We start from the raw sequence: 72089 nt of genomic DNA on the forward strand, positions 1-72089 counted from the left end.
CTGAGAGTTCTATGTGGCCATTACACCTGATTATTGAATTCAGCAGAAAAATAGGGTCTCTGAGAGGGAGAGTTGATGGCAGAAGACTGTAAAGAAAGGTGAGAGTGGAGGCATTTCTGACTTTGGCCCACAGAAATTGACCTTGGGGTAACAATTCTCCCCCTTCCTCTTTGTGAAGTCATAGGAAGGCAAATGTGCCCCCAAGCAATGTCATCAATGAATGTTAATTTGGGTAAAGTAGAAGGAAATCTGCAATTAGAGGGTTGTCAATAAAAATGATGGAGACCCATGATAGGATCGCTGAAGACAAATGGGTGCATAAGCAAATGTGGTGAAGAAAGCTGATGGTGCCCGGCTATCAAAAGAGATAGTGACTGGGGTCTTAAAGGCTTGAAGGTGAACAAGCGGCCATCTAGCTCAGAAGCAAATAAGCCCACATGGAAGAAGCACACTGGCCAGTGCGATCACGAGGTGCCAAGGGACCAGGTATAAGGCATCATGCAAAAAAAAAAAGATATAAGTGTGTGTATGTATGTGTATATATGTGTATGTGTATATATGTATATGTATATATATACCATATTAAATGAAGGGGGAAGTGCAGAGTGGAGACCCAAGGCCCAAGTGTTGGCCACTGGAGATCCCCTCATAGAGGGGTTTAGGAGAGGAGATGGGTTAATTAGGGTGTGATGTAGTACCGATGAAGAACACAGCTTTCCCCCAGATCCTGGATGCTTCCTCCCCCCAACTACCATGATCCGAATTCTACCTTGCAGGGCTGGATAGGACAGAGGCTGTATATTGGTACATATGAGGGCTGGAGGTACAGGGAATCCAGGGTGGATGATACCTTCAGGACCAAGGGTGTGAGGGACGATGCTGGGAGAGTGGAGGGTGAGTGGGTTGGAAAGGGGGAACTGATTACAAGGATCCACATGTGACCTCTTCCCTGGGATAGGGACAACAGAGAAGGGGGGAAGGGAGACTCCGGATAGGGCAAGATATGACAAAATAACGAGGTATAAATTACCAAGGGCACATGAGGGAGTGGGGAAAGGGGAGGGAGGGGAAAAAAAAAGAGGACCTGATGCAAGGGGCTTAAGTGGAGAGAAAATGCCTTGAGAATGATTGGGGCAGGGAATGTATGGATGTGCTTTATACAATTGATGTATGTATATGTATGGATGGTGATAAGAGTTGTATGAGTCCCTAATAAAATGTAAAAAAAATAGAAGAGAAAAAAATGATTAGGGCAAAGACTGTACAGATGTGCTTTAGACAATTGATGTATGTATATGTATGAATTGTGATAAGAATTGTATGAACCCCAATAAATTCTTAAAAAAAATGATGGAGACAGGGGAAGATGTTGGAGAAGTGCAAGAATTAAAGGCAACAGGGGAAAATGCTGTTACATAGGCAATCCTGTAATAAAAGACATCTATAAGCAGGTCCATGAATAGGCTGAATACCCAGTAGAGAGACAGAGACTATGTCCATGGATAGTTTTGACCAAGGATAATTCTACATGTATATTTATCTATGTTGCAAATATAAACACTAATGTGTTGGAGCATATGGGGAATAATACTATGAAAACTTCTCCAACATAGCCAAACACCTTGAGGAAAAAAATTGTTGGAGGTGAGCACTCATGCCATTGTCTTAGGAGATACCCATTTCAATTGATATAACTTAATTCAAAAAGACAATGTTCGGCATCTTACATTGGTGAGTAACAGGCAGGGTCTTAGAAGCTTGATTGGTCATCTCTATGATCTACAACTATGTTATCTCTATTGATGATGGATAGAAGAGTGAAGAAAGTAAAAGATGCACAGTAGCAATCATTCAACAGACTGGTAACACCAGTCTCCATATTCTGATATCTGGATCATGTCCAGCTACCATTACCAAATGCTCTGAAAGGTGTTATATTAGAAATTTTAGGATAAAATGGAATAACGTGTTTGGGGGGTGGAATCCTCAAAACCATGCAAACACACAGACCAAGCTTACTAGTCTAATAGAGCCTTGACGCTCATGGCCCTGATACTCATGGTCCTTAGTAACCATTCATGCCTAGCAATGAATTCACTCCTATCACTCAATTTTTAGCCAAACAATATATAGATCTATAAAGGGAAAAATAAGACTAGGGAGCTATTCACACCAAATCAACCATTTGATATCAAAAGGGTAGAATGTATCCAAGAACAATAGTCAGAAGAATTAGGAAATGATTAATAGAATTTAGGAGATTACAATCAATTCAATGAAACAAAATGTATACAAATTATTGAATGAATAACTAATACTCTCTGTAAACCTTCACACAATTTACAATAGAAAGTCTTCTAATATAAATATAGTGATAGATGAATAGAGGAATGGGTATGTAGAGACGTAAAAGAAAAACAATTATAGTAAAATGTATTATTTATTCAGTAATAAATGAGCATTCATTGTATAAAAAATTTGAATTTTGATACATGTTATTAAAATTCTACAATAAATTTTTAACAAAAAGTAGAAACATGGTTATTATAATGTCAACTCTAAACTCTGTTATTTTCAATAGATTTCAATATTTTATAGGACTATCTGCTCTGTCTTATCTTGTATTTTTCACCTTATGCCAACTCCCTCTTTTTTCTGTGAATTCAGATAATTAGGTTCCGACCTTTTTAGAACCACATTCATTGCCATCACATCAATTCTGACTTACCCTATAGGACAGAGTAGAACTGCCCCACTGGATTTCCAAGGCTTTCATCTTTACAGGGCTTGAAAGTCTCATCTTTCTCTCATAGAGTGGCTGATGGGTTCAGTGGCTGACCTTGTACTTCCCAATCCAAAGTGTAATCCACTCTCCCCAGTGTTCCTCCTTGTGGAATGTGTAGAGCCGCATTTCTCCTGGTAAGCATGTCTTCTGCTCTCAGAAGAGTCACATCAAACTCTACACCTTTTTCCAATCTTACTTCAACAAGAAAACTAGGAGGCTTAGTATGCAATTTTAAACCATATGGATGGAACTAGGGAAAAGTGAAGAAATATGAGTGGCATGGTTGTTATTATGTAAGGAGCTGATTTGAATATCAACGTATATGGTTTTAGAAAACTGTAATTATGTACTTGTAAGAAAGTGGCTTAATAATTATTTACTAAGCAGCTGTCTGTTACGAATCTAATATTTTACCACACCCTTGCTCAGCTCTTCTTCATTGTGCGATCCCATTAATTTTAATGTTAGGGGAGGCACATCAAGAAGAGCATGGTAGATTTCTTTAATTATAGTTTTGTTGCTCCCATTGTAATTCTTTTTATTATAATTCTGCTATATGCTACGCTTCCTACTTTAAATAATCAGATGTTTTGATATATATTTGCAACAGATTTAGATTTTTTAATGTTTGTTGCTACTGCATTCTTCTCTGTAGTTATGCAAACCCTGTATTTAGCACTTTTGTCCTTCTATTTGTTGAATGGTGAAAAGCACTCTAGAAGAAGGACAGGAAACGGAATGTCTAGAATGTAATTGTGATTGTATTATTAAAGAATCTTTTCCTTATACAAATTATTTGAACTTCTGAGTGTTTTATTTATTTCTCGTTTACTAATGAAAACTTTAACCTGGGTATTGACTACTAATTCTGATCCCAGGTCTATCATTTTGCCTACCTGCTTACTCCCTTATGATTAAAACCTTTCATTGAGTGAAGCAAATATTAAGCATCCCAAGAAAAATAATTTTTTAAATTTCAGCTTACAATATGTTCATCTACTCTTCATTTTCATAATTATTTCTTCAGTATTTTTGACTAATTTAGTTCATATTACAGCTAAAAAAGAAAAATGTTGTTTGGGTCTTGTGATTTATTTCTACAAGTACTAACATTTTATTTTTGCACATTCTGTATTATTCTCCAGATTGCAAAAGTAAAGCACATCAAAGCATAATAGAAGGAGTATAGTCAAACCCTGTGAAGACACTGAGATTACATCTGTGTTTAGGAGAGGAAGTTATATCTATAAATTCTAGTTAGGACCCCTAGCCAATAATAACACTGATGAATATTGGCTTTAGTGTGAGAAATAATATACTTTACAGTATTTTATTTAAATAGTGTTTCATAAAAAGCATTATTATTATTTCAGAATGTGGAAGATGTTCTCAAATTTGCTGTGCTCTTTTGTGAAGCTTTTTGATAATACACATATATTATATATATAATTTATTTGACTTTTATGGAAATGTTTAATAACATATGCATTTTCTGTATACTAATTTAGATTGTTTATTTCATAATTTGATAAGTATGCTCATATATAATATATAAAAATAATTGTGTTATATATTTATAGAGCAGAGGTTAATGATTTGGCTGATTAATTATATATTGAATAATAGGAACCCTGATGGTGGCTTCCAGGTTGGACTACTAACCTCAAGGCTGTTAGCGCTTGTTAATACTTTTATTCTTGGAAACCCAAAGGAGTAGTTTTACTCTGTCCTTTAGGGTCACTATGTGTTGCATGATATGTTATCTTTCTTTCTTTTATGTAATATGAAAAAAACTTATACATATATGAACAAAATATAATTTAGGATATTTTAAGTTAAAACATTAGATACCAGACAGAATATGTTCTCAAAATATTTGCTATACTCACAAATATGCTAATATGTTTGCATGGAATTGATACCAAATGTGTACAAAATCGGGTCAATGTTAAGAAATATATATATATGTATATACATATACATATATAGCTTGCTTTGGCAGCACATATATTAGAATTGGAAATATGTATGTGTTTGATGCAAAGCAATGGGGATTTTTAATACAACTTAAAAATAAACTTCAGACATGTATGCATAGATATTTGTGTGTATTTTGTGTGTCGGTGTATCCAGAGCTGTAAAATACCCTAGAAAATGTCATGAAAGAAACTACTTTTTTTAATAATAAAATAACACATTCATTCAATATTTTTCACTTGATTAAAGTTACAGACTTAAGTCTCTCTACCTATATTGGTTCATTATTGTTAAGATAGGTGCCCTACTTCTTAAATTTCTTATTTGTGCTTTGGGTTTCTGTTGTTGTTTAGAATGTATATATAAAAATTATTTTGAAAGGACAATGTTACAGTCAAACAGTATTAATTAAAATAAACTGTTGTTTAATTTTAAAATGTCATGGAATAATTTCAGTTCAAGTTTAAAAAATGTTTCCAGACAATGATTAAGGACTTCACCCGGTCTCAATGGATGTAAAAACCTGATTTCCAAGAAAATGTAAAGTTCTGGTCCACAATGTTTTCCCCCTTTTGATCAGGATATACCTATTTGATCCTGGATAAGAAACAACAGTACTGGTGGCCTGACTTCATCCATTTAAGCACTTAGAACCCACCAGCCACTCTGCAAGAGGCAGACAAGACTTTCTTTATTTAAAAAAATATATATTTTTATAGGGGGCTCTTACATCTCTTATCACAAAGCAGTACATTCATCCAGTGTGTCAAGCACATTTTCACATATGTCGCCATCATTTTCAAAGCATTCTCTTCCCACTTGAGCCCCGAATATCAGCTCCTCATTTCTTCCTCCTCCCTCCCCTGTCTGCTCTCCCTCGCGAATGCTTGATAAGTTATAGATTGTTTTTCCATATCTTACATCGTCCTCTGTCACCCCTCAACCATTTTTCCATTATTGGTCCCCCTGGGAGGAGTTTCTAGATTGATGTTTGTGATTAATTCCCCATTTCTCCCCCACACCCTCGCTAATCCTCCTGGTATCTCTACTCTCTTTGCTGGCCCTGAGGGGTTTATCTATCCTGGATTCCCTGTGTTTCAGGCTCTTATCTGTAGCAGTGTGCATGTTCTGGTCTAATCGGATTTGTAAGTAGAATTGAGGTCATGACAGTTGAGTGAAGGAAGCACCAAAGAACTAGAGGAAAGTTGTGTGTTTTATCAGTGCTATACTGCACCCTGACTGGCTTATCTCTTCCCTGTGACCCGCCTGTGAGGGGATGTCCAATTGTTTAAAGATGGGCATTGGGTTTCCACTCCATGCCCTCCCCCCCACACCAAATTCCATTGAGTGTGGTTTTATTCTGGGTCTTAGATGCCTGATACCTGATCCCATTGGCTGCTTGTTTATCTTCCAGCATTTAAGACTCCAGACGCTATATCTTTTGATAGCCGGATACCATCAGCTTTCTTCACAATATTTGTTTATACACCCATTTTGTTTTCAGCAATTATGTCCTCTATTTCCTTTTTACTTCCCTCTTCTCCCACCATCATGTCCAGCATTCACTCAGGTTTAGTAATTCCTCGCTGCTACGGTGCCCTTGATTAAGCCCAACTAGGCATCCTACAACCTTTCTGCCATTGATTTTAGTTTACTTGTTGTTCCCTTGTCCCTGGGTTGGTTCCCCCCAACCCCTTCCATTCTCCCACCTTCCCTTCTCCCATATCCATTGGATCCATTCTTTTCATCTCCTAATTATTTATCCCATTCATCTTATATAGATAGATATGCAGATACATTAATAAGTGCCAAAATCAGGCAAAGTCAAATAAAACAACAAAGGAAGTCAAAACCAACAAAATTATAGCAACAACAGCAAAAAACAAAATAACAATAACAAAGAGGAAGTCCCTGACAAAAATGAAAAAGCCTATAAATAGTTCATGGTCTTATTGTTGGCCTTTACTAGTATTTTCCAGTTGAGTCTGGTGGAGTGCCACACTCTGTCTCTCAAGTCTATTTTTGATATTCCATGGGGGTTTTATCACTCTGCTGTTTTGCTTCATGCCCTCAGTGGCTCCCCCCAGCATGATGGGCCAGACTGTGCACTATTCCTGCACTGTGTCTCCAGTGCTTTCACCTGCAGCACCATGGTTCAGTGAGGGACGCCAAGTCTGGTGGTGAGGTCATCCCTACAGTCTTCCCCATGTGTTGTCTGCACTGAGCAGGAACATCATCCTTGGGCTTGGTGGGCCAGGATGTCCTCTCCTCCCTCTCTATCCCTTTGTGCTTCTCCCATGTGCTCTAATCGGATGTGTCTCTCTCCTCAAGTTGTAGCCCCAGTGTTGTCCTCTGAAGTGCCTTCTTCTGAGGGGTGAGGGTGTGCACATATGTGGGATTGGGGCCTGTCCCACAGACCTCTCTATTGGTTCCCTGTTACTTGATTGATACACTTGGAAAACCCCAGGGGAAAGTTCTACTCTGTCCTTCAAGGACACTATGAGTTTGAATGAACTCAATGACTGTGTGTTTGTTTCTCTTGGTTGGAAGCATGAGTCTTATTGGTTCTGAATGCAATGTAGCCATTGCAATTAATTTTGGAACCCAACAGGGATAGTGTCATGGAGGACAATGGATAAAGCACTGTGGAAATTAGTGGCATAGCTTTCCTCGGTTCATAAGAATTGCCCTTGGCATAAACTAAGTTGGCTTCACCTCCACTGTGCAACCGGGAAAGGTCAGATGACACCTCTACACCATTTCAGTCAACAAGTTACCCTGTGCATAACTTGCTTACTAGGTAATCTGTCCCTACCTAGAATTGATGACAATATTTCTATGAATATAAACCAAAAAATTATTCCTCTTCTCCCTCCTCTGATTCTCTTTTGGGAATGTTTAGTAGTGTTATATTTACCTTTTCTTATAATTTCATTTAAGAAGTTCTTGTGGTGTATTGGATGCTAACTAAAAGTTTGACTGTTCAAACCCCACCAAGAGCCCCATGGAATAAAGATAAGGTTTACTCTGCTCATAAAGATTTACAGTCTTGCAAGCATACAAGCATATTGAGTCATTTAGGATTGCTTTGAAGTACAATCAACTGCATAACAGTGTGTTTCCTTTGAGAATATTTCATATAAGATCAATATTTATCCTTTTGTGATTGACTCACCATAATGTCTGATCTTCATCATCCATGTCGTAGCGTGCATTGGAAGTTTATAATAAAGACTCAGTTGTACACAACAGTATGCATGTTCTACAGTTTATTTGTCCATCTGTTGATGGGTACTTAGACATTCTATGTTTTAAATATATGTACTATAAATGGTACTGCAATGAAGACTGATCTCTTACAGTCACGGCTATACCTAGAAATTCAATCTCTGTGTCATATCATTGCTTTAATTAATTAATTAATTTCCATAATGGTTGGACCATGTTACCTTTTTTAACATTAATAAGGAATTTGGTCATTCCACATCCTCACCAACATTTGTGATTTTTTTGTCATTTTTATTATTTTCATTCTAATAGGGGAAAGTTGTATCTTATTGTGGTTTTAATTGGTCTCTCTCTAATGAAGAGCTGAATTACTTTTATTACACTTATCAAAGTGTGCTCAAAATATTATCTTTATTATCAATAAATGGTTAATTTGTCTACTTATCTCTCAAATCTCAATAAGAAGGCATACTTTAAGCTTTTGCTAAGTATTATTAGCATTATATTACAATAAATCTAAGAACATTTTTCTGAACTAAAGATACCTCAGTGCCTACTTGGCTGAAATCTTCTTAGAAAGAAGCAAAGTTTTTGTGGTAGTATAGGAAGTATGATCGATCACTTTATGCTGAACTTGTACCATACTCATGTCACTGTACAATGGCCGGAATGTACTCAGTGTTCACCTAGGTTTTGAAACGAAGCAGATGTGTTGTATATCCTTTTCATTTAATAACAGGAAATGTGATGGTTTGTGCAGCAGACTGCCTAGCAAAACAAAACAAAACAAAAACTACTGACTACCCACACTGTTCTTGTTTTTCATATGCTGTTTAACCTTTTTCTTCTCTTTGGACTGATATTCTGTCTTTGTGAAGATAAAAAGAAGTCACTGTGGCCTGAAGATCATTCCCCACGAAGGGATGGCTATCAAAAACATAGTCACACAAAAGATACTTCAACAGCATTCACATTTGCAGTTAGGCGAAGCAAGAACCAAAGAGTGCATTTGAAGCACGGCTTTGTATATACACAAGGTATATATAGATAAAGAGAAACTGAAAAATATAAATCACAAAGTAACAAGAAATTGCTTTTAATGTAAAAAAAATTCAGGCAGCATATAACACTATTTAAAACAGAGACAGTGAGAGTTGAAACCCCATCTGTCACTTAGTAAGTGACCTTGAACAATTGACTTAACCTTGATAACTTCTGCTATTAGTAAAGAAAAATGAATAATGCCCCACAGTATCTGTAGGAGTTCATGAAATAATGCATGTAAATTGCTGAGCATACATTTGATGCTAAAACCCATATTGGTTGCTGTTTACTATTATCACCATTATGATTCAAGGTGAAATTGATATCACTATCATTAATCATTATTTAAATTTGTTAATACATAGCTATTATTTTATTTAAATTATTTTATGTGCAATAAAGTAAAACATCCTTATTTAAAAAGTCACATTTTCCATTGGTGTTGAAAGATAAATTAATCATAATCATTCATCTGGATTAACAAATGACAAACACTGAAAAATAATATTCTGAGATTTGCTTCCTTTTTGTATATTGGTTTCACCATTCATATAATTGCAACACACAACTGATGCTTTATAGTTATGGTAATGAGTGAAAATTCTCATTTAAATAGTGAACAATGAAGAGCTGGGTAAAACATTTTCAAACCATATAAAATAGAAAGTTTGCATTTTTATGACATTTTCCCTGGGGAAAATATGGTGAATAAATATTTATAAATGATAATACCTGAGTATATATAACAAAGATAGCATTTGTAAAAGTATGGAAGATATGTACAGAAATATGAACACAAATATATATACACAAAGTATGTAACATATTTCTATATGATCTTATGAATTCTTATTCACTGTGTCAAATTATGAGCTGAAAAATAACCAAATAATGGAGATTATATCATTTTTTTCTCAGATACTAAAAATAGTACACCTAAATAGGTAAATGTACACATATTTACATGTTAAGTATTAAGATAACTGACTTTGGGCCCCTACTTAAGGCCTCCCTAAACACAAGAGGATTTTGTTCTAGTAACCTAGAATTCTTTAATACTCACCATCCCAACATGAATGTTGAAGACAATATGGGTGCATAAGCACATGTGAAGAAAACACATGGTGCCTGAGTATCAAGAGATATAGTATCTGGGGTCTTAAAGGCTTGAAGTTCAACAAGCCACCAAGTAGCAGGGAAGCAACAAAGTCCACATGGAAGAAGCAAACCAGTCTGTGTGATCATCAGGTATCAAAAGATCCAAACAAACAATTATATTGATGCAAACGAAGGGGCTCAGAGTAGAGACCCAAAGCCCATCAGTAGACAATTGGACATCCCCTCACAGAATGGCCATAAGGAAGGGAAGATTCAACCAGTGTAGTATAGCACCAATGAAAGACACAACATCCCTCTAGTTCCTGAATGCTTCCTCCCCCCACTCTCATGACCCTGTTGTAATTTATAAATCCAACTAGACCTGAATATGGGAGTAGGTACATTGGTACAGATACGAGTTGTTGACACAGGACAGATAACCTCCTCAGGAACAGTCATGAGAGTAGCAATATCATGAGGGTAGGGTGGGGTTGGGCTCAGGGTGGGGTGGGGAATAACTGATCACAAGGTTGGTTTTATATGTATATATAATGCCCCACCCCCACCCAGAGGAGGAATGAATAACAGAAATGTTGGTAAAGGGAGACAATGGATGGTGTAAGATATGAAATAACAATAACATATAATTCATCAAGAATTCACAAGGTGGGGAGGATGAGGGAGGGAGAGGACAAAAGAGGAGCTGATAGCAAGGACTCAAGTAGAAAGAAAATATTTGGAAAATAATGATGGCAACATATCTATATATATATGCTTAATACAATTGATTTATGGATTACATATTATAGATTGTTATAAGATGTGTAAGAGTCCTCAATAAAATGATTAACTACAAAAAATGACTTACAGTTAGGTTTTATTCACTCCACATGGAATCACTGAAATGTCTTGGTACAGTCTGATGACCAATGTTAGCTAGAAAGAACCTGGGAAAGGGAGAAAGTGACAATGTAAGACTCCTTCACAAAGGGCAGTGGGGGCACACTGCCCACATGGATCCACAGCTCAAAGGATGATAAAGGTCAGGTAACATACCTTTCCTCATCAATGGAAGCAAGAAAGATGTGAAAGGAAAAATACAGCAGTCACACTTTCCCCACAATAGCTGTCTTGACTCTTGGGTTTCACTTCTGGAAAGACCAACTTTAGCAGAATAAAATCCCAGATCATCATTCTCCTACAACCTCATATTAGCAGAGGACCCTTTGATGTTGCTGTTTAATTTTAACACTTCTATTGACATATAATTCACATCTCATATAATTTATATTAAATATACTAAAAAGAGTTGTGCAATCATCACCACAACCAACTTTATGTTAGAACATTTTCTTCATATATGTTCTCATTATTATTAGTTCTCCATTTACCATCAACCTTCCTTAACTAATCAGAAGGAAGTATTACTCCAGTAACTGTCTCCACTGATTTACATATCTTGGGTTTCATATACAGAAAAATATACCCCCAAAAAAATCAGCCTAATAAAGAACCCCAACTTTAAAAACAAAATAAAATAGGGAAAAAGTTCAATCCAAAATGAAGCAGAAAATTATAAAATCCATAATTAAAAATAATAGACAAAATTTAAAATAAGTCCAAAAGGTGGACCTACGCTAAGGTGATAAATTTTAATGTAACCATTTCTACATTGATCCACTTTCTGATGAACTCTGCCTGATAGCCAAGCTATTCACTCCCCAGCACAATGGTCAGAAAGCATCCGCCAGAGGCATATTCTACATGGGGACCCTGGAAATGGCTTGGGGCTTTCTGTGCCATCCATAATCATCTGCAAACCAGGTTCTCAGAATGTGAACTCTAATACACTTTCCTCCTCTGGTCTTGGATTTTATTATTTTCAATCCTTGGGTCATTTGGGTTTATGGGTTTTCTCCCTAGAGACTTAGATGACACCTTGGTTAGATGGTTGCTTGTTTTAAGACAAGCCTTTATGAGCACAGATGCTGTTCTTTCTGAGAACTGCACACAAGCTGATTTCCTCATCACATTTTGCGATACCACCCAAATCTTCATGGGGCAAACATTCAGCAGGACCACATCAAAAGAACTAAATTCTCTTCGATTAGGGCTTATGATTAAGTGTGGGCTGGAAGCCTAATAATATAGCTGTAGTGTATATCTATCCCTGGTCCACTTTAGAGACATAATGATCATCTTATTGGAGACCTGTGATAGGTATATTGTGCCAACTTGGTCATGGGAACATATCAGATAAATCAGGTTGCAGTTGATTGGAGGGCAAGGAGATAAATGGCTCTGCAAAGTCTGCCCGCATCTCTCTTGCTCTGTGGTGATTAGAGCTGTATATATATGTATGTGTGTTTGTGTGTGTGTGTGTGTGTGTGTGTATCCTGGTTTGTTTTCGTAGAGAACTCTGTCTAACACAGAAACATTATAGATAATCCCCATGGGGCATATGGTAATTCTATTGATATTATCAGTAATTTAACCAATGTTGTAGATTTTAAAATACTGTTGAGAAAAGTTACGGTAAGTATATATGTATAGATCAGTTTTATGGACTAAAAATTAATACATTATTGACATGAACAGATTAAAATTTATGAGATCAGACACCATTTACTCAAACAATGAGGGATGTAGGATGGGGCAAATCTTTCAATAATGCTCAGTCACGAAGGCAGAAATATGCCTGCTAAACTAAGAAATGTTATATAGAAATGCAAAGAATATCATGAAATAGCAAATATTATTGGACATCCTCAAAGTAAGAGATTTGAACCAAAGCTTAATGACTTCCAAATCCATAACTGCGGGATTGTGTGGTAGTGGTGGTCAGTTCTTCTCATACTACAGCATTGTATCTTTAAATTCAAGGTAGTGTTTTAGTTCCTGTAATCTGGTGCAGGTGTATTTAAGGTAAAGTTCAGTTAGCTTAGTGGGAGTTTCTAAATTAGATCCTTATTCTGTGGCCTATGAAGGTTGTTTGCACCTCAAAAGGACTGAATCCAAAGTTCTGGTTATCTATAGCCCTTGGCCCAAGTAACCAATGGCTGGATAAGTATTTGGTCAACAGTGCTGCATTAAGAACTTGATATTGGATCTATGACCAGGTAACGACCCCCCTCCGCAAAGTTTTTTTTCAAAGCTATGTATTTAAATTTTTTATTTACAAAACAACCTTTTTACCTTCAAAGAACCCTCAATTACACTTAATGCATTTGTCAAATCTGCGATTCTATTCTTGGATAGATTTTTCAAACTCACCTGTTTGGAGGGCTGAGAGCACCTTCCTGGTTGTTGTTGGTTTGTTTTCTTGGCCTCTTCAATATCTTCAAATTGCTGTCCTTTCATGTCCCTCTTCATTCATAGAAACAAAAAGAAGTTGCACAGAGAGAGGTCAGGTGAGTAAGGGCAAGAGAGGTATGCTGTTTATTGCCAAAAAGTAACACACTGAGATGGTTGCATGAGCAGTGGCATTGTTGAGGTGGCAAGACCAGTCCCCCATCTGCCACACGCAGTTGCACAATCTTATCAGAAACTCCAAATAGAAAGCTAGATTAATAGTCTGACCTGGTGGAACAAACTCCAAATGTACTACAATTCAATATTTTTGTCCCTTCAGGAAATTGATGGATGTCCAGAATGGTTTGTCAGCAATAAAAATTTCATCTTTTTTGAAACAACAAAACTATTCATACACTTGAGTATTTCCCATAGACATGTCCTTGTAAGTTGTTATCAATATCACAACAGTTTCCACAGCATTTTTCCCAAGCAAGAAAAATGTTTCATAGCCACACACTGTTATTTTAAATCAGTCATCACAAAAAATGAGGTTCAAGTGAAATTGCTTTTACGAAAAATTCTCTGTGACCATAGAGAACTTTCTGAGGTGACACCGCTGGGTGCACTAACTTGGAGGAAGCTTCTGGGTACTCACCTAGCAGGAAAATGTGTACTACACACCAGCCTGTCTGACCACGAGGTGTAGAAGGGACCAGTTATCAGACATCAAAGAACTAAAAATCATATCAGTGGGTCCCCACCTTCCTGATACGATCAATGAAGACAAACATGTGCATAAGCAAAATGTGGTGAAGAAAGCTAATGGTGCCAGCTATCAAAAGGTATAGCATTTGGGGTCTTAAAGGCTTGAAGATAAACAAGTGACCATCTAGTTTAGAAGCAACAAAGCCCACATGGAAGAAACACACCAGCCTGTGTGACCACAAGCTGTCAAAGGGATCAGATATCAAGCATCAGGAACAAAAAATCATATCATTGTAAATGTGGATGAGTGCAGAGTAGAGACTCAAAGCTCATTGGTAGACAACCGGACACCCCTTACTGAAGGGTTGTGGGGAGGAGATGATCCAGTAAGGGTTCAGGGTAGCAACGATGAAACATATAACTTCCCTCTAGTTTTTAAATGCTTCCTCCCCCCACTATCATGATCCCAGTTCTACCTTATGAATCTTGCTAGACCAGAGGATGTACACTGGTACAGATAGCAACTGGAAACATAGGGAATCCAGGACAGATGACTCCTTCATGACCAGTGGTTAGAGTGGCATTATCTGGAGGGTGGAGAGAATGTGGGGTAGAAAGGGGGAACTGATTACAAGAATCTATGTATAGCCTCCTCCCTGGGGGAAAGACAGCAGAGAAGAAGATGGGGTAGACGTCAGACAGTGTAATATATGACAAAATAATAATTTATGAATGATGAAGGGTTCATGAGGTAGGTGGGAGTGGGAAAATGAGCAGCAGATATTAACGGCTCAAGTACAAGGCAAATGTTTTGAGAATGATGATGGCAACAAATGTACATGCGTTCTTGACACAATGGATGCATGTAAGGATTGTGATAAGAATTTTACGAGCCCCCAATAAAATGATTTAACAAAAGAGAGAAAGAAATGCTAAGCATCAAGCTTCCAATGAGCATTCTAATTTTATGTTCCAACACAGACTTGTTGGTTCTGTTAGCAACCAGGATGCTTTGTCGGCACTATAATTAAAATGCATTCATTCTTCCACAGAGTTCCTTAATTCATTTTCCAGCTATCACATTCCTATGTAGCAAATGAAAATATGGCTTAGATCAGGTGCACTTTCGTCTTAAAATAGAAGACCTGGTGGCACAGTGCTTAGAAGCTGGGTTGCTAACCACGGGGTCAGCAGTTTGAAATCACTTGCCGACTCCCTAGGAGAAAGGCAGGGCTTTCTACCCCAGTAAAGTTTTACATTCTTGGAAACTTACAGGAGCACGTTTACACTCTCACACAGGGTAATTATGAATCAAAATTGACTGAATGGCAGTGAGTTCAGTACTCAAGGTGAAACCTTTGCTTTTTGTCACTGTAAAGAAGCTTTTGCAACAGGTGTGGCCAACACAATACATAATTTTGTTTCTTGACTGTAACTACCATGAGTGTGAATACAGCAAAATGAAATTCTCAACTACTTCAATATTTTCTCCATTTATCAACATGCTGGTTATTGATGTTGTGAGGTTATTTTTTTCTTTATGTTAAAGTGCAATCCATATTGAAGGATGTAGCCTTTGATTTTCAAATCCTCTTCACTTACAGCAAGATAGATTTGTACCATCTGCATATTACAGGTCATTCAGGAGTCTTATTCCAATATTCATGTCTAATTCTACTTTACCTAGTCTGGATTCTGAGATTATTAGCCTACCAAACCATTCCAGTAACTTTGTTTCTAGCTCTTCCTATGGTTAATGTTTTGGTAATTTGATTTTTGCCTATCCTCAACTGTCTGAGATCCTGATGAAATGCAATTACTCTTTTTCCCAAAATAAAAATATTTACATTTAATCACCTTCTCCAGTGCCCAGCATAGTATAAAAGTTAAATCTCTCTTTGGTAGTAAATTCTTTAACTGTCTAGGGTCTCTACTTGCTCTGCTCCTAAATTCTACAGTCCTTCCTTTGCAATGTATAGAAATCAACTGTGATAAAAAGCGCTTATATAATTTCATCTCCATTCTCGCTCTGCCTGAGTGAATTAGCACACATTTCTTTCTTTAGATATCCCATTATAACATCCCACTTGACCATTGAAGTGAAAAGCTATTATTTAACATTTCAGCTCACATGTCAAGCTTGTAAATTCCTGTATAGCTACAATTCACTCTTCCTTCCCTCTATATCAGGTATAGTTTTCAAAGACGTCCACTCTATTTCACCATCTCAAGGGTAATTGTATGCTCATATCAATATTCTTGTTAACATTCACTTTCAATCTCAAAGTGCTCTAACAAGATCAAATTTATTCCAATCCATGAGGGGATTGCAAAATGTGTAAGAACTGTGGTATGTAAAGCAGATGACCTTATCTGTAAAAATTCACCTGATTCACAATAAAATTAAAAAAATACTGTACTTACCTAAAAAGTACTTACATGGAAAGTTTTAGCTTTAAGTGAATATTTATCAACAGCAAAAACCACTATTATTTGTAATATTATAACTAATTACTGAAAGACAATTATAATAATCACCATCATCATGAACATCATCATTTTCGGTGTGTATTTATAGTAAAAAAAATCTCTACAAGGGTATATGAAGGTAAGCATAAAATATTGCAACAAAATCATAGAAACAAATTAAATACAAATAATTAAATATCAAGAAACTATTATTTTTCAACATAACTTGCATTTGGTCAATAAAAATCTGGAGGCCGTATTTCAATCTTCTTCGAACCCTTCTCCAAAGAGCTCGAGCAGAGATGTCAGATCCGCTTGCATACTGGCCCACCAGCCACTCCAGGGAGAAAGATGGAGCTATCCATTCCATAAGAATGTACAGCCTCAGAAACCGAGCGAAGGTTGCTATGAGTCCATAGAAGTCAACTTTTTTGCCAGTTGGTTTAACCATTCTCCAAGGAATTCTGTATTCTTTTATTTATACCACTTCAAAATGGTAATTTTGGCACCTTTGAGTGACCAAATCACGTGCTTTTTCAATAGTTTGGGGAACAAAATAAGTCTGAAGAAGCAAGTTCGGGGCTATAAGGTGTTGAGTGAGGTTTCACATTTATATGATTTTAGGATAGTCCTTGTTTCACTAAGCAGATAGATTGTCATGATGGAAAAAATGTATATACCATCTATGAAAATCTATCTTACCAATTTTTTATCTTCTCAGAACTTCTTTATAGGAAGTCCCCATGAGTGCCCTGTGCTCTTTGAGAAACTTATCAAGATGGTCCTTTCGTAACCCTGCAACAGAGTCGCCATACTCTTCTGGGCTCAACTCTCTGCCTTGAATTAATTTGATGGTCTTTCCGATCTTCCTTAGAACACTTGATGCATCAAAAACTATTGTTTTATGTGAAGCAGCATCCCCATATACTTACTACAAAGATTCATTTATTTTGGAGATGTCCACTGAGTTTTAAAATTTGTTAGTCTGACTACTAAATCATTGTCCCCAATTGGCCCCAAAATATATTTTTGCTTTGAAATGCACAGTAAGGAGACCAAGAGAAATGAATTGCTGAGAGAACTTGTCTACAACCTGTCAGTGATTGCAAAAGCATGTGTGTACACATTTTGTTTGGAATCAACCTGTGGGTATATGGAGTGGAACCTTAGTAACAAGACTTAAACTTAACTTGATTTATGTTGTAAACATATCAATAGTGTTTTTCTATGGGATGTACTGAAAGAAAAAGTTAATTATTTTAATTTTCCTTTCCTATGTTCCCATATAATTTTGCATATATGTGTAGATGCATATAATTTATCTTTTAAAAATTGTAAATATATTTATAATTTTATTTAAATTTTTAATTAGGGAATTAAATTACTTTTTATTTATCTAAAGTGTTAACTAGTTATTTACTTGAAGTTTAACTAAGGAATTAAATTCCTTTTGAAATGCTGTTAGCATGCTAAATTCTTGTACTGGACATATTTCTGATTGTTACAGTTCAATTCTTTGGAAAGAATAATTCACATAATAATTGAAGAGGGGATTTTATTTATCCTTTAGTATTCAATTTTACTCAATTTATGACATAAGGCAAGGATTCAATCATATTTTTGTTGTTACAAACATTGCGACAGGGCATCCTGCTGTTGATATGATTTTCTACACTGCCTTTTCATTGTAATCTGTGTTAGATATCTGGAACACTCTTCTAGGAATGTTGAATAGAGCTTTAGTGTTTCTAAGACTTGAATCCTACGATCAATTCCTACTGAATGACTGTGGATCTGTTTTTCTTAGGTCTGTCTCTGAGGATATTGTGCATGTGCATGTGTGTAAAATAGAAAAACTCATATTAGGAAAACTGTATGTTTGAGATATGTACTTTTTGAATTGGGTAATAACTAATTAGATCCCTTTTCACTCTATGAATATTAAAATATGGACAATAAATTATATGACTGATTATATTAATATAAATGTTGTATTCTTAGAAATTAAAATTAAATATGTTTTTACATGTCAAGAGATGAAATGGAGGCCAACAAAACTATATATTTTAAAACATCATGAGTTCTGAATTATATTATGTTAGAAATTTCTTTAAAGTCTGTGGCTCAAAAACCTTTTGAGGAATTATCTGAATTTAATACTAGGGTAATAGGGGTTACACATTGCTAACCACAAGGTGAGTAGGTCTAAACCAGCAGCCACTCAAAGGGAGAAAGATGAGACTTTCTATGCCCATAAACAACTACAATATTAGAAAAACATGGCGGAAGTTCTATATTTCCCTATATGGTGACTATGAGTTGGAATCTATTCAGTGGCAGTGAGTTTAGTTTGGAGTTTGGGGAACATTATGTAATAGATGATTATGCTGGAAGGAGTGGTTTGAATACTAGCGGTCTCTATTTTCTCATTAGAAATATGGGAACATTGTTATTATAAAATGTAGCCCAGATGAAGTTACTTACAGTGACCCTATATGAAAAAATAGAACGGACTTAATGTTTTCTAGATTGTAGTATTTATTGAAGCAGATATATGTCTTTCTTCTTCAAATGAGTTCAAAGTGTCAAGTTTTCTGTTAGTATCACAGTGTTTACTGATTTTGCTACCAGGGTTTCTTAGGACCATTATGACATCTAATATCCATTTACCAGAATGTTGTTTATTGGTCAAGTTGTGAAGATTTGTGGTTTGTTTACATTAATGCATGATTAGTTCTGAAGGATGTAGGCTTTAGTCTTCATCAATAAGTATGTAAAATCCGCTTAACATTCAGGAAGCAATAATGTATAATTTACATATCAACATTGTTAATGAATCTTCCTCCAATTCTGATACCTCATCCTTCTTTATATATTCCAGCTTCTTGGATAATGTCCTCAGGATAAAGTTTGAATAAATATGGTGAGATGATACCAACCTAACACATACCTTTCTCATTTTCCTACCATGCAGTACCCACTTGTTCTGTTTGAACCTCTTGACCTATGTACAGTTTCTCCATGAGTTCTATTTTTTCTGAATATGAGCCATAGCTTTTATGATCCATATGAGAAGTATATTTTGCAGAGTCAATAAAACGCAAATGAACATGTTTGATATCCTATGCTTTCTGTCGAGATCAATCTGACATCATCAAAAATCTCTCTGACACTAGGTTTCCTAAATGCAAGTCTTTGCACATTTCACTGTAGTAGTTTCATTTATCTTCTTGAAACTTGTGTTCACCCTTTTTTACGTCATCATTTATTCTAGTCACTTTAGCTTCTTTGCTTTGAAGAGCAAGTTTCAGAGTCTCATCAGGCATCCTTTGTGGCTTTTTTCTTTCTTTCTTTTTAATGTTACTTTGCTTTCTTCGTGTTTCATGTGTTTGATGTTCTCTCACAACTTATCTGGGTTTGGATTATTAGTCTTAGCATGCCAAATATTAACAGGTTGAGATAATCTGTAAATGTAAGGGATTGACATCATTTCATTTATCACATAATAACAAAAGCTTTCTTGTATTCAGAGGCTCTGGTGATGCTAGCCAGGAAGCACCTAAATGTGGTAGGCCAAATTCTCTTGGCTGGAGAAGGATGTGGCTGTCTGTTACAGTAAAGATCTACAGCTTCAGAATCCCTGTGTAGGCTTGCTATGAATCAAAGCAAGTGTTTTGCAATGCTTTCGGTTGTTGTTATTGTACTTCTATTCACACTTGATTATTTTAGAATTTACTTACAGTATTTAGATAGTCTTTTGCTGTACTAAAATTTCCTTGGAAGCAATGGCAGAAACCCATTATAATTTAATTTAAGGGTGAAAGGAATGCATTAGGTGACCATGAATGATTCCGAAATGATCAGGCAAATGGAATAGTTCAAAAACTGGGCAAGGCTAGTTGAAAGAGCTCAGCAAATGTGTAATTTCAGATTAAGGCCCAGAATCAGGCTAATTCTGCAGTGAGTTTAAAGACTGTCTTCCATGTCAGTGAAGAAGCTGGGTTTTGAACCCCAGCATCAGCCAAGCTCTGGCTAGAGCAGGAGTCACATTTACAATGTTAGACGCTTTAACTCTCCCAAAGAGCAAGGCACTTCACGGGTCAAACCCAATGCAAACATTGTCTATAATCCTTATATTGAAGAAAGTCTGCCTTAGGTTTGATGATAGAAAAGGATGCAGGTATGAGCAGTTACAAGCAAAGCACAGTAGCTAAGTGCTGAGTGCCCAGACTTTAAAATACTTGTCCAAGGGGATCTGAGTGGATGCTAGCAGTGTCAACCGTTGAGAGGGGTATAGTTGAAGCTTAGCAACAAATGGGCCTTCTAGACAGGAATGCCTTGGTTGTGAATTTATGTCTAGTTTTCATTGTGTGCTAGTGCTTTGAATATGGAATCGCTTTCACGACAATATGAAACACTTCAACTGTGTGCTTACGGATCACAGGTTCAGCCAATGAAGACAGGTGGGTTATTTCAGATGAAAAACTCCGGGGAAAGATTCACTGACCTCATTGTTGAAGTCAAAGGCTCAGGGCAATATGCCCTGAAAATTTAGAGAAAGAGCAGAGAGAATTAATTCCAAGAAGAAAAGAATAATGCTAGGAAGTTTCCCCCATAGTCATAAATGCTAAGTGTATATTATATAGACGATATATAGAATTGGACATCCTTCTGCATAGTTTTTCTCATAACTTAAATTGAGAAAGTAAACACAATAGCAAAAACTTCAATTTCAGAAGTAATGACATTAGAATGTAAATAGGAAAATAAAAACAAAAAACATGATACAAACTGATTCAATGTCATAAGATAAAATAGATAGTTAAAGGCATAATTTTTATAACACTTGAATGAATATTTTTAATTTTTCCATTTAGAAAAAATATTTCACTTTGTGACACGTAAAATAGCATCTTAAATAACTATGTATGCCTGTTTGCATGATTAATTATCAAGGCAGGTTTTTTTCAAGACGTATTTGGTTCATTCTTTGAGTGGAAAGCAATGATTCAAATTGCTTGTACTATAAAAAATTAATGAAATGTTATTTCCACTTCAGTGAAAATAACCAGTATCTTTGAATTGCATGTACACTTCCATAACTGAAAGAATACTGTAGCATTTATTTTCTGTGATGACTTAATTTCCTTTTGTCAAGTTTTAATATTTGTTAAGTTTAAAGAAAAGAACTCTCTTAAAACTAAACTTGTTTAGTCTGTACCATTCTAAGAAAAGCCCATCATTTAAACTTGTCCAGATAGTGACTGACAATTCAAATCGTCTTTCATAACTCAAATCAGTTATGAAATAGGAGTTAACTCAGAAATAAATTTTGCAAAATGAAGAATGTTTTCATTTTGTTCCTCCCTTTGGCACTTCAAGAAAGAAAGCCAAGCAGCTGGCAGTTTAATATGAAGCACTACGAAAAATAAATGTACTCAATAGCTAGTGGACCTGATGCTATATGAATATTATATGCTATGAATGAATAATATATCACCTATAATCTATCATAAATTAAACAGAAGGACAGAAGTTCTCCGTCGCTAAAAGTCTATCTATGCATGTAGTTTTGTGTCTTTAAGAAGACTGGTCAAGCGACCAAGCATTCCTCTTATTATAATTTTTTAAAGGATAAAATAACACATTTTTCTGTTTTTTGCAATTTGATGAAAAGACCCATTTCCTATTCAATAATCTATACATGGTTTGTTTCATTGACTTGACTGCAATTCCAGCAATAAAACGACTCTTATCCCACTTTCTTGTAGGGAACTGCGTGTCCCCCACCCTGGATTTAAGCCATGTACGACCTTTATGAATTTACTCTCAGTTCCCTGCCATACAAACTGCCCTGAGGTTTTACTGCCCTTTGTTCCTTTCCTGCCAGAGGGTGGCTGCCTTGACCATTGCTAGGATTGGTGCTCTTTCACTAGCAGCTGCTATGCTCATTGGTCAATACATGACTGGTGGCATCTCCCCCCAGGCGTAAGGTATGCTTCGTTAGCATACTTACCTGTTTGATCAGTTGCCTGCCATTCCTTCCTTATTTGGAGATGCACGACTATTGGCTACCTCAGCTGTACCTTATTTTACATGTGACATAATGGTGCCCGCCCTTCACTGGCTATTTAAACCTCTGCTTTCAGCTCAATAAGAGGCTTGATCAGATTCCTGTCCTGCCTACATTTCTCGCGCCCTTGCCCATCTTCATTCCCAGTCCCTCTTTCAGGTCTCCACAATGTTGATGTCCCGCGGGAGGGGACATTTTGGCGCCCCAACATGCCGCAAAAACGAGATAAGCCTCAGCTCCTGCGATGCTGGCATCTGGCTATATTTCTAACCTGTATCACTGAGCTGAAATGCTGAAACAAAACGGTGACACTGGCGCCCCACTGCTGACACAGCGCCACAACTGAGCTGACACTCTGAGCTGCTGATGCTGAGCTGGCTCTATCGCTGAGCTGCTAAAGCCGCGTTGAGCTGTTAACACCTGCAGCGCTGCTAGCACGGTCGCCGAGCTTTCGCCGAGCGCAAGGCTGGCGGTCGCCGAGCACTAGGCTCGAGGTCGCCGAGCACTAGGCTCGCGGTCACGGAGCACTAGGTGCGAGCCCGCTGCCAGCTGCTACCCGCTGTCGTAAAGCGCACCGACGCTGCCGTAAAGCACTCGGCCGCCACGGGTCGCCCGTCGCGCCTGCGCCAGCCGTGCCCACCGCGACCGCTCCTGCGGCCGCCTGCTGCGCCCACTTGGCTCCAAAAGAGGGGATCCGAAAGTGATGATTTGCAGTGATACTCTGCAACATCCAGCTGCCGTGCCTTTGTCGCGTGGAAGCTTTGAGACGCTCCTCTTTCAAGCAGCCTGAAAACAAGGGAAAACACTGAGGAAGCAGACAAGTCAGCAAGGGTAGGCCGATTGACTTATCAAGCCCACTCCACCATTGTTGTATCCTGTGACGACGAATAACCGGGTGAGTTTTTGTCTGACGATGGGTCAAGAAAGTAGTCAGCATCAATTATTCATAGGACAAGTTACAGTGATGCATTCAAGGCGTGGGGAGTAAAGGTTAAAAGTTGTGATTTTAAAAAGGATCCCGTAACAGACACCATTGAGTAGCACGGCCGTGAATATTTACAGAGAAAATTAAGAGTAAGTGGTGAAAAGTTGGAAGTAATAAATAATGGGACAGATTTCTAGTAAATAAATGTATGTATGTAAATATGTTTCAAAATATGTTATAAGCTAAAGGAACAAAATTAAGTTACCAAAGATTAGAGAAGTTTTCAGATTTTGTGGTTAAGATATGGCCTTGGTTTACTGAGGACAGGACTGTAAATATTAGGGATAGCCTGGATCCTAGGCATGAGGGACTCCAGGGTGAGAATAATTCGTTTGCATGCTCAAACAAATTGAAAGAAAAGTTGCTACTGAGCCTCCAGCTCCTCCCCCTCCGCCACTGAAGCCGCTGGAAAGTGACGGTGAGGGTTTTGAAAGCCAGGATGAGAAACTCCTTAATCCTGGTGATGCCGAGCAGTCAGAGGACGAGTCGGAGCAGTTAGAGGACGAGTTAGTACATTGTTATTATTATGATGAAAACTTAGGAAGCTTCAACCTGAGACCCCTTGCAGGAGACTCAAGTCCTGCTAGGATGAGACAAAGGCCGTAGCCTGGGAGCAAGAGTACGAGTCATTAGCAACATAACAGGGAGTAGATTTAGGAATTCCCGGATGTTATTCCATTCAAAACTGTAAAAGATTTAAAATCTGCTTGTTCTCAATATGGTTCTGTGGCTCATTTTACTATGGAGTTAGTAAAAGCCGTGATAGGAGAGAATGTGTTCTGGGCATGAAACTGGTAACAGCTGGCTCAAACGTGTTTGTCAGGAAGAGACTACTTGTTGTGGAAATCAGTTTCTTGAGAGTTCAAAATACAGCAGATATAAGCTGTTTGTGTGAACAAAGTTTGTGTGTGTGTGCGAGCGCATGTGTGTGTTTGTGTGTGTGTACTATATACTCTTTCACTTGTATGTGCAAAAAGGTTTTTCTGAATGTTTATTTTAAGGATAAAATCACTTTTGCTTGTGTTTATTACGGTTTGAAGTTGAGTCTTTTTGAGTATTTAAAAAATAATTATACCAATGGAACTACTTTCTCAAGGAAAATATTGCCATCATTTGTAGACTATGTAACCTTCAAGTATGTGCTATTTTTTGTCCCTTTGTCTAATTCAAATCAGGAATTGTATTAAAAATTAAACAATTGGCTTTTAAAAAATGCAAGGCAGTGCTGAGACCTTTTAGAAAAAAGAGCAACTTGTCGAATTATATCAGACTATGCTTGGATCCCAAAGATTATAAAATATTTGCTTTTAGTGTTCCTAGTGTTAATTTTAAAGAACCTATGGAGCCTTATCAGTGGAGAGTCTTACATTGGGGAATGTCTAATAGCGTCACCTTATGTCAAAAGTTTGTAACTGCAGCTATAAAGTCAGTAAGAACTTCCGAAACATCCGTGTATAACATTCACTACATGGATGATATTTAGATGGCTCATAGGGACCAAAAGGTGGTTCTTTTTATATTTTACTTATTACGAGAAGCATTAAAAAGGCATGAGTTAGTTATAGCAGAAGAAAAAGTTCAAGTTATTGAACCTTACAAGTATTTAGGACATATTTTACAGAAAGGTTTTGTTAAACCCCAGAAAATAGAAATAAGAAAAGATCACTTACAAACTTTAAATGATTTTCAAACGTTATTAGGAGATATTAATTGGCTTAGACCATAATTAAAAATAAGTACTGGAGAGCTTAAGCCTTTGTTTGATAGTTTAAAAGGAGATCCTAATCCAAATTCGACTCGGAAGATTTACCCATTAGCAGAACAAACCTTAAAATTTAGTAAATTTATGTATTTCAAGAGCAACAAATTATGTACATTAATTATGGTAAACCTTGGTACTTTTACATCTGGTGTGTTATGGCAGAAAAGACCATTATTGTGGGTATATTTAGCTTCTTCAAGAAAAACAGTTCTAAAACCTTATTTTTTAAATAAATAGCTGAATTAGTGATGGAAAATGTATCTGAGTCGATTAAAAATATTTTTGAAAAGACCCTAATTCTATAGTCATACTTTGTGACAGACCCCAAACTTCTTGGTTATGGGAAAGTTGTGATTTCATGGGGATTAGCGTTTGCTGGATTTTGTGGATTGGTGAAAAATATTTATCCTCCAGATAAATTGTTACAATTTGCTAAAAAAAAACATTTATTTATTTTCCCCAGTATTTGTAAAAATAAACCCATACCTCATATCCTTACAATATTTACTGATGGTTCCTACAATAAACTGCAGCTATTTCTTATAAAGGACATACTGTGGTTAAAAAAATGTTCCGGCTAAATCTACAAGAGTCATGGCAGATTTTCAACTACATCACCAAAATAGCCAAGCTTTAAAACACCAATTTAACATCTCTAAAGAAGCAGCAAGGGACATAGTAAAACCTTGTCCCCATTGTGGAACTCATTTATCAGTTCCTCATTTAGGTGTTAAACCCAGAGGACTGCTACTGGGACATCTTTGACAGATGGATGTTACTCACTTTCCTTCATTTGGTAAATTGAGTTATTTGCATGTTATAGTGGACACTTACTCTGGATTTATTGTGGCCACTCCTATGGTGAAAAAACGTCTTTAGTTATTCAACACATGTTACGTTGTTTTGCTATAATTGGTGTACCTAAATGCTTAAAGAAAGATAATGGATCTGCTTATATTAGTAAATCATTTACTCAATTTTGTGTCACTTTTCTAATTAAACACATAATTGGAATCTTATAAAACTCGAGGCCAAGGTATTGTGGAACCTGCTAATGGAACTATTAAGCAACATTTAGATAAAATAAAAAGAGGGAGATATACCCTTCTACTCACAATTTAATTAATCATACTTTATTTTAACATTTTGGAATTTTGGAAAAATATTGCCAAATATAAAGACAAAGCATATGTAAAATGGAAAGATCAATTTAATGGCAAGAGCCAGCTCCCCTCCTAATTTGGGGGCGAGGGCATGTTTGTGTATTTTCCCACAGGATGCTGATGGAGCAAGGTGACTGCCTGAACCTTTGGTGCAGTTTGCAAACCATGCAGATGGTAATTTGCCTGCAAGTGCTTCTAGAAACCTTGTACAGTAAGCAGTACTAGGCTTAAGTTCCTGATCCACCACTCTGACATCCTGCTGAAATCATGAGGTGGGTTAATGACTCATGTCTTCCCTGTACATGGTGAAGGAAATGTATTATCATCTGCGCAATCTTTTTCTCCTTGTGGACTAGAGACTCAAAAAGAATAATAAAACCATATTGTGGAGATCGTGTCTCATGGAAAAGCCCATCCAGTATAACATCACAAAAGAGAGATATATCGTCGATTGGTCCAGCAACCTGGACAATACTAAAAAGATATTGCCGAATGGAAAATAGAGACTACTTTGGAAATGTGAATCTTATGGACACTTCCTCCAAACCGCAAGGGAATGTTACTGCCTGTGTAACATCGTCTTATGTACTTTTGGCAGGGAATATTATTATAGATCGTGATGATTGTAAGCTTAACATGTTTTGTAATAATTGTAATTTGTCCAATTGTTTTACCTAGACCCCTGAAAGTACTGTCATTGCAATTTTGAATTAATCTTCTTTTGTTATGTTGCCAGTGAATATTACTGGGTCTTGGTATTCAAAAAGATGGTTACAGGTATTAGAACAGATTTGAGAAAGCATTAAGCAGACCTAAACATTTTGTAGGTTTGCTTATAGAAGTAATTTTAGCTATATTGTTTAGATGCTACTGCTATTACTGCAGCAATTGTACTTTCACTAAGCATACAAACTTCCACCCTTTTTTCCGCAATTGACCCCTTTGTTGGACCTTTATTGTAATTCTGATCATTATTTCCCTGGGCCCTGTATTGTTCAACAAACTCATGGCGTTCGTGAAACAACAAATTGAGGCAATCCAGGCTAAACCTATCCAGGTGCATTATCATCGGCTAGATATGATGGACAAGGGTGGCCCACTCTCAGAATCATCCCAGTTATAAGACCCCCTTCCCTTGTGCGCTGGGCTGGACAGCCAATGACGGGTAAGATTGGGCATGACTCATACCAACCTAACCCAGGAAAGGTTTGCTTTTGAAAAATGTGCATTCCTTGAGACCAATGACAGGTAAGGATGAGTCAGTAGCCCGACAACCTAAGCCAGGCGCAGCCCCCGAAGGGATACTCCATATTAAAATCATACTCTTGCGTGTTATTGTCTTGATAAAGAAGGGGGACATGTAGGGAACTGCGTGTCCCCCCACCCTGGATTTAAGCCATGTACGACCTTTATGAATTTACTCTCAGTTCCCTGCCATACAAACTGCCCTGAGGTTTTACTGCCCTTTGTTCCTTTCCCGCCAGAGGGTGGCTGCCTTGACCATTGCTAAGATTGGTGCTCTTTCACTAGCAGCTGCTATGTTCATTGGTCAATACATAACTGGTGGCATCTCCCCCCAGGCGTAAGGTATGCTTCATTAGCATACTTACCTGTTTGATCAGTTGCCTGCCATTCCTTCCTTATTTGGAGATGCACGACTATTGGCTACCTCAGCTGTATCTTATTTTACATGTGACGTAATGGTGCCCGCCCTTCGCTGGCTTTTTAAACCTCTGCTCTCAACTCAATAAATGAGGCTTGTTCAGATTCCTGTCCTGCCTCCATTTCTCGCGCCCTTGCCCATCTTCATTCCCAGTCCCTCTTTCAGGTATCCACGTTGTTGATGTCCCGTGGGATGGGACAATCAAGTTTGTTCTGTACTACCTATTTGTTTTCAATTATATTTGATAGTGTATTTATGCTATTTATTAGCATCTCTAGGCTTTACATTTTGGTCTTTATTCATTGGTAGATATAATTGCTCTGGGTTCTAAATTATGTTCCATTGGTCAATGTGTCTGTTGTTTTCCCAGGAAAAGGATATTTTGCAGACTGAGTAGCAGGTTTTGAGATCAGGAGGAAAGAAGACTATACTTTGTTGCTTTTCTTTAGTAGTGATTTATTTACCCAATGTCTCCTTATTTTCATATATAATTTGTGATTAGTTTTTTTTTCATCTCTTTAAAGAACAACTTTGAGATTTTTCACTACATTATAGTTGGAGTGCACTTTAGGTAGTATTGACATTTTCACGATGTTAAATTTTCCATTGTATATTTCTGATGGTATATTCTTTCACTAATATAGGCGTCTTTGGATTTTATGAGGTAGCATTTTGTAGTTGTCCTTGTATAGATATGCTATCCCTCTGGTTATACTTTTTCCTAAGTATTTGATCATTTCCAGGGCTATTGTAAATGATATTGAATGCTTCATTTTCTTTTTAGAGTTCTGCTTCTTAGTGTAAAGATTCAAACTGATTTTTGTTATGTTCATATTGTACTCTACCATTTTGCTGAATATTCTTTTTAGTTCCAGTAATTTTCTTTCTGAGATTTTGGTATTTCCTACGAATAGGATCATACACACTTTTACTACTTCTTTGCCAATTTCGATGACTTTAGTTTTACAATTTTTGTGTTATAAGTCTGGCTAACACTTCTTCAAGCAATATATTGAATAGGCGTCATGATCAAGGACATTCTTTTTTTTAATGTTTGATTAAAGGCTCATACAACTCTTATCACAATCCATACATACATCAATTGTGTTAAGCACATCTGTACATTCATTGCCCTCTTCATTGTCAAAGCATTTGCTCTCCACTTAAGTCCTTGGCATCAGGTCCACTTTTTTCCCCTTCCCTCATCAGTCCTTGATAACTTATAAATTATTATCTTGTCATATCATGTCCTGTCCGACATCTCTCTTCACCCCCTTTTCTGTTGTTCATCCCCCAAGGAGGAGGTCACATGTATATCCTTGTAATCGGTTCCCTCTTTCTAACCCACTGTCCCTCTACCCTCCCAGTATTCGCCACTCACACCTGGTCCTGAAGTTGTCATCTGTCCTGGATTCCCTGTGCCGCTAGCTCCTATCTGCCCCAGTGTACATCCTCTGCTCTATCCAGACTTGCAAGATAGAATTCGGATTATAGTGTGTGTGTGTGTGGGGGGGGGGGGAGTAGGAAGCATTTAGGAACTAGAAGAAAGCTGCATTCTTCATTGGTGCTACATCGCACCCTGACTGACTCATCTCCTCCCCTAGACCCCTCTGTGAGGGGATCTCCAGTGGCCAACAAATGGGCTTTGGGTCTGGACTCTCCACTTCCCACTTCATTCACTATGGTAAGATTTTTTTTTCTGATGATGCCTTATACTTGATCCCTTCAACACCTCGTGATCACACAGGCTGGTATGCTACTTCCATGTGGGCTTTGTTGCTTCTGAACTAGATGACTGCTTGTTTACCTTCAAACCTTTAAGGCCCCAGGTGGTATACCTTTTAATATCCGGGCACCATCAGCTTTCTTTGCCACATTTGCTTATGCACCCGTTTGTCCTCAGTGATGTTATCGTGGAGGTGTGCACTCAATGATACAATTTTTTGTTCTTTGATGCCTGATAACTGATCCCTTCAGAACCTAGTGATCACCCAAGCTGGTGTGTTCTTCCATGTGGGCTTTGTTGCTTCTGTGCTGGATGGCCGCTTGTTTATCTTCAAGCCTTTAAGACCCTAGACACTGTGTCTTTTGATAGCAAGGCACCATCAGCTTTCTTCACCACATTTGCTTATTCACCCGCTTTGTCTTCAGCGGTTGTGTTGGGAGGGTGAGCATCATAGAATCCCAATTTAATATAAGGAAGTATTCTGATCAATGGCATTCTTGTATGGTTAATGCACAAGTGTAATGGTTTCAGTTTATTTCCATTGTGATTATGGTTGACTATTGGTTTTGTATAAATTCCAAAAGAGAACTCCAACCTTACTGCCAACCAGTCCATTTTGACTCAGTGTAACCTTATAAGCCATAATAGAACTGTCTCTGTGGGTTTCCAATACAGTACAGATTTTGGACAGGAGAGCTATATCTTTCTACTATAGAGCAGCTGGTGGATTTGAACTGCCAGTCACATGTACATGCTTTTAATCATGTTTAGGAATTTCTTTTCTCTTAGTATTCTATTGAATGCTAGTTTTGTGAAATGCTTTTTTTTGTATCAATAGACAGAATCACATGGTCATCTCATTTGTTTTACTACCTGGTAAATTAACTTGACTGTTTTTCTAATATGTTGGTTATGAAATATTACTTATTTGATATGCTCTTAAGGTTTTTTGGTAGGACTTTGTTGAAGTATATTTCTTCATAGTATTGTGTGATTAACCTTTTTATTTCTATTGACTTTTTGATTCAGTTATTTTTTTCTTACCTTAATTATGTTATCTGCCTCTTTTGCTTCCTCTGTTAAATTTGCCAGTGCTTTCTTTACTTCATTAATTTTTGCAAGAATCACCTTCTAGTCATGTTGTTTCTTTTTTTTCTATTTTCCTGTTTCATTTATATCTGCTCTAATATCTATTATTTATTTTCTTCTGATAATTGTAGGCTGGTTTGGAGGCTTTTTCTCATCATTGATTTTTGCCTTTAAGGTTTTTACTTTTGTTCTTTTTTCTTTATTTATGAATGTGCTATAAATTCACCTCTGACCACTGCTTTTGATGTGTCTCGAAGGTTTTGAAATATAGAGATCTCATTCTTATTTGATCATATTAAAATTAAGAATCACTTTCATAGGTAGGCAAAACAACAGTAATGGAGACAAATCAAAAAGAAAATAAAATTTAAGAAAAAGATTATTTTTTTAAATATCAGAGAGCATACATAACTCCAGGTCTGTCCACTGACCTTTTGACTCTCTCCCCACTGGTCCTGTGGCATTCTGGGAACTGTCCCTGCTGGCCTGAAGTCTATTTGGGGGATCCTCAGAGGCTTTGTGACTTGGCTTTTTTTCCTGTTGCTGATGTGTGATGGTCCCTTCCTGGTTTACCCGACTGTGGGTGGGTGGTCAGACCAGATTCATTCCCCACCATGTGTCTTCAGTATTGTCCTCTGTCGTGGTATGTGCCAGTGAGGGGACATCATGTCTCAAGCTATTGTCTACCTACAACCTTTTCTGTGCCTTAGCAGCTCTGAGCAGGGACACAGTCCTCAAGGCTTGGTGAGCCAGTATGGGGTCTAGTCCCTCACTCTTTCTTTTTCCTTCTTGGCTTGTTCCTGTGTGGCCATGGCAGTCTGTCCCTTCTCCCAAAACTGTAGGTTTAGTGTTGTAACACACACTTCTAGGGAAGGGTTCTGTTTGGCTCTGATTGGGGCCAATGCTGTATACCTCTCTATTCATGATTTTCTCCATGTGGTTACGATGCCCTCTGGTTTGATGTGCCATGGTCAGGTTTGCATACCCTCTTCTTGGGTGGATTAGTCCCCTGCTCCACCAATGCCATCATCTCCTTCTCCCCGCCCCCTATTTTCGCCCCCACCCCTTTCCCTTTCTTTGTTGGGATGACATATACATCCTTGAGTTTGGTCTTTCCCCACCTTAATGCCTGTACTTCAACCCATATAGTGTGAGATAAGTGGATTTTCTTCTATACTTACTGTACTGATTACACTTACCTCTGTGGACTCGTGTTGTATTTGTCCTTCTATTATTGGCTGACCTTGACTAGCATAATTTCCTCCAACTCTTTCCATGAGAAGATATGCTGTTGTGATCATCGTGCTTTTTAGGAATACATAGTACTCCATTGTGTGTATGTGCCAGAGGTTACTAATTCACTCTTCTATCGATAGACATTTAGGTTGTTTGCAATTATTTACAATTGTGAATTGTGCTGTAATAAGTCTTGGAGTGCAGTCCAGTGGTCATGGTCTATTTATTACCTATTCTGGGTATATGCCCAGTAGAGGGATTGCTGGTTCTATTTGCTTTAAATATTGCCAGATGGCTTTCCACAGTGCCTATGTGTATCTACATGACTGCCAGCAGTGGAGAGGAGTTGCTATCTCAACATATCGCCTCCAATATTTGTTGTTCTCTGATTTTCTGATTTGGGCTAGTTATGTTCAAGGGTATCTCATGGCTGTATTAATGTTCATTTGTCTGATAGCTAATTATTGGGAACATTTTTTCATGTTTATTGGTCATTCAGGTCTCCTCCCTAGTAAACCTTCTGTTCAGGTCCTTTGCCTGCTTCTTCAGGGGTAACTCTTTTCTATTTTTGAAGACTAGGAGGGTATTGTAGATTTTAATAATAAGACCTTTGTCTTTGTGTCATTGCTAAAAATCCTCTCTAAGCCAGTGGGTTCTCTTGTTAGTCTCTTGAAATTGTTAGCGCTACACAGGTGTTTTATCCTTAATATAGCCCATTTGTCCATTTCAGCTACATCTCTGTATGTGCCCTTCCCTATTGCAGTTAGCCTATGTACTACCTATGCCAAAGTTCTTGGGTTTCTTCTGATTCCTCTTCATTGATGGTCCTGATAGTCTGGGGTCTTACTTCTAGGGTTGTGATAGTCATGGGAAGAAAGCCCTAAGAGAAAGCAATGGGACCAATGACTTGGGGGGAGAAGGAAGTGAGGGAACAGAACAGTAAGCAAACAACACCATAGATAGGGGACCAATTAGGAAATTAAAATCAACAATGAGGAGGATGTAGAGATCCTGGTGTTGTTAGAGCAACTAATCTAGCTGAGAGAATTACTAAGAGGCAGAAGAAGAATGAGCATGACAGTGGGACAGAAGAAAGATAAAAGGAATCAGAGGAAAGAACTAGGAAGCAAAGCTATGGGTAGAGGTATAAACATAGGTGTGTACATATGTAAATACATTATTTCATAAAATAGAGGTATTTGCCTATGTACATTTATTTATATGGCAACACATTGAGGAAGTGGATGGACTTTGAGCCTCTGCTCAAGTCCTCCCTCAATGCAAGAACACTTTGTTCTAACAACCTGGTAGTCTATGATGCTCACCCTCCTTACATGATTACTGAAGACAAAATAGGTGTATAAAAAGTGTGGTGAAGAAAGCTGATGGTGCCTGGCTATTACAAGTGGGTCTTAACAGCTTGAAGTAAAACAAGTGGCCATCTAAGAGATTAGTAATCAGCCCACATGGAAGAAACACACCAGCCTGTGTGATCATGATGTGTCAATGGAATCAGGTCATAGGAATAAGAAAACCCAAAGCAAATGATATATATTAATGATAATTAGGAGGGTAAGAGCAGAGACCAAAGCCCATCTCTAAACAATAGGACATCTCTTCAGAGAAGGAATACAAAGAAGGGATGAATCAACAAGAGTGCAGTATAGCACCGATGAGGCTTCACACACCCCCTCCCAATACCATGACCCCAGTCCTGTCTTTAAATTCAGGCTAGACTAGAGCATATACACTGGTGCAGATAAAATCTCACAACACAGAGAATCCAGGTTAGAGGAGCAGGAGTGTAAAGGGACGGAATGTGGAGAGGGGAGGAAGGGGAAATAATTGAAATGATTGACTCATAACCCCTTCCACCCTCCCACCAAGGGGAATGAACAATAGAAACGTGGGTGAAAGTAGATAGTGATGGGTGTAAGATATGAAAATAATTATAATTTATCAAGGGTTCTCAAGGGCTGACGGGTGAGGGAAGGAAATGAAAGAGAGTGCTGATACCAAGGACTCAAATGAAAGTAAATATTTAGAAAATGATGGCAACATATGTACAAATATGCTTGATTCAATTGATGTGTTGATTTTTATTCTTTCTAAGAGCCCCCAATAAAATTATCTTTAAAAAAATCTACTTGAAAGAAATGCAAATGTACTTTGTTGTAAAACAATAAGAATTTCACTATTGAAGAAAAAATAATGGCCTAGGACCTGCCCTACCAAAGATTTTATCAAAAGATCTAAAAAAAGAAACAAAGATTGGGAATAATATTGAATAATAATTTCTCAGATAAAGGGTTATTCTCCTAACTCTATAGAAAATGAGAGCCTCTTTACAAGAAAAATACAAATAACCCAATCAAAAACAGGCACAAGAGATGAAAACATCATTTACCAAAAATGACATCCAGACAGCCAACATCTATCACTAATAATAAGATGAATACAAATGGGAAAAAAAAGAGATCCACTGCAAACTGACACTTTTAACAAAACTCAGTAAAACAGAAAAATAATTTAATCCTGGAAAGGAAGCATAGAAATCAGATTGCTTTTACACTATTGATAGAACTGTAAAATTGTACAACCACTTTGGAAGCTAGTATGGAATTTCCTTAAACAAAGGCAAATACAAAAACCTTGAGCTCCAGGATGGGAAACAGAATTGAGAAGAGAGTCTATATGGATAAAGTCTCAACACTCATACACTAAGGAATCGGAAGGCCAAGGCTCCTGTAGAGGAAACATTCATGTTCATGTGTTAGATATGTGTCGCACTAACATTCTCCTAAGTAAAAGTTATGCCACAATGTCCCCCATAATAATTCCAAGTTTATGATGCTACTTGCAAACACATGGTTTGCCACTATACTCATGAATGTCAACTGCTTGAAGGCTATCTGCCTGAAGGTTGTCTGCCATCAAGAGCAATCAGCCCTTATTGTCTGTCCCACTCCCTTTGGAAAAGGATCATAAAATGATGGTTTTCCCCTGGAGAAGAGCTCAAAGACACCTAAGGTCAAGCCAGATGAGAGATGATCAAGTTTTGACTGCCATCTTGATTTTAGAGCCTTCCCATCTTGTTTCATGTGTGCCTACCTGTCACATGTATACCTCTAGTGCCTTACATTCCTATTGCGTAGATAACCCTAGCTCATCCCCCTCACATTACATGTATACCTCTTGTACAAGCTTACCATGGCTTGCTTGCCCAAGGTTATATAACTCTCTGAGTCAATAAAGCATGGTTGCATTCTGATTCTGGTCATCATGGAAGGCCATGAGCCCTACCATGGTTTATCTTGCTCACTTCCTGTAAGACATCCCCAAAGAGAAGCCACATGGACCTACCCCGATGTAGCCCTGCAGCACCCATGGAGCAGCCATGTGGAGATCTCTGACAGTGCTGAGATGCTTACACATTCACTGATTTGGCTTTCCTCCTGCAATTGGCATCATTGGGTGTGTTTTGTGAGATGGAGGAGGACTTTGTGGATTGGTGTCAGACATATAGATTAATGTTGGATTTGTGAGCTTGGCAGCACTTGGTTGGGTTGTTTATCTTAATTTGCACTTACTCTTTATATAAAACTCTCTCTTTTACATATGAGTTTCCATAGATTTGGTTCTCTAAAGTATCCAGACTAACAGAAACACCTATATTTACTGCAGCAACTTTTGTAATAACAGCATGGAGACAATAAAAAAACTGTAGAGCAGTGGTTCTCAACCTTCCTAATACTGCAAAACTTTAATACAATTCCTTATGTTGTGGTGGCCCCCAAACCAATAATTTTCATTGCTACTTCATATCTGTACTTTTGCTACTGTTATAATTGGGCAACCCCTCTAAAAGTGTCGTTCAACTCCCAAAGGGGTCACGAACAACAGGTTGAGAACCCCTGTAATAGAGGAATATATAAACAAACTTTGGTACATTCATACAATGTAATATTATGTATCAATGAAACAATGAACATTCTCTTAAATACTGAAAGCCATGGACAAAACTAGAACATTATGTTTAGCAAACTCAGTCATTCTTACAAAGATAAATATTTAATAGCATTGTTAAAATAAAAATAAGAAAGAAAAAGCACTGTGTTTTTTACACAAAAAGATAAGACTTGGATGACTATGAGAAAGCCAAGGGAGAGAGAAGAAGGTGGGAGGAAGGAGGAAGGAGGGATGCTGAGGAAGGAGGGAGGAAGTATGAAGCAAGGAGGGGGAGAGAACCACATTTATGGGGATTTAACGTGATCTCCTTGCTGATTTCATCTGTTGAAATGGGCTGTGTAACTACGTACAGTGTGCTTCTTTTAAAACGGAAAGAAAACACCCTCAAGATTTCTTATCCCTCGGCCTAACTAAATATTTGTCTGAGTTGCTAAAAATAGGAGGAAAAGTAAACTAAAATGGACTGGCTGTTTTTAGTGAGGTATAAGTTCCTTTCAAACATATGAAAAAGAAAAATCAAGGATTTTAATTTGGGAGTAGAGCCAATGAACAGTGAATAATTTTATGTTTTATTTCTATAATATCTACAGAAATAGAGAACAAAGAATGATTTTGTACATGTCATTCAATTCCTCTTAAAACATCTTCCATTAGCTTAGCAATTTTATAGTAATTAATTAACCAAATTGGCACATTCTTATTCCCTGAAGTTCATGTTTTACTTAGCTTTTCTTTACTTTTACCTAAGACAATTTTCCTTGCTCAGGATCCTGTTCAAAATATGGCATTACATATAGATGATATTATATGAAGTGGCTCATGCAATCAACTATTGATTCAGTAAAAGAAAATATATATATAAGAAAACTTTCAATGAAATATTTCCTTTTTGACTAATTATTTCCTTTGCAAAGATTCTGACAGAAAATTCGATAGTAGGTGTCAATCAGAGGTGAGGCATCATACTTACGATGTTTGTGTATCCCCTTGTATTTACTTTATTCACCACTGAAATCCTCATCTGAAAATTAAATGACTGGAGCCTCTATCCTTTGGAATTAAAGCTTTAGCTTTCAACTTTTAAAATTGCTGCTCTAAGGTCTTTCTCCAAACTGCTTTTGAATGAGCCCGATTCCCCTCCAAATGATCCTGAGGTGCCAGAAAGCAATGAACTTCAAATTTCCTAAAAATTCTCTGCTGGGTAATCTTATGCTAAACAATTTACCTCTGCTGTCTCATTTAACTCTCTCAACAAATGTGAGCTAAATTATATTTTCAGATATTAGTTTAAATATTATTCTTGCAGGCCAACTATGAGGAAGTCCCTTTTCAATAATTTAGACTGCATTTTATGGAGCTCTAGATTAGAGATGCGTTAGGGTTCTTCAGAGAAATAAAACCAGGACAGGTATGATTTTAGATAGATAGATAGATACATACATACATACATACATACATACATACATACATACAACATAAGAAATAAAAAGCCAATTAGCACACAGAGCAATACAAATGGCTCAGTTCAACTCACTTCTGATGAGATAGTTAATACACTGGCAGTCCTTCAACTCACAAGGGCTGCTGGGTGCAAGTCAAGGAAGCAGATGGCTGAGTCTTCTGTAAAGTAACACAGGCAGTCTGGCCACAGGCAGCAAACAGCAGGGCAGGTCACCAACAGTCAGCCAGGTGACAGGGTCCGACAGTTCCCAGCCCAAGTGCTGTATACACCAGCAGTGTGGCTAAGTTTGAAGGAACCTCAAACTATAGCAACACAGTCCATGGGTTGGGTGTCCCACAGGTAGTGTAGCTTCCAAGTTGAGGCAGAGAACTAGCTAAGGCAGTCTCACACTGGTCCAATCATCATAGAGCAAGAGCTAGAAAGGTGAGGCTCACCGAGCCATTTATCTCTTTGCCCTTCAATTAAACTGCAACCTTATTGACCCCACATATTTTTATTGACCAGGTTGGCACAATAAACCCATCTATCACAAGGAATCTTGATGATTTTTGAGGTGGTTAATAGAACTGATCAGGGAATTACTATTCTATTATTTTTACCAATATTACAGAGGAAATTTTTTTCAGTTATATTTTCAGTAAGTTTTATTATTATTATTATTATTCCTCCCTATGTTTTGTATAAGACCGACATGTATGTATATTTAATATTATTTATGAGAAACTTAATTCTAAATTCCAATTAACAAACTTTATGTTTTCTAAAACAAAAATTCCTTTAGTATTAGTAAAGCTGATAAGGTACAGATTTTGATTCTCAAATTGGTGACTTTAAAATTTGTTTATGCTACATTCTAGTCCTGGTATTTGGGACATAGTTCCTTCATGTGAAAAACTAGAATTACATCAATATAAAGGATCTTAGTAAAGATAAAATAAGGTTCTTAGCACAAATATTGATAATACATTTGCTTTTATTTTATTCAAAGCACAACTCAGACAATTCTAAATAATGTGAACCTAACCTAATATTTCTAACTTGTAGTATTAATTTGTATTGAATTCACAAAAAATCGTCTTTTAATGTACCTTTGTATCTTGATTTCTAATGTATTATTAGATTTACATATTCAGTGTCTCTAAATAATCTCATGTTCCTTAGATATAGAGACACTTTTTAGTTTTAGAGGCTTGCTTAAGGGTACAAGAAGAGATCCCAAATCCCATGCTGGGGACGGGGCAAGATGGCGGCGCATGGGGAGCGTAGCCTTCCGCGTTTCTGGGAGCCGCGCATGGCTGCGGCTTAGCGCTGCGGGGTTGCGGAGGCCCGTGCCGGAGTTGGTCTGGACAGAACATCCGCCTCCGAGATGGCTCTGAGTAAATCAATGCATGCAAGAAATAGATACAAGGACAAACCTCCTGATTTCGCCTATCTGGCATCCAATTACCCAGATTTTAAGCAGCATGTCCAGATACACCTGAATGTAAGAGTGAGCCTCAATTTTAAAGACCCTGAAGCAGTCAGAGCTCTGACTTGTACTCTCCTAAGAGAAGATTTTGGACTTTCTATTGATATTCCGTTGGAGAGACTAGTCCCCACCGTTCCTTTGAGACTCACCTATATTCATTGGGTCGAAGATCTGATTGGTCACCAGAGCTCTGACATCATTACTCTGCGAAGAGGAATTGATATAGGTCTATGGATTTTAATTCTTTCCTGATCAAACAAAAGTTACATAAAATTTCCAACATCCAAACTTCATAATTCCCTACTGAGTGCTGCTGTGTGGAGGAAACTGACCACAGATTATACTGCTCTCTGGTGTGCCAGGCTGCTCTGCTATCGGCTTCTCTTGGAAGGACTGTCTGTGTCGCCCGGGGCAAGAGGGAGAGAGAGGTGCGTGCTCCCAGGGCTCCGTGAAGGACAGCCAGCCGAGTTCTGACTTGCTTTTCAGAGTCCAGCGGCGGTGCCTGCCTTAGAGGGCATTATTATTTTCACTTTGCATCTGGTGTTCGCACAGTAGTCCCCAGGTGGGGTTTTGTGGTCATGACCACTTCATAAAAGATCTTGTAGACTTGAATACTGTCAGGAATACTTTTGGTGACTATTGGTTAGAAGATATTGAAACCAAAATTAAGGGGAAGAAAAGTCATCAAGTTAAAGGAAGATACTCTTTTCATCGTAAACGTTCACAATTGGAGGAGACTGTCCGTATGATTTGCTTAAGAGAGTAAGAGATTCAGAAGGAGATGGAGCCAGGGTACTGGGGCATCCTGCATCTATCCCTTGCTTGGAGCAACTTTAAATGGCTGGTATTTCCTGGCCACCGAAGTGGATGACATGTGCTTCAACTATGCAAAGAAAAACGTGGAGCAGAATAATTTATCTGATCTCATAAAAGTGGAAACAGTACCCCAGAAGACACTCTTGATGGATGCTCTTCAAGAAGAATGTGAGATAATATATGATTTTTGCTTGTGCAACCCTCCGTTTTTTGCCAACCAATTGGAAGCCAAGGGTGTAAATTCTCGGAATGCTCGAAGACCCCCACCAAGTTCTGTGAACACTGAAGGTATCATAGAGATCGTGGCAGAAGGAGGTGAATTAGAATTTATCAAAAGGATCATCCATGACAGTTTACAACTTAAAAAAAGATTAAGGTGGTATAGCTGTATGCTGGGCAAGAAATGCAGCCTGGCTCCTCTCTGGGAAGAGCTGCGCATTCAAGGGGTTCCTAAAGTCACCGACACCGCGTTCTGTCAAGGTTGGACCAAGAGATGGGCTTTGGCATGGAGTTTTTCTGATGATGTGACAGTACCGTCCCCACCAAGTAAACGAAGACAACTGGAGAAGCCTCGGAAGCACGTTACGTTCGTGGTGTTAGAGTCTGTGATGAAGGAGTTATCCCTCAAAGCTTGTCTTTGGGCTCCGAGACCACAGAAGGCATAGTCGTGGTGACGGCGTGGATTGAAAAAATTCTCACTGATCTGAAGATCCAGCATAAATGAGTTCCTTGTGGGAAGGAGGAAGTGAGCCTTTTCCTAATGGCCATGGAAAACTCATGGATTCATTTAAGGAGAAAGAAAAGAGACCATGTGAGACAATTGAAAGTAGTTCCCTGAGCTCCTGAGGGCGTGATCCAGGCCTTGGGAGAAAAAAAAAGCTACCACCCCCCAAAGAGTCTGGCTGTAGCCAAGATTTGGCCCAGGAGAGTACCCCATGCGGGCCTGCTCTAACGGAGAGCCAGTCTGTCTTTGTTGAGGGCCACCTCCCAGTCGAGCATGCCCTTTCCCATGAAGAAAAGCCAGAGTCCATGGTGGATGAAAGGAGCGAGGGAAAGAAGGAAGGGGTGGAGGTTTGGGAACCTTGCCAAGGTTCACGCAATGGAGCCCCGGACCGGGAGGCATCTGAGCAGTTCAGCAACCCGATGGTGGACAGGGGGAGCTCGCTCCAGGGAGTAGGCTGAGCAGTATCTCTTTAAGTGTTTGATCAACGTTAAGAAAGAGGTGGATGATGCCTTAGTTGAAATGCATTGGGTTGAAGGCCAAAACAGGCATTTGATGAACCAAGTCTGTACCTAGATCCCTAACCAGATTTTCCGACTTGTGGCTAATTAACGTTGCACATACTCTTTGCACAGCTGGGACAGTGTCTTTAGAAGCAGCTTGCTTTGGGAGGCCAGAAGGAATCCCACCACTGGTCCCCATTAGTGTCATTAAATGGAATATTCTGAGAACAGAAACAAACTCGTATTAAAGCCAGCCCCCCTCCTAAAAAAAAAAAAAGAGATCCCGATGTCAAATATAATTTAAGAAGATATTTCTTAAGTCTTTAACGGGACAAAGACAACACCAAGAAACAGAAACAGCATCCATTTGAGAGAGGCCATTGGCACAAGGTTAAAATGGCATCTGGGATTCAGAGTCAGGATGCTAATTATTAGGGCATGGACCAAAAGGAAATGTCTCAACTTTATGACTGGTGGCAGATCAATGCATCACAGTTACAGGTGGGCCTACAGAAGGAAAATTGGGACCCTGATTGGGATGCTACCGTTGTTATATAGAAGGGTTTACAAAATTGGTCCAGGGCTTTCTGATCAAGGCAGTCAGAGCACAACTGATAGGGTCGGACTCATGACTATGCAACCCCCTGTATGCATGTTGAGGCAAAGCCCCAATAAAATGATCTCCATAAAAGACACACCCAAGCAAGCCCCTACAAGAAAGACTGCCCCTCCCTGGGCTAGCCTGATGTACTTCCCAATGTACTCTGCCGCAGGCCAGACTTATCCAGTACCATGGTTCATGAAAATGGCAATTGAGGCTTAATCTACATAAGGACTCTTCAAAAGGATTTTGGGCTGTCACTGCCATCCACAGACCTTTGCAAACTAGGGTACTTAGAATTTAAGATCTGATACAGGCTACAGGTTTAGATTTGATCTCAAGTTTATTCTTATTTTTCCCTCAAATAAATCCAGTTGCCCTTAAACGGATTCTGATTCATGACAATCTATGTCTGTCAGAATAAAACTATGTTCCATAGGATTTTAAATGGCTGATTTTTCAGAAGTACTTTGTCAAACTTTCCTTCCAAGTCATGTCTGGATGGATTTATAAGGGTTCTTGAATGGGTAATACCTCAGTTCTTGGCTTCGCACAATGAAAAATTTCATGCTGAAGCCCATTTTGTAGTCTCAGTCAGTTTTTACGAAGGACAGGTTGAGTTTCAGGTTTTACAGTCTCAAAGGGGTTCACAACTGGGAATGAGCAACTTTGTGGAAGAGAACCTGCAGGAACGGAGCTGGGGATGGGGGCGGGGATGGGGGCCCAAGGGGTCGAGGGAGCAAGGAGCAAGAGTGCAGGGCCAAGAACACTGGGCCAGAGAACAAAGGGGTGTGACAGAGAGTTCCAGAGCATGCTCCCTGCCTTTATTCTAGCCCACCCCCTGGCTGGGGAAGGCATGGTTGAAGGTATTGGTTGATCCCAATGACTGGGTTGAGCCCACCTGGGTGATGTCATGAGCCTGGGCTTGGTTTGGACCATTCAGGTGTACCTTCCACCTGGCTCAGGAGCTCTCTCCGGCCTAAATTCCAACCTCAGTCCTTGGCTTTGCAAGAGAAAGATTTCACGCTGAAGCTGGGCTCGTGATCCAAGTGAATTTAATGAGAGTTAAAGAAGCTTCAGGTTTTACGTGGCACCCATAGGATTCCTTTGACCATGCGGCCTGGCAGAGACTGCTCAGGGTCACACAAGGATCTCCCTCCCAAGTTTTCCTCTGTAACAAGACCACCAGACAAGCTAAGACAAGCCCCTCTCCCTCTGGATTCCTGCCTTTTCAAGGATTCCTGGGGAGGCGTGGCGAACGACCCCAGGTCTATCCCATTGGCTGAATTGCAATCACCTGGCCCAGGTGGGCCGCTCCAGGTGTAACGCCCATCTGCGCCCACTGGCGGGAAAATCCAGCTTTGTCCTATGCTGGCTCTCCTGGGCATGCGTCAATGGACTTCCCAATCCCTAGGCTAAGCTACCTAACAGAGCTTGAGTAAGAGCCTGCTCAGTTTGGTAGCTCATGGGTATTTAATGGTTCCTGATTTCCTTCCAGCCTCCTTTATGGGGACCTTTACAAGCGTGGGAGGGACAACCCCCTTGTCCCTTTATCTTATCATACCTCACAGTTTCAAACCTCATGCTTTGGTAGCCAGAAGCCTTAACTCTTTGCACTCCCCATAGATGTCTCTCTTTCAAATGCTCTTATCATTAGCTCCTTGATGGTTGATTGCAGCCACCCATCTTGTCTTCTCAATCAACAATTAGTGGACTCTTGTGGAGGGATTAGCAGCCCTGGTCTGTAGTCAGCAGTTTAAAAACATCAGCTGTTCTGAGGGAGAAAGATGAGGCTACGTATTCCCGTAAGCAGTTCCAGTCTTGGAAATGCACAGGGAAGTTCTACTCTGTCCTATAGGGTTGCTGTGAGCGATGGTAGGGAAGGTTTTTTGTTTTTATTATTATTATAATAGGTATTATTATTATTTTAGTAATGTGTTTATTTATATTATTCGATAAGTACTACATATTTTTAGAGATTAAATATCCCTCCATATGTCCATAATATATAGGCTTTATTTTACAATAGCATTTTGTGCTAACAAAACACATGAATGGAAATGATTGTAGTTTATTATGAAGCAATCGTTTTCTTAGGAGGAACTTTTTTTGTTGTTGTTTTGAATAAGTCAGTACTGCTGATGGCAGTAAGTCTTGTTTTGAGTTGAGAGAGTGATCTGGTCCATTTTCAGTTCAAATCTAGTCTTGATTGTCTATGTTTTCCATCAGTGGTTCATTGGAATGGTTCTTTTACCTGCCCACGTGCAGGAGCTGGTTACCCGGACAGCTAGAAAAACAAAATGAGACCATATCTCAAACTGTTTTCCTTGTCTCACATTAATGTAGCTTTCTTTTTTCTAAGACCAATCTTCAACTGTGCCCCTAAATACATCACTTCCTAATCTCTATTATGTATTATGCTTGCATTCTTACTTTTGTATTATAATTTTAATGCATTTTTCATATTAAAAGACAAAACCCTTCCCCACTTGTCTTATTTTCAGCAGTGTTCTATCTACTTCACACTCATGCCTTCCCTACCCCCCGTTGTCATACCCAGATATCTCAAAATGTATGATGACCCAGGATGCCAGCTCTTCCTCATATGCTTGTTACCCTTTAACCCTCTGCAAACAGAGTAGCTTATCAGTGTCCTGTTGAAGAGCTGAGGGTTTTTAGTGCACATCTTTCTTTTAGTTTAATAGCACTCACAACTGTTGGTGGTGTTTTTCACTTAAAATAGTTTCCCCCTAGGAACCTGTTCTTAGGCACCTGCTGGTTGTACTTTAACCTTTCCTGTAGTTATGTCTCAGTCTACGCTCCATGTTGTTATCAACCATTAATAACAATATTCTCTTTAAGAATTGAATGGATTTTACAGATTGAAGAGAACTCCCTGTGTTTAAACTGTAATTACATCTTTGGTCAGAAGAATTATTACATAGTTGATGTGAAAGAACAATGTAAATTCAAACTTATACTAAAAAAAATTCCCTTCCATTAAGTATAAAACCCCCATTCACCTCTTGATGCACAAGAATTTACATCTGAAACTATCCCTTGGATTTTTGCCACTGATATTTCACTGAATTACAGAGAGAGACATGGGCTACTAATTGAGGGGTGGACAGCTTGCATGCACCAGCCTCTCTGCAGGATGAAAGACCTGTCTGCCCTACTACAGGGGAAGTAGAAACCAAAGTCATTGCCATTGAGTCAATTCTGGCTACTAGTGACCCAGTGAGGCAGGAATGAATTGCCACTGTGAGGTTTGGAGACTGTAAATTTTGAAGGAAGTGGAAATCCCAGGCTTCCATGGAGGGGCTGCTGGTTTGGAAATGCTGAACTTTTCAATTACAGCCCAACAAGTAACCACTTTGCTGTCTTGGAAACGCTTTGCGGTAGTCCCACTCTGTCCTGCAGGATTTCTGTGAGCCAGAATATATGTGCGAAAACACAAGGAAAACATCATAAAACCAATATGAGCGCTTGGTCAAGGAAAAGCAGCTTTTAAATTTTAACTATAATTAATTTGTTGTAAGCTTGAGGAGAATTTATTTTTTTTACTATTAGCATTCAGTTAATTTTCCTTTTCATGCTCTTTAAATTACAAAATAAAGTAGGAAGAAGATGTTTGTAATATCAGAACAAAATTCAGGAAAGTTTTGATATAAATAGTCCTAAAGTAAAAGGTAGAACCCAATGAAATTATATACAGAATGAGAGTGAGTGGGACACTAGAAAAATAGGGGATAAGCAGAGAATAATATAAGAATTCCAAAATATTTTTCAAAAAAGTAGTTCCAAATTGAAGAAATAGAATGTTTCAGTATGTATGACATATATGGTTCTGTGTCAATTCTAGTCTAGGATTCTCCGTAGTTTGATAATTGAGGCCTCAACCATGATGCTTACTAATATAATGGAATCAACTCCATGTAAAGAGCCAAGCAGTTGTTGGAAGATTAGGTTGAAGTGCTGTGCCCTTAATCAAGGCACTTAAAAGGACATTTCACCAGGGATGGGTCTTACACCTATTTAAGCAGACTCTGTGAGAAAGCACATTTCTTCTTCCTAGTATAGATACTGCATCTGTGGTATCCGCCTCTGGTTCTGCAAACTCAAGCTGATGACCACAGTATTGCCTGCTGACCTCCAAAGCTTGTGGTCTTCCTCTTTCCATGCACATCTTCCTGTTCACCAGCCCAGTAGGCATGTGGACTCGGCAAGAGCTTCCAGCTTACGTCTGTCCCACAGATTTAAACAAGACTTGATTTAGTCACTGCTACTCACCTTGTTGGTATACATTTATATATATATACATAGATATATTGATTTACTTCTCTAGGGTACTTTCCATAACACAGTATTATTGAGCTAAATATATGTATATTTTAAAATTTATCCTTAAATTTATGTATTCTAAAAATAAATTAATTGCATACTAATTGATATATAATGTTTGTAGTATTTTAGACCAATTCTGAAAATCCTCTACTTCTGTGCACATTATTCCACTGTTAGTTTATATTTACTGTATAATTTGTTAATTCATTTTTTCAGAAAGCTGAATGTTCTCAGAAGAAAGACTCTAGAGATTTTCCCCTATTCTTCCATAATTTTACTTAACCATTTATTGAAAATCATGTTGTTTCATTCTGAAAAACCAAACTTGCTTCCACTGAGTCAGTATTGACTCATATTGACCTCCTGGGGGTTTTGGAGACAGTAATTGTTTACAGGAATAGAAAACCCAGTCTTTCTCCTGCAGATCTGCTGGTAGGTTCTTGCAGATCAGATTACAACCCAATACAAAATTACTATACCACCACCTCATTAGGTAATCCTAATTCCCCCTGTTTCTTTTGTGTGTGTGTGTATGAAGAGAAGTTTAATTAAATGTTCAGTGTGCATCAAGTAAACATAGCTCCCCAGAGCTGCCAAAGTTCACAGCTCCAACATTATACTATGTGCACCAACAATCCAAATATCTTCCACCATCTCACAAAAGAGACGAAATGAGACCCAAAGTAGGGCAAAAGCCAAGTCAGTGAAGGGGAAACCATCTCAAGAATGGTGGGCATCTCCACATGGTTTCTGGCAAAAAGTGCTGAATCATGATAAGGTCTGGACTCTAACCGGAACTTCCCAGGGGAACAGAAGCACGTCTCGCACTCTGAACCCAATCAGTGACCTCTCTGGCGCTTCCATATCGGTCTTATTCTGGTCCCAATTAACAGCGCCACCCATAAACGTGCCCGGACAGAACTTTAGAAAAGAAAAGGAAAAAAAAACAAAACCTCCTACCTCAATGTCAGTCCATGCGTCCGCTGCAGGGCCTGTGCTTTCAATCCCCAATCCAGACAAATCTCCAAATATTAGATTTGGGGAAGGAAGGCGGGCTTACCTTGGGAGCATGGAATAATCACGACCAGTTGAGATGCAAAAGTGGCAAAAGGAGTTTATTTACTAGCTCGACCCAGGGCTTCCTCCCTCTGGTGCCAGGCATATCGGGGATGCAGCGTTCAAAGGGAATCGGCCCCCCCCTTGTCTCTTTAGCTATGAACTTTTCCTCATTTCTTCCCACTCTTTAAGTCATGTTGACCTAAGGCAAAAAATTATGTTCATTGATTCATAACTCCTCACCAAAACTTTGTCATTTTAAATCCTCGATGCGCTCAATGAAACCTGAATATTTTATTATATGTTCATCTTATTACATGACATCTATAGTCATATTTTTTGAAAAGTCAAAACCTGATTCACAGTATCACATTAATTTGAAGGGGAGACCAATTTGATGTAGATTTATCTGCCAATCATTATTATAAAATAACCCAGGCTAAATTCTAGGGAGACATAACATCTGCTGTTATTCAATATACTTTAGATGTAATTATTGATTAAGAATGAAATAACTCACTTTGACAAAAGGCTCAATAAAAAGCTGTGATAAAAGCAAATAAAAGATGGTTTAGTTTAACTTCAAATATATCCTTTTTCTACTACAGCTTGATGATTGGATGATTCTTCTCTATTATGTGTTTTGACCTTTATACAACTATCCCTAAATAAAAAAACACAGATTTAAAAAAAAATCATTTTATTGGGGGCTCATACAAGTCTTATCAAAATCCATCCATACATACATTGTGTCAGGCACATTTGTACATTTGTTGCCATCATCCTCAAAACATTTTTTTTCTACTTGCACCGTTTGTATCAGTGTCTCCATTTTCCCCTCCCTCCCTCATGAACCCTTGATACTTTATTAATTATTATTGTTATTTCATGTCTTACACTTTCTGATGTCACCATCACCTACTTTTCTGTTGTACGTCCCCCAGGTAGGAAGTTATGTGTAGATCATTATGATCAGTTCCCCTTTCTTCCCAACCTTCTGCTTACCTTCCTGGTATCTCGACTCTCATTATTGGTCCTGAGGGTTTTCCAGCTCTTATTTGTACCTGTGTACATCCTCTGGTCTAGCCAGATGTGTAAGGTAGAATTGGGATCATGATATTTGGAGATGGATATTGGGATCATGATATTTGGATGAAGCATTAAAGAACTAGAGGAAAGTTGTATGTTTCATCAGTGCTATACTGCACCCTGACTAGCTGGTCTCCTCCATGAAACCCTTCTGTAAGGGGATGTCCAGTTGAAGAAGCATGGATTGAGAGGTGCCTCAAGATGTTGTCAAGGTTGAATCACCCACCCGGTGCTCCCTTTGGTAGATCAGAAAATTAAGAGGCAAGGACGCCAATATTGGGAGGCCAGGTGCTAGAAATATAATCCCAGTGTACTAGGACTTGTGGTTCAGAATTCTCCTTATGATTTTCACCTATGGTGGGATTCAAAGGCTCATGCGACATGCTAATTCAATGCATCTTTCCCTGAGCTCTCCATATCCCCCAGCAGGAAAAGTGGGATGGCATCCACCAGCTATTCCTGTGCACAACATCCAAGACCCACCAGTGTTCAGTAATTACCCCAGTCTACTGTCTAAGGGTGGTCATCATCCCAGGCATGCAGAAGGCCTCTGAAAACCATCCACAAGTGCTCACGCCTGTGCTCCCCTCGCTGCTTCCAACTCTGCGCATGCATTAGCAGGCTGTGCTCCTCCAAACCTAGCCAGGGAGAAGGTGACCATATCAGCCACTCCCTTTCTCCTTCTGCCCAGCTCTGAGAAAGGTGCACCATGGTGGGTAAAGAAAGATAACTAGACACTAGAACTACTAGGTGACTTAACCACGGCAGATCTCAGATCCTGGAGCACAGCCTATGGAGCTGCTCAATAGTGAGCCAGAAGAGCAGCCAGGAGAACTCAGACCCCATGAGCCCCAAACCCTCTCAGCCAATCTAATCCCCCTTTCTGAGGGACGGCATGGTACAGTCCTATTACCATGAGACCCCAAACGCCCTTAAAAAAATCCATCATAAAAACACAGTCTTTCCAAGGCTGTTTTCCTTTCCCTAGCTTTGAATAGAAGCTATCACACACCACCTGGTTCATTAACAAAGCTTTAACATAATAGCACAGGAAAATCCACCAGGAATTAAAGTTCACAGCCTCCACCAAAAACAGGTTTTACAAGTTTGGGTTTGACAAAGGGCCTTGGAAAGACTGTCCAAAGACCACACAATAGTAAGTCAACAAAGTAAGGCTTCCAGTGAATGAGACATTGCTATACACCATCCCCTAAGCTACTTAGGAAGGTGCCAGAAACAGACCCCATTCCCACATCCCCACTTGGCCACCTCCACCCTCCCCATCCCTTTTATCTGATTCAACAGAGTTATATTATCTCAAGATAACTCACTCAATCCCAAGAATACAACCCTTGCAGCCATACCAGACACCAAAGCATCCCCCTAACTGGAATCTCACCTCTTCTCTAACACCTTACAGACCACAAGGCAGTAAAACATCATACCACCAAATACTGTCCCTACATAAAATGTAGGGTTGACAAGGTACCCTGGTGGATCCACTATACTCCTGCTTTACCCCAACCATGATAACCTCTTGAAAATGCAAACAACATCCTACTGCCTTTAAACTCACTAAATGTAGGAAGAGAATCAGTCCCCACAGCCAGAGCCAGAGATTCAACTTCAACTCAATGTATAATTTGCTTCAGATAGTTAGGATTTATCACATCAGGGTAATTTCCTGCCCCTGACAAGCTAGCCAGCAAGCATGGGGTCCCACTGATTCTACCCCGACCACCTTCTGAACAGAAACCCTACCTCGCAGGGGCACCCACAGTAATAGACTATATCTACCTTGGGATTGCATATAAGGAGAGAAGAACTCGATGTTTTGCAGCAACCTATTATAAAGGGGCCTTCTGTTACACACACAAATAATTAAAGGTCTGCACTGCACTCCCCTTTTCACAATTTACAGGGTTGATAAGAGACTGGTAGATTTAACATATCCATCACACACCCCAACCACCACAACATCTAGAACCTACTTCCTGCACGTCAACAATACCTATTCTCCACTAACTTACCAATTATATACGTATCCCAATAAACCTTGGTGCTCAGGTCCCCGTGTATGCCGGTCTACCTGCATATGATTGGCCTGCCCAGTGATACCTTTGCTGCTTATGAAAGACCTGGCACTGCTAGTGATCAGAGCCTGTGATGGTCTGTTAACAAGTACCTTGAATAGCTCTCTCCCCCACTAAGGCCAGTGAGAACTAGCTTGTGTTGTGTGATTGACCTTCCAAGCACACCCTTAATGCGCATGATTGCCCAACCCATACTGCCTTAGAGAGTCCTTCAAATAAATAGTTCTGACTATCTAGGTACAGAGTCAAAACCAGTGAGATAAAAAGGCAGTTCAAAACCACAATGAAGATGAACCATCCCTACTAGGCTCTCAGAAAGACGTCACAGGAATTCAGGACTCATGGGAAAATGGCACTGAGGTCCACCAAATTGCCACACAGTCAACAGCCTACATCAGTAGCTACCACAAGAAAGTGTGAGAAACAAAGTACAATATATGAGAAGGACCTGAACCTATCAGAATGTACATAGAAGAGGGAGATTTTGAACCACCACAGAAAGAAATCTTCAGTATGTTGCTTAAAGTCATAAAAGAATCAATACAGATAAAGGATGAAAAAAGAGAGTATAGAGTTCACTTACCTAAGGAAATACTAAAGTTAAGGGAAAACACAGAAGAAGCAAAGATAATGCTAAACAAAACAAAACCCTTACCAAATAGGCAAGAAGAGGTGAAAAACCATATTAGTGACCTGGAAGACAGCCAAACAGAATTCAACAAATGCAAAAAACAATCAGACAAGATAATCAAAGAAACTGAAGAAAACCTGAGAACCCTGAGCTGTGCTATGTAGAGAACAATATTTGAAGAATGAGTTTACAAGAACAGGACAAGGAAAAAATCAACAGCCAAGATAGTGAGGGCATTTCTGGAAGAAAACCCTCCCAATTTAATGAAGGAGAATCAGACAATCATCTAGGAAGAAGCGATGACACCAATTAGACTCCACCCAAAGTAGAACACACCAAGGAATATAATATTCAAATTATCCAACTTTGAGGAAAAGGAGAAAATCATAAGAGCAGCTAGAGAAAAAAATGTAGTCACCTAACAAGGCAATCAGATAAAAATATGCTCAGACTTATCAGTAGAAACTATGAAGAAGAGGAGCGAATGAAGTTGCATCTTTCCAAAGTTGGAGAATAATTGTAATGCAAGAATGAAGCTCCTCACACATACATAACACACTGCCAAGGAGGGAAGGAGGAACATGACTATCACAAATGTATGAGATGACAGCAATGAAGGCACAGATGGATGTAAAAACTTTGATCATTAATGGTCTGAATCCCCATCCCTCTCTCACACCAAAAGACAAAGGCTAGCAGACTGTATTAGTAAACAAAACCCAGCATTGGGCTGTCTGCAAGAGACACATGTTAAGTTCACAAACAAAAGCAGGTTAAGAATCAAAGGTTTGTGGAAGGTATATCAAGCTATTGGCAATCTAAAAATGTCTAATCTCTATCAAAATCAATGTTAAGGTGCAAGACACAAGAGATAAGTATGGGCATTACAAAATGCTTAAGGGATCAGTAGACCAAGAGCCAGTGAGTATGATAAACATCTGTGTGTCCAATGAGATACCTGTGAAATATGGCAAGCATATCCTTCAAAAGATGTAAAAAGAAATCATGGGACCAACAATCATAGTAGGAGACTTCAATACATCACTCACAAGGGAAAAAAAATAACAAGGAGGCTACAGAAATAAACTCTACAATTAGACAACTTGACTTGATAGAACTATTCAGAGCTATCCACCCAACTACAAAAAAATTCACATTTTTTCAAGTTCAAATGGCAGGTATTTGAAAATAGACCACATGCGGGTACACAAGTGAAAGGTGAGCAAATTCAAACAGATAGGCAACACTTAGACTTCTTTCTGTGATGATTATGACATAAACCTGGAAGTCAAAATAAGATTTTTTAAAAGTGGGGAGGGGGAAAATACTTGGAGGATGAGTAAATAACTTATTGCTTCAAAATATTAAGTACTTGCAAAATTAGAGACAAATTTAAATGGTTTCTAGAAACCAATGAGAATGAGAATACAATGTAACAAAATCCATGGGATACACAAAAGGGAGTTATCAGAGGATGCTTGATAGTAATAAATGTGCATATAAAGAAGGAAGAGAGACTTATGTTGAATAATAATCCTTCTAATAGCAAAAGAAAGAAATCATAAAACTAAAGGCAGAGATAAATGAGTCAGCAAAACAAACAAAATAAAATGGAGAAAATAAAATCAGTAAAAGCTGGTTATTTTAAAGGATTACCGGTAACAGAATTGACAAACTTTTAGCAAACCTAACAAAATATAGGAAGGAGCAGACTTCAATATCCAGGTGTAGGGAAGAAATAGGGGAAATGCAATGGACCCCAATGAAATTAAGACTTATTACACAGCACTACAAAGGACTGCATTCCAAGAAATACAACAACTTGGAAGACATGGACAATACCTGGTAAACAATTCCCAGATTATCTCATATAGAGAATTTGAATAGATCCATAGCAAAAGATGAAATAAATAAGGTTATCGAGGAACTACCAACAGAATAAAAAGCCCTGGCCTAAATGGCTTCCCAGGAGAATTCGACCAAGCATTCAGGGAAGAGCTGACACCAATTCTACACAAGCTCTTCCATAACATAGAAAAGGAAATTGACTTGCCAAACACATTCTATGAACCTAGTATAACACTGATACCAAAACCAAGCAATGACCCAACAATAATAGAGATATCTCTAATGAACATAAATGCAAAAATCATTAACACAATACTGGCCAATAGAATACAAAAGTATACAATAAGAATAATTCATCATGTCAAGTGGAATTCATACCAGGGATGCAGGGATCACTGAACATTAAAAAATCCAACAACATTATCCACCATATTGACAAGAAAAAAGGATAAGAACCACATGGTAATATCAATAGATGCAGGAAAAGCATTGGGCAACATTCAACAGCCATTCGTACATAAGACACTCAAGATGATACGACTGGAAGGAAAATTTTTCAGTATAATTAAAGCTATAAATGAAGCGCCAATAGCCAGAATTACAATCAATGGAGAAAAGAATAAAACAATCCCACTGAAAAAGGGAACCAAACAAGGATGCCCCATGTCCCCACTTTTAGTCAACAAAGTTCTGGAGGTTCTAGTTAATAATATAACGCAACAGAAGTATATCAGAGGTATATGCATGGGAAAAGAATAAGTGATATCATCGTTATTTTCTGATAATATAATTTCACATATTGAGAACCCCAAAGGCTCTACAATAGGAATGCTGGAAGCTATAGAGAAATATGATAGAGTGGCAGGATACAAAATCAACAAACAGAAGTCAAGTGGATGGTTATATACAACTGATGGGATTACAGGGAAAAAAAGAGATCAAGAAGGTACTACCTTTCACAATAGCCAAGCATAAATTGGAATATCTAGGGATATACTAACCAAAAAACAACAGATTTGTATGAGGAAACCTACAGATCATTATTACAGGACACCAAAAGGGACCTTCACAAATGGAAAAATATCCCATGCTCAAGGATTGGTAGACTCAATATTGTAAATATATACATCCTTCCTAAGGCACTACATAGATTCCATGAAATTCCAATACAAATTGTAGAATTATTTTTCAATGAAATGTAAAAATCTGACTATGAACTTCATATGGAAAGGGAAGAAACCCAGAGATGGGAAAGAACTCCTCAAGAAGATGAATAAAGTGAGTGGGCTTGCATTACTTGATTTTAAAACTTATACAGTCACAGTTATCAAGACAGCAGGGCACTGGTATATATACTTGGACGAAGGGATAAGAACAGAAAATCCAGAAATAAAAACAGCAGTTTACTAAAATTTATTACTTTCATAAGGGTTCCCCCCACAACAAATAGGAAGCAGATACCCTTTTAATCAATGGTGCTAGAACTGAATATCAACATGCAGAAGAATGAAGCAAGATCTTTACCTCATTCCATACACAAGGACAAATTCAAGGTGGATCACAGACCTCAAAGTAAACCCCCAAACTCTCAGGATCATTGATGGAAAAATTGGGATAAAGCTAAGAACCTTAGCACAGGGAATATATGGGCTATCTGCAAGAATGAAGGATACACCCAGAGGAAAAGAAAATAGACATATGGGACATAATAAAGATAAAATACTTGTATGCATTAAAAGGCATTATCAAGAGAGTAATGAGAGAGCCTGCACATTGAGAAAAGGTATTTAGTAATGACATATCAGTCCAAGGTCTTATCACTAAAATCTACAGGACCCTGCAATCTTACAAGAAAAAAATGAATAGCCCACTGTGGAAGTTGGCTAAATATTGAGCAGAAGATACACAAAGGAAGATTCCTGAATGGTCAATAAACATATGAAAAAATGTTCCAGATTATTACTTATGTGGGTAATGCAAATCAAACCAACCACGAGGTTCCAGCTAACACACAAGGATAGCCCAATTAAAAACAAAAAACAAAACACAGGAAGCGAGAAATGTTGGAGAGAATGTGATGAGATAGGAACTCTCATTCAATGCTGGTTGGTTATAGCCATGCAGCTACTGTGGAAAGCTATTTGGAAACACCTACAACTGATGGAAACCGAGTTACCTTACAACCCAGCAATTCCACTCCTAGACATATACCCGGAAGAAATAATAAACAGGTCATGACCAGACATCTCCGTTCCAATGTTCATTCCTGCACAGTTCAAAATCGTAAAGAATTGGAAGCAGTCTAAATTTCCATTAATAGACAATTAGATTAAAAAACTATGGTATATACACCCAATGGAGTACATCACAGCCCTACAAAATCGTGATGAAAAGATGATGCAAACGTCTTGTGGAAAGAGTTCTAGCATAAAATGCTAAGTGAAGTTTGCCAAGCATAAAAAGACAAGCATAACATTAGAACACGAGTCCCCTGAGGTATATTCAAACAAGAGAAAGGGCATGGGAGATAATGTAATTATTGCATAGTTTCTGGACTGAGAACCAGATAATGTGGCAAGAACCAAAGGAACCCAATGATGCCTGTTATAAAAAAAAAAAGAAATGAAAAGGAAAGAGATGCACATAATGCATATGGTGAAGGACAACTTCCAACCTTCCCCCAACCCACCAGATACCTTTTGACCCACAGAGGGTAGGGGAAGAAAACTATTGAAATGGGGTACAGGGAACTAATCCACCCAAGGGGATGGTGTTGTTTAAGTTTCCACAGGAAAGGGAAAGAGAGAGTAGACTTCATTTTGGTGCACTAAACCTTGAGGTGATGTACCTGCTCAGAGCAGCTCATTCACAGAGGACTGCACGGCCACCCTCAGGACAAGATATGACATTCCCTTCTTAGATGACAGTGCTATAGAGGACAGCATTGGATATACAGGTGGGGAGTGTGCAGGTCTGCGCCATCCCACCCACATAGGGGCAAACCAAAAGGGGAATGCAACACACCAGCAATGGGAGCAAAGCCACGAAGTCCCTGACGAATCCTGATAATAGACTTTTGACTTGGGAGGTAGCGCTTGACACCTCATCTGAACTGGTTGGGGGATATTTACAAGGGGACCCACACTGAAAGCCTAAAGGTGTAACAGGGTGAGGGTGCCACTAGACCACTCTATCCTTGACTGCAGGAAGACCAATGGGGTCTTTTTAGAAAGCACACACTTGGTGATGAATGCTGAGGACTAAAGGGTTACATGTGCTGTAAGGTATATGAGTCCTAGGATATGGATCCCTGAAAGAAAAGGGGAGTTGACTGATGCATTATAAAAGGGTCTGCTCCTCGCTATTCAGCAGAGAGATACTCATTTACTCTAGGTCATAACAACAGTTAGACTTGAAACTATTCGTATGATCTCTCTTTCTTTTTATTTTGGTGTCTATCTGTGTAAGATAGGCAAGATATGGAATCTCAAGGAGACAGCAATGGGACGGATGGTTCAGGGGGAGAGTGGGGAGGAGAGGAACAGTGAGCTAATAGCAAGGGATCTAAAATTGATGGTGAGGAGGACATAGTGTTCTTGGTCATGTTTGAACAATTGAATTGTACCTGAAAGGTGAACAATGGGTAAACATGATAATAGGGCAGGAGGAAAGAAAAAAATACAGGAAAAAACAAGAAAGTAAGAATAATATATAAGCATAAATATGTATGTATATATGTAAATATATAAAGATAGGTATATATATATACATAAATGCATATATATATTTACACATACACACACCCACACAAAGAGGAAGTAGATAGACTTTGGGCCTCTATTTAAATCTTACCTCAATACAAGGAAGTTTTTTCCTATTAATATGGCAATGTGTGATACCTTGCTAAAGATGAAATGGGTGCATAAGCAAGTTTGGTGGAGAGCTGATGGTGACCGTCTATTAAAAGATACAGTGTCTGGGGTTTTAAAAGCTAGAGAGGTTAAACAAGCAGCCATCCAGCAGGCACTAACAAAAACTACATGGAAGAAGCACAGCAGCTTGTGTGATAATGAGGTGCCTACAGAAATAGGCAGCAGAATTTCAAAAGCAAGCAATAAAAATGATATGAAGGGATATAGACAAAGTGGAGACCCAAAGCCCACCTGTAAGATAATTGGACAGTCCCTCAGAGAAGGGCCTCACAGAAGGGATGATATATCCAGGGTACAGTATAGCACAGTGGAAACACATAGCTATACACTATTTTTAAATATTTCCTCCCCTTATCATTATGGTCTTTGTTTTACCTCATTAAACTTGGATGTCCTTATGAACATTTGTATAAGTATGATCACTCAATACATGAAACCCATGACAGATATACCCCACAGAAATAGCAAAAGGAGTGAGAGTTGCAGTAACATGGTGCCCAGGTAAGCAGCCCACATTAGGAGCTCTGTGGAGATCAGTGAACCTGTTATACAGGAGGAAGAGTTGGAAGATTCGGATAAAGGAAAAGACTCCCACGCAGCCCAGAGTACATCCTCCGTCTGGGAGTCTACCTTCTCCCCATCTAGCCTCACGCCAGAGCCCTGGATCTGCAACCTGGATCTGCACCATGCTACTTGACCATGCTACTTTAGACCCTGATGTGGCCTCCACCCACTGATTGCCCCCCCTCACCAGGATAGCAGCACCTGGAGCTAGCCAGCTGCCCAACTGTGCCTCCCATAATTGCACCAGTACCCCCATGAGGCAAAATTTCCACCCATGTTAACTCTATATCATGAGCTGTTCCCTTCTCCTCAGGCTCCCTTCTCCCCAAGTGGTGGCAGATCTTGCCGCCAAGCTTGGGTCTTGCCCAGCACCCACCGGCGGCCCCAGCAGCCATAGCTAGACCCTGTGCAGAGTCTTCATGCAATAAGTTTAGATACCTGCAGCAGTTATGGCTCATCTCCTCCCACCACCCACGGCAGTGGTGACCCCTCTCCTCCCACCACTGCATGGCCACTCCCTTGTGGCTGTGGCAGCTTCCCCCTCTGTTGCTAGCACACCACCCTGTGGCAGTGGAGTTTTCCTTACAGCTGCCCGGTACCCGCTCCTGCTGCAACAGGGCCCTTCCTATCTTGGCTCAGCAACTCCACCCAAGGCATTGAGTCTTTCCCTGTGCTACCCCGACACCTCCACCACCAGTAGCAGAACTTTACCCACCTTCACTCAGTAACCCCTCTCTTGGGAGCGGGACTTCTTCCACCATTGTCTGGCACCACCTGTACAGAGCTACACTAACTACCTGCAGCTGACCCAGCCGTGTGTCCTAAGAGGGCCACCAGACCTGTCCTCCAAATAGGAAATCCTGGCTGTTTAAGGAGAGTAAAGCTCTAGAGAGATAAAGCAGTAGTGTCACCCCCCAGCACAGCCTGCGGCAGCATTCCTACCAGCATCACAAATAGCCTAGGATTCTTTGATTCCCTAGAAAATGGCACCAAACACCTCCAAAACAACACACAGACAGAAAACTGCCTCAATTAACTCAACAAAAAAAAATCAGGAGAAATGAAATGCAATGTCAGAGGAAGTCCTGAATCTAGCATGGCGTATAGAACAAGTAGGAGTCGAGCTACCACAGAAAGAAATCTTCAGAAGGTGCTTGGAGCCATAAAGGATATGAGGGAAGCATTACAGAAAAGTTTGAAACAATAGAGGAGATAAAGGTTACATATGAAAGGGAAATACAAGATTTAAGGAATGAGGTAATAACAGCAAATAATAAGCTAACAGACTTCACCAAAAGACTAGAAGAAGCCAAGAATCATACTAGTAACCATGAGGATAACCAGGAAGACTTCAACAAACAGCAAAGACAGTCAGGATAATCAAAACTGAAGAAAACTTGAGAGCAATGTCAGTTGCTATGAAGAACAACATCACAATAATTGAACTACCAGATGAAGACACAGCAAAGAAGTCAACAGCAAAAATAGCAAGGAAATTATTAGAGGAAAACTTCCCAAACTTAATTAATGGGAATTAGGCAACCATCTAGGAAGCAGAGAGAACATCAGCTAGACTGAATCCAAGGAAGAATTTGCCAAGGCATATAATAATTAAACTATCCAACTTTGAGGAAAAGGGTAAAATCATGAGTGCAGCTAAGTAAAAAGGCAGTCAACTATAAATGTATCCAAATAAGAATGTGCTCATACTTATGAGCAGACACCATAGAAATAGGAGAGTGGAGCAATATCTTCCAAAAACTGAAACAAAGCAAACCCAAGAATCCTCTATCCAGCCAACTTATCTTTCAAGATAGATGGAGAAGTAAGAATATTCCTGGACAAGGAAAAAACTCCAAAATACATTAAAACTAACAGAGCTCTACAAAAAAAAAATTCTTACCCACCCAGTGTGATCAGAAGAACAACCCTCAGTGAGCACAAATAGGAAATCACCACATAGAGCAACTCCACCAGAGATCAACACATTGAAATCAACCCCCAGGATAAAATTGGCTCAGTGGTGAAAAGACCATAAGAATGAACTGCATACTCATTTACACAATGAACTGATAATAAGGGAGATAGGATGAGGTGTAAGAGCCCCCAATAAAGTGATTTAATAAAAAAGGAAGAAAGGAAGTAGGAAACCACCCAATACAAAAGGTACATGATGACATCACAGAGTCATGATAGATGCTATAACTCTGAATATCAATGAACTGAACTCACCCATTAAAGGATAGAGGCTAGCGGACTGGCTTTGAACACACAACTAATTGATCTTCTACATATAAGAGACACATTTCAAGCTTGAAGTCAGAAATAGGCCGAGAATCAAAGGCTGGAGAAAATGTACCAAGGAAATGGCAATTCAAAAAATCAAGGGTTGGAATCCTTAATCTCTAACAAAATTGGTCTCAAAGGACAAGTCATAACAAGAGATAAGGAGAGGTACAATATAATGCTCAAAGGATCAGTAGACCAGTGAGCATAATAAACATCTATGTACCCAATGGTAGACCCATGAAACTTGTGAATCAAATGCTCCAAAAGATTAAAAATTAAATTACAGGCTCACCAAGCATAGTAGGTGACTTTAGTTCACCCCTCTCTAAGAAAGATATATCACAGGGAAAGAAGCTTAAGAAAGAAGCCACAGAATTTAAATCTATAATTAGGTGAACTAACAGAAAGGTCTGTGGGGCCAGCCCCAGTTCCAGCTAACTTGGCCCTCTCTCCAGAGAAATGATGCACTATAGAGATCAGTACTGAAGATTGAGACTGAGGAGAGTCTGCCCAGACCAAGAAGAGAGAGAGAGAGAGAGAGAGAGAGAGAGAGAGAGAGAGAGAGAGAGAGAGAGAGAGAGAGAGAGAGAGAGAGAGAGAGAGAGAGAGAGAGAGAGAGAGAGAGAGAGAGAGAGAGAGAGAGAGAGAGAGAGAAAAGAAGAAGAAGAAGAAGAAGAAGAAGAAAAGGGAAGAAGAGAGAGAGAAAACCACACCCTGGCCCACCTAACCTTAAGACCACATTCCTGCTTGGAGCAGCCAATGCACAGAGAGGACTCTGAGTCTGGCCCACCAAGAGGCATAATGCCCCCTTACTGATCCACTGTGCTAAGGGGGACAGCATTGGAGACACAGTGCAGGTATTGTGTATTGTGCCAGGTCTGACCCGTCAGCCTCCCAACCCCAGAGTGAAACATGAAGGGAGAGCAATGGAGCAGCAGGAGGCATGCGGGGCGGGGGGGCAAAGCAATGAAGTCTCTGAAGAATCTTAAAAATAGGCTTCATAAATTGTGTGGCAAGGCATGATACTTCACCAGATTTGGTTGGAAAACAATCAGAAGGGTCAGCTCACAGACCTGGAACTATTTATAGGCTTGGGTTTTTTTTTTTCTTCTTTTTTTCTCATGTCTAAAGCCACATGGACCTACCCAAATGCAGACCTGGGTGCTGGAGCTGGCATGTGGAGACCCCTGCCAGTGCTGAGATGCTTACATGTTCACCGCCTTGCATTTCCTCCTGCAGTTGGCATCATTGTGTGTGTTTTGTGAGATGAAGGAGGACTTTGTGGTTGGTGTTGGACATATGGGTTAATGTTGGACTTGTGGGCTTGGACAGCACTGGGTTGGATGCTTTCTTAATGTACTTACCCCTTATATAAAACTCTCTCTTATAATATGAGTTTCTGTGGATTTGTTTCCCTAGTTTACCCAGACTAACACACTTTCATGTAAGATAGGCAGGACGAGCAATTTGAAAGAGAAAATAGCAGGGATAACTGTTCCCGGGGGGACATGGGAGAGGAGGAACCCAGGGACAAGGGAACATAAAGAAATCTAAAATCGATGGTGAGGAGGGAGTAGAATGCCCATTGATGAGGTGCAGTGTAGCCAAGAAAAAGTACTAAGAGTCAAATGAAGGGCGGACATGATAATGGGACAGGAGGAATGTAAACAGAAATAGAGGAAAGGACCGGAAGGCAAAAGACATTTACAGAGGTACAAATATAGGCATGCATAAGTGTAATTATATAAATATATTAATAATGGTATAGGTCTATGTACATATATTTAAATGTAAAGTATTAAGGTAGCAGATGGGCACTGCATCTCTACTCAAGCACTCCCCCAATGTGGCATTTTGTGATGCTCACCTTCCCAACATGATCACTCAAGTCAAAATGGGTGCAAAAGCAAAGGTGATGAAGAAAACTAATGGTGCCTGACTATTTAAATTTATAATGTCTAGGGTCTTAAAAGCTTGAAGTTAAACAAGTGGCCACCTAGCAGAGAAGCAACAAGCCCACATGAAAGAAGCATACCAGCTTGTGTGATCACGAGGTGTACACAGGATCAGGTATTAGGCATCAAAAGACCCTAAACAAACAAATATATATATTGATGTCAATGATGGGAGTTGAAGAGTAGATAATTGGACATTCCCTCAGAGAAGGGTCACAAGGAAGAAATGAGTCAGTCAGGGTGCAGTATAGCATTGATGGAATGAATACACAACTTTCCTCTAGTTCTTTAAAGCTTTCTCCTTCCCTTCCCCACCCCCCACCCCCAACTATCACGATCCCAGTTATACCTTACAAACTGGCTATACTGGAACATGTACATTGGTACAGATAAGAGCTTTTGATACACAAATCCAGGACAGATAACTCCCTCAGGAATAGTAATGGGAGTAATGACACTGTGAAGGTAGGGGATGGTGGGAGAAGAAGATGAGAGCGGGGAATGAGGAACCGATTACAATGGTCCCCCACAAGCCCAGGGGGACAAACAACAGAAACGTGAGTGAAGAGAGACAATGGACATCATAAGATATGAACATAATAACTTATAATTTATCAGAGTTACACAAGGGTGGGAGGGTGGGGGAGGAAAGGAAAAAAAAAGAGGAGCTAATACCAAGGCTCAAGCAAAAAAACAATGTTTTGAAAATGATGATGGCAACATATGAACAATGTGTTTGAAGCAATTGATGTATGGATTATTTAAGACCTGTAATAGCCCCATTAAAATTACAAAAAAGAACAAAGAAATAATGATTCCCTGGTGTATAGTAAGAGAGGAATGGGGAGGAGGGGTAGGGGGAAGTTATAGCAATGGTGACAGAATAACCCCACTGGAGAGGAATGAATAACACCATTGCAGGTGAGCAGATACACTGGATGGTGTAAGATATGGCAAAAATAAAATAAGGGTTCCTGGAGGGTAGGGTGGGGGAGGGAGGGGATGAAGGGCGGCTGATATCAAAGCCTTAAAGAAGAAGGAAAATATTTAGAAACCACCACATTTGCTGGTGGCAGTAAATTTACAATCATGCTTGATCTAATTGAATTATGGACTGTTATAATATTTGTTATAGTCCCTAAGAAATGATTAAAATTTTAAAAGACACAGAATCTCCAAGATGAAAACATAATCTTACTTTAGGGACATTATTCGAATTCTTGTAGCAGCTCATACACTACCTCATTTATTAACATTGTGTTTCTCATTTACCTTCCATGATCATAATGCCTATTCTTTTTTTTTTCCTTTTCCCTCCCTGGATCCTTTAAATAAGACCTAAAGGGCCATACAGTAAATATGATAGGCTTGGGGAAATTTATGGTCTCTGTTGAAACTACTTACTGTCTTTGAACCTGATAGCAGCTACAGCCAATATATAAATAGTTGAGTGTGGACTAGATTTGGTCCATGTTGTTAGTTATCAAGTTGAACCCTACTCACAGCAACCTTATGAATATCAATAGTAAAACAGCTACACTGGGCTTTCCAGACAGTGACTTTTTGTCAGCAGAATGCCAACCTTGACTTCTGAACCATCTCGGATGGGTGTGAAGCACCAACCTTTCTGTTAGTAGCCAAGAGCTAAGCTATTTGAATTAGCTAAGATCCTTGCATTTGGCCTATAGAGAATAGCTTAGCGACCCCAATTTTAAATGTTAGAGTTGGACTCAATGGCGTAGGCTCTTACATTCTATGCTGTTTTCACCCAAAGAATGTTGCTGTTTCCCCCAAGGGATATGAATAATGGAAACAGGCTTAAATAAATTTAGTTGCTCTACATAGTGGGTATATTTCCTAGAAAAATAGTTAAAAGGAGTTTCTCTGAAATGATGATTATTTGGTTTTGAATCCTTGCTTCTCCATTTCCACGTTTTCTAATCATATGTGCTTGACCTCTCTACTATTTTCTCAGACATCAGTGGGGAGTTGAGGTTGCTTAAGATGAGTTTATAAATTCTTTGTTTCTTCTTTCAATATGAGTTGTAGACAATGCCTCTTAATACTATGAATCAGCTTTACAGATTTATTTGTAATAAGTAGAATAAAATAAGTAGAAATCACATGTCCTGGTTTCCAAGCTTAGGTCAGAAACAGTAATAGAGCACCTATCTGCTTTCTCCGTGTAACTGGCACATACCAACAAAAACATGAATTCATCTCTTCTGAGATCTATTTGTAGTCATTCCGTTGAGTCTTCTGTGAAAGAGAATCAATTTGTAATCAAAGTTCAGATGGTACGAGCTCCAACTGTTTTCTGACTGTATGTTTTCTGACTATAGATGAAGGCTCAAACAAGGATCACTCAGATGATCCCTGACCAAATTCAAAACCTATAAATTTGTGAGAAAAATAGGACAGATGTTGTTTTACCGCATTAATTTTTGGAGACATTTTATTTTTCTGCTGTAGTAGCAGCTAAAGAGATAAGATGAAAGCAGTGTTTCCTTTATGATTATTACACAATTAAAATGACTTACTACATATCAAAAATTTAGAATTCTATGCAAACATTGTTGGAAGACAACTACCTTGAAATACAACTAAAATAGATTCCCATTTGTTGCCATTACAAAGAAATACAACCCAAGAGATGTGGAAATTATCTGTGTAATTGTTACATAAAAGAAAAAAATGCTGAAAAGAAGTTAAAAAAAGGTCACACCAATATATTGACAGAAAGTTATTAGAAAAACTCAAGCCAGATTCAGAAGTGGATGTGCAATGAAGGACATCATTCCTGATGACAGCCACATCTGGGCTGAAAGCAAAGAATACCAGAAAAATGTTTGCTTGTGTTTTATGAACTGTGCAAAAACATAGTCAATACAGTTGATAAACCCTTGCTTGCTGACAACTTCGGAGGACTTGTAGCACTTAATGATGAACCAAAAAGACAGCAGCCTTCATTATGGGCTGCAATTCAATGTACAGAAAACAAAAATCTTCACCACTGGACCAATAAACAGCATTACGACAAATGGACAACAGCTTGAAGTTGTCAGGGACTTAATTTCACTTATCTCTACAACCAATGTTCATGGAAGAAGCAGTCAAGAAATCGAAAGACACTGCATGGTCAAATTTGGTGCACAAGGCCACGTTAATATGTTAAAATACAAATTTGTCACGTGATGTATCTGTCCCAAGCCATTATATTTTCATATGCATGTGCAAGTTGGATAATGAGTAAGGAAGACCAAAGGAAAATTGATGCCTGTGAAATATGACGTGGGTGAAGAGCATCCAAAGCCTGTGCAGTGCCCGAAGGAGAAAGAGATCTGTCCTGAAAGAAGTACAGGCAGCATGTCCCAGGCCGGGGAGGGCACTGGAACACGGAGATATCATCTCATGTACTTTGGACATGGTGTCAGGAAAAGTTCATCCCTATAAAGGGGGACACCATGCCTTGTGAAGTAGGGGCTCGTTTAAAAGAAGAGAACGCTCCAGATGGCACATTCAGTGGCTGCAACCATGGGCTCAGTCACACTAACGATTGTGAGGCAGGAGCAAGGCAGGGCAGAGTTTCTGCGTGCTCAGGGTATCTCTGAATCTGAAGCAACTCGACATCCAGCAGGAATATCTGCAAAAGTACTTCAAGCAACAGCTTTGTAAGTATTGTGCAGATTAAACAACTGTAGAAGAAAAAATGCTGGCTGCTACTATTATGTGTATGTATCAATTTTAGCTTTGCACTAGAATTAAAAGTAGTAAAAATTTTAGGATCATTTGAAAGATTAAAATAACTAGAATTAATGAGCCGAATCTAGTAAGCAGAGACATTTATCTATTAGAGGTGGTGCTTAGGACACATGATCTGGTAAGGCCTATTAAAATATTTTAACTTTAACAATTTAAATGCAGAAAGAAAAAAATATAGCAATAATATATAACATGATAACAAACCCAGCATGGGTTATGTTCATCATTATATCACTGTATCAATATAATGCTTAAACATTTTTTTTTTGTAGAGAAAGAAGCCTACGATGTGTGTGTTAGAAGCTGGCACATCAGTCTGATTCAAATAGACTCAGTGGTCAGCAGAAAGAAGCATTGTGTGATCTTTTACTGTTCACACAGTGGCTATGTTTGAGCCCATGTTGCGACCTCTGGGTTAAACATCTCAACATGCCTTCCTTTTCCCCTGCCTCTCCACTTTACCAAGTGTGGCATATTTCTCTAGGGACTAGTCTCTCCTGATAACATCTCCAAAAGTCTGTGGGATAAAATCTGACCATCTATTCGTCTAAGGAGCACTCTGACTTTACTTTTTCCAAGACAAATTTGTTTATTTTTATGGTAGTCTATGGTATTTTCTGTACTCAAAAGCACCATAATTCAAATAAACCAATTCTTCTGAAGTCTTTAATGCCCAATGTTCACATGGCTTGAGTCAGGAGCAACTTTGTCTTCAAAGTGGCATCCTTGTTCTGCAACATTTTAAAGAAGTTTTATTCAGAGGTGTTGCCCAATATAATATCTCTCTCTCTCTTGCTTTCTTGACTGCCGCTTCCATGAGCATTGATGATAGATCCAAGCAAGATGAAATCCGTGACAATCTCAATTTTGATGTTATCGATTGGTCCAGTTGTAAGAAGTCTGACTTGATGTAAATCAAGTTGCAATCCACTCTGAAGGCTGCAGGCCCTGGTCTTCACCAGCAAGTGAATTGAAGTGCTTCCAACCCTCTGCACTTCCGGCAAGCAACGCTGTATGAGCTGCACAGTGAGGTGTTTCAAAGCTTTACTCCGGCCCTGTTGCGGTGTTTGTCTTGATATGGCCCAGCTTCTCAGATTAGCTGCTCAGTACATAAATGAAATAAATGTGGTGAAAGGATACAATCCTCACGTACATCTTTCATTATTTTAAATCATGTACGATTCCCTCGTTCTCTTAGATGCATCTGACTTCAGCAATAATATCCCTCCTTCCGCATCATCTTCTGAGTTTGGGTTGAACTGCTGCAACTGCTGTTGAATGACTTGAAAAACTTTGTTTGCCTGTGAAGTTGATGACATAGATATCAACGTGCTCTTGGGTCATCTTTGGAAAAGGTATAAGGATGGATCTCTTCCAGTTAGTTTTCTTGGAATAGGCAAATGCTTCCCGTGCTTCCTTGATTTTTTGTTTTCTTGAAATTTTTCAATTGGAACGGCACACATTCCTGGAGACACATTTTTGGCTAATGCATTCAGTGCAACCTGGGTTTCTTCAATACGTTGGTTCTTGATCCTGTGCTACCTCTTGAACTGGCTGGTTGTCTGCCAGTTCCTTTTGGCGCAGTGACTGTGTCGTCTTTCCATTTTCTTTTGATGCTTCCTGCATCATTCAATACGTTGCCCGTACAATCTGTCCATATTGCACTTGCAAGTATCATATTTTTCTTAGTTTTTTTAGCTAGTTATTTGTTGAGTGTGTTCTTTCTTTTATTTTTCCTAAATGCGTGTCTTTGTACACATTATAATATTATTTGTATTATCAAACTATCCTTGGAAATTTTCTGGTCAATCCTTTTATGTCATCATTTCTTCCATTTTCTCTAGCTGCAGTATACTCAAGAACAAGTTTCAGAGTCTCTTGTGACATCTGTTTTGATATTTTCTTTCTTTTCTGCCCTCTTAATGGCCTTTTGCTTTCATTATGTATGATGTTCTTGATGTCATTCCCCAACTCTGCAGATTTCCTGTCATGAATGTTCAATGAGTCACGTCTATTCTGGAGGAGTCTTTAAAATTCAGGTAGGATATACTTCAGGTCCTATTTTGGCTCTCCTTGGCTTCTTTATTTTTCTTCAGCATCTGTTCTAAACTTACATATGAGCAATTGATGTCCTGTTACACAGTGAGCTTCTGACATTGTTCTGGCTGCTGAGAGTTACCTTCTCTATCACCTCTTCCAGCAGGCAGGGTCAATTGTATTCCTGTAGATTCTGCTTGATATACTCCCCATATAGAAGCACCACCTATTTTGTGGAAAATGGTTTGACTATGAAGAAGTCATTGGTGGTGTGAAATTTTATCATGAGATACCCAGTTTCATTTCTATCATTAAGGCTATATTTTCCAATATTCTTCCTTCTTCTTTATTCCAATGTTTACATTCCAATTGCCAATATTTAGCAATGCCTCGTGATCACCTTTGGGATGAACTTGAGACTGAAGGCATTGGTAGAGTGCTTTCATTTCTGCATCACTAATTTAACTGGTTGATGTATAGATTTGAGTGTGCTGACAGGCCTTTTCCTGTAGGCTTATGGATATTTTTCTAACACTGACAGTTTTGTGCTTCAAGATAAATCTTGAAATATCCTTTCGGACCATGGATGTATGTGTCACCATTCCTCTTGAATTTATGGCTTAGGAAACTAGATGATTGTCTGATTTATGATGGCTAATACGTCAGCTCACTAATGACTAAGATATTGATTTTTACAGGAGAAGAATGTCTCATTTTTCTCCTTCAGAGTGGTGGCTTCAAAATACTGACCTTGCAGTTAGCAACACAACTCATAACTATTACTTCACCAGAGCTTGGGATATTGATCTTTTACATACTATTCCATTTTTGGCAATTTGCAACTTTCCCAGATTTAATCTTCATACTTTGCATATTCAGGTTATTAATAGAAACCATATATATTTGTGTATAAGCCTATTTTCAGCACATTTTAAATGTAGTTCTTGTGGTAAAATTAGATGCCTTGGCTGATATTCAGGTCAATATATACTCGAGTATGCATAGTATTTGCATCTGTTACTTCATATTTTGAATCACGCCCCAATAGTAAATGAAAGTCCATCTCATTATGGTCTGCTATTTTGGAGAGGGCAGCTCTTCTTCAGTCATCATTTGAGTACTTTCCAACCTCGGGAACTCATTTGCCTGTATCCTATCAATGTTCACTGCTACTCCTAAGATTTTCTGGGGCTAATAACTCAGAGGTGAACAGCTAATTTCTTCTTCCTAGGTAGTTCTTAGTGTGGAAGCCACACTGAAACCTGTTCACATTAGATAATGCTACTGATATGTAAAATACAATGACAAAGCTTCCACCATCACAGCAATGTGAAGCCACCACAAGACAAATTAGTGAACTGACAGCCCTGGTGGCACAGTGGGTTATGCATTGGGCTGTTAATTAGTGGTACATAGGTCTGGAATTCAACTCCATCAGTCCTATACTTTCAGCTCCTGTAAATACTTAAAGCCTCAGGAATAAGTTATGTTATTTTTGTTTGTGAGCATTTGCTTTGACTTTGGTTTAGAACACCACATGCCTGTTTAGGTCTGTCATCAGCTCTCCCTGAGCTAACCATATGAATCTAACACATATGCATATGAGGGACATCAAGATTAGCATAAATCCTCACTACTTAGGAATGAAATGAAAAGGTGATGAGAAAGGATAGAAATGAATACTAGGGGAAGAACTTAGGTTAGATAATATGAGATCACAAAAAAGGCATCAGATATCTTGGGACTCAGTAGAATCCTAAATCTACTTTTATTTTGTGCCGTAAGTTAGTTCCCCTCAAAATAGCATTGTCTCTAAAACTGTAAGGTTGGATAATTGATTAGAAATGCTAATCTTAAATGTATTTTATTATTTAAGGATCACTTGAGCTAGAGAGGTTTTAAATATTGGAACTATATTGACAATATAGACAATAGTCTTAAGACTATAATCTGTACTTATAGAATTGTATGTATAGTGTATAATTTGTATATTTTTCTTTTATCTCCTTTGTTGATGTTTGGTGGGGCCATAGCATTTGAATAATATCTGTAGAATAGATTTTAAATATAACGTCTGATTCCTTTGGTAGATTAAAGTACTCTCAATCATGTTTCTGTTCATCTCATTTGATCTTCAGTTAATTCTAAATAGAAAGGCGATTAGTGTTCTAGAAAACATTTCCCACATCCAAGCTGTAAGATCTAGGTAAAGATAACATTCTCCATTGTTGATAAGTGGATTCCAGTTCACAGTGGACTTTGACCCTACCACAGAACAAGGCAGAGTGATGGAGCGCACTTATGTTTATGTTGCAAGGAAATATTAGAAATAAAACATGAGAGTTTTATAAAGTAGTTATGAAGACAGACCATATGTAAAATGCCAAGTGCATGAAAACTCACTAGACTAACAAAATAATTGAGTTCTGATTTTGGTAATATAACAATTATTTCCCCCCCAAAATTTTATCTCCCTGAGCTCTATTTTCTTTCTCTGCTAAATTGAGATAGTTAAACTTACCCATCTGCTGCAACATGTGTCTACTAGAGTAAAGAAGACAAGGAAATGTTGCCTATAAAATATTTAAGCAATAATATAAGAGAGTAGTGTAATTTTAGCAGTGATATCAGCAGCGTTAATTTCAGGAAACAATCTTTTTACAATGAAACATAAGGACTGTCCATGTTTTGTAGGAAATGTAGGGTCATAAGGAATCCCACGCAGGTATGTGTTTCCCATTTAAAAGTAATGGTAATTAAATATGCACAGAATACCAGAATTCAGAATGGCCATAGAAATGTGAAAAGTAATAGAAAAATTTTTCGTCATATTAAAGATAGCGTATTTTAGAATACAATGGATTCACAAATAAAAATAAGGTTTGCTAAGAGACATCAATCATGAGTAGGCAGTTAGTTGTAGAGTGTTATATTTAATAATTTAACAGTATTTAATTATGAAGCCCATGATGTTAATTTTTTTTCTTAAAGGTATTTAAAATCGATCACTTCACATAAGAAAAAGAAAAATTACTATCTCCAAAAGAGGAATGCTATTATCTCAGAACAAAAGGTAATTTTTACAATGAAAGGATATTTTCAATTTAGCAATTTTATAACCAATCAATGATCTCATTTATTCTCATTTTATTATATAATTGACGCAAATTTATGAATAAAGAAACACAGTTCAAACATTTAAGTTTAGAGAACTCAAAAGCCAAACCAAATACTATGGGGGTAGATTGCAATTTATAGCAGCCCTGTACGGCACAGTTGAAGGAATAGCTCCTTAGAGCGTCTGAGAGTGTATGTCTTATTGGGAGCAGATTGCTTCATCGTGCGCCTGCTAAGTGCCTAGTGGGTTCTAACTGCCGAGCTTTTGAATAGCAGTCCAATTTGTAACCCACGACACCATGAGATTAACTTGAGTAGCAAGAGTTGTAGAACATGTGGATACTAGGAAAGGAAATGTTAGAGTAAGTAGCTATAAGACTTTGTGAAAGGGTTAATAATAAGCGGAATCCATAAAGAAATATGAACTCAATAGATGGATCAAAGATGGAAAAATATTTTCCTATATAGGAAAATATTGCCATTAAAAATGTGGGTATTTTCACTAGGGACTGAGCAAAATACTGACTCTTCTGTAACTTTAGTCAAATAACCTCTTTTATGCATTTATGGAAAAAAAGTTTTAAAACTATCTAGCTCAGATTATTGTGATGATGACATATAAAAACTCATTTAGCATGACATCTAAAACATAGTGAGTAAAAGATACAACAAATGTGTATAAAAGAAATAGTGAAAGGTAGATATGTTCCAGAGCCAGAGTACATTTTATGTCATATCAATAACCTGGACCTATTGAAAAGCTGTATTGGAAGCTTTTTTTATATGGATTTTTGGAGACTAGATTATGCAGGGCAACAATTACATTACAAATACTAATTGGACACCAGATCCTGCAGTCCAAGTAGCACAGCATAAAAGGATACTGTGACAAACTTTTTTAGGGACGGATAATAGATGCATGGGTTCTATAGTTACGTAGGGAAAGGAGGTTGGTGAAGTAGCATGCATTGGAGTGTTTGTGATAGCCTGGGAAAATGTAAGGAGGATCTCTGAGACCGGACACCAGCCTTCTGTATATTGTAAAATAAGCATTCCTAGATATTGAAAAAGAACTATTTAGGACACATTGAGAATGTCGTTGAAAAAAATAATTTTACTTCCTTTGATCTCTGATATCTAAAACAATAGCTTATAAGGACTAAATTACTTTGCAGGGTAGTGGCAATTTAATTGAAATATATATGATCCTTTCTTCTAAAACAAATTAAAGCTGGGGTGGTAAAACACACATTATTTGCATTGTTTTTCAAGTTTTAAAGACAGGATATTGGCTTTGTCCTCAATTGTTATGTGAAGTGTATTGATCTAAATGGGAGGTTTTGTAACAAAGCCAACCCCTGTCAAAAAACAAATGCAAGCACTGCTGAAAGTAGCGTACCAGGAGCACTCACTGACAAGAAGAAGTATGCTAAGAGACAGATTTAGTTAAGGAAATGATGAATGGAAGCTTCAATTCTTGGTCTGGAAACTTTTTAGTTTGGCAAATAGCAGTGTTCCCTGAAAAAATAATA

At 38.6% G+C, this 72089-nt stretch overlaps 1 pseudogene; it reads left to right on the forward strand.

Annotated features, from left to right (window-relative positions):
* The first annotated feature begins 39093 nt into the window (after positions 1-39093).
* LOC142447002 (RNA N(6)-adenosine-methyltransferase METTL16-like) lies at positions 39094-41345 on the forward strand (annotated as a pseudogene).
* The last annotated feature ends 30744 nt before the right edge of the window (positions 41346-72089 follow it).

The sequence above is a fragment of the Tenrec ecaudatus genome, chromosome 4 (genome assembly GCF_050624435.1).
Source record: "Tenrec ecaudatus isolate mTenEca1 chromosome 4, mTenEca1.hap1, whole genome shotgun sequence".
Classification (NCBI taxonomy): Eukaryota; Metazoa; Chordata; class Mammalia; order Afrosoricida; family Tenrecidae; genus Tenrec; species Tenrec ecaudatus.